This window comes from Vicia villosa, linkage group LG7 (assembly GCF_029867415.1).
Source record: "Vicia villosa cultivar HV-30 ecotype Madison, WI linkage group LG7, Vvil1.0, whole genome shotgun sequence".
Lineage (NCBI taxonomy): Eukaryota > Viridiplantae > Streptophyta > Magnoliopsida > Fabales > Fabaceae > Vicia > Vicia villosa.
In genome coordinates, this window is record NC_081186.1 from 77,542,342 (window position 1) to 77,614,430 (window position 72,089).

At 38.7% G+C, this 72,089-nt stretch overlaps 4 protein-coding genes and 1 pseudogene across 4 annotated transcripts in view; 4 read left to right on the plus strand and 1 right to left on the minus strand.

Annotated features, from left to right (window-relative positions):
• The first annotated feature begins 13,162 nt into the window (after nt 1-13,162).
• Nucleotides 13,163-16,510, plus strand: LOC131619398 (uncharacterized). Its single transcript, XM_058890498.1, has one exon. The coding sequence runs from the start codon at nt 13,163-13,165 to the stop codon at nt 16,508-16,510; it is 3,348 nt and encodes a 1,115-aa protein (XP_058746481.1).
• A 731-nt stretch (nt 16,511-17,241) lies between these two features.
• LOC131619399 (uncharacterized) lies at nt 17,242-24,343 on the plus strand. Its single transcript, XM_058890499.1, has 4 exons — nt 17,242-17,439; nt 17,503-18,277; nt 18,362-20,254; nt 24,270-24,343. The coding sequence occupies exons 1-4, from the start codon at nt 17,242-17,244 to the stop codon at nt 24,341-24,343; spliced, it is 2,940 nt and encodes a 979-aa protein (XP_058746482.1).
• A 68-nt stretch (nt 24,344-24,411) lies between these two features.
• On the minus strand, nt 24,412-41,892 carry LOC131619400 (uncharacterized). The gene is made up of 4 exons (XM_058890500.1): nt 41,599-41,892; nt 41,028-41,493; nt 40,263-40,922; nt 24,412-24,419 (listed from the first exon to the last, which is right to left on the minus strand). The coding sequence occupies exons 1-4, from the start codon at nt 41,890-41,892 to the stop codon at nt 24,412-24,414; spliced, it is 1,428 nt and encodes a 475-aa protein (XP_058746483.1).
• An 18,999-nt stretch (nt 41,893-60,891) lies between these two features.
• LOC131619401 (uncharacterized) lies at nt 60,892-67,064 on the plus strand (annotated as a pseudogene).
• A 3,280-nt stretch (nt 67,065-70,344) lies between these two features.
• LOC131617531 (uncharacterized ATP-dependent helicase C29A10.10c-like) overlaps nt 70,345-72,089 on the plus strand; it is a 4,097-nt gene continuing 2,352 nt past the window's right edge. Inside the window, exons 1-4 of the mRNA XM_058888808.1 lie at nt 70,345-70,463; nt 70,624-70,760; nt 70,886-71,437; nt 71,754-72,089. The exon at nt 71,754-72,089 is cut by the window's right edge and continues 948 nt beyond it. Coding sequence (XP_058744791.1) covers nt 70,647-70,760; nt 70,886-71,437; nt 71,754-72,089 — 1,002 coding nt within the window. The 5' untranslated portion in view covers nt 70,345-70,463; nt 70,624-70,646. The remainder of the gene's footprint in view (nt 70,464-70,623; nt 70,761-70,885; nt 71,438-71,753) is intronic.

Consider the following 72,089-nt stretch of genomic DNA (forward strand, 5'->3'; position numbering starts at 1 on the left):
TGCTATTCTTTTACTTTCTCTTAAAACAAGATTACAAGTTTACAAGAATAACAAATAACCTCTCTCACCCTAAATTAGGATTTGCAGCTTACAATGATGAGAGACTAGTATGCTATTTATAATAAAACCTAACATACTAATTAATGAGCTTTTTCAGCAAGGCCCATTACACAAGCCAACTTAATAAACAAGCTAACTTAACAAATTAGGGTTTAAACACTAAAACCTAATTTAACATGCTAACAACCCTAGCATCTTCGACATCTGCATGCTAGACCCATCTTCGACTACAACATGTTGTTTACGGTGATTTCCGGTAAACAACCGCTAGTCTTCCAAACTATAATAAATATGATTTGGTTACTTGCAGGATCGACTAGATTGATCCTAGGACACATAGTCAAGAAGATTGTCATCAATGTTTATTTGAACCATATTCATTATTTGTCTTCTTCAATAAGCGTTGTTCGATTAACAGAACAAATAGTCTTGACAATCACTTTGTTACATATAAATGTGACTTCAACGAAGAGATAAGTAACATAACATATAAAATTTAAAAGGACAATTGAAACGTAAAGAATCTTAAACTGCAGAAATGTAAAAGACTTTGAAAGTAAATAACATGAAAGTAATTCGAAAGTAAATGACATTAAAGTAAAGATGCAGGAATGTAAATGACAAGAAGTAAACGAAATGCAGTAATTCTGAAAGATATTTAAAAGCAAAGGATAATACACATGTATTAAAATGGTGGTGTCATACGTACATTTTCTCAGCGAACTCTTTCTCTTAACGCTTGATACTTGAGTAAATATGTGAGTGATTTGTACAAAATGAACACACGGAATCCTAACATTTAGACTCCTATTTATACTAGTTTCGACCTTAATGGTCCTATGCTAATCTGCTGCCACGTTTCTCATCAGAACTTCCAACGGAGCCATCTGTTATTGGACAGTTACGAAACCGTCCTCGAATTTCAAATCTTCCCGCCTGAGTCTGTCTTCGACGCGTGGCAGTGTATTAAACAAACACTACGAAAAAACACGCTAAGTAGTAATACTTGAATATATTTACAAATTTGTCTAAGTCCCCGAAGACACATACTTTTCACTAGCTTTCAGTATTCATTATCTTCATAGCGAACTTAGAAATCTTTACTCTCGAAGCATGGCCATCAGTAGCCATTCTTTTATTTTTAAGGGATGGCCATCAGTAACCATCTTTCCTTCGATCTTCTACTTCTTCGAAGGATAAATAATATAAAACGAAATCTTCAGCTAACAAATTGCCCCCAATAAATGCCTGTTTCGAGAGTCAACAGAAATAGGCGTTTCTTGTTATTATAAGATTTCGTTCTTTATTGATCTTTGAGAGTTCCAAGACTGCTGACTAACGTCATAATCATTTATGACCCTGTTTCCGAAACGTCTTGTCATTTTCAAAGATGTCTTCTCATAACTCACATTCCCACGTTTTAACCTTACTTCTTGATCATTACTCCTACATACTAGGAGTGAAGCTAGCTTTATTCGACCGCCGTTAGATTAAATCATCAGCCGCCACGTGTCCTTTGGATTTTACCCAAAAGATTTAAAAAGGGTTTCCGTTAAACCTTTAAATACTTGGTCTTATACTTCTACACAACCTTCCACCTCTATTTCTTCATCTTCTTCAAAAGAAACAACCAAACATCTTCAATCTCTTCCAAATCTCGTTCTCTTAATCGGAAATTTCTCTATGGCTTCATCTTCAAATGTTCTTCAACCTGCTCTGAAGCTCCAATCAACAATACGGTCTGGGGAACAAGAGCACGTTCAAAACCCTAACACCGAAGAAATACGCGCTATTTACGCTTCCCAGGTAATCATTCCCTTTGAACTTTCTGGAAAATCTCTCGCTTTTATGGGTCCATTACCAGGTGAAAATATCCCATCCCTGAATAAATTCTTCCCTGCTTATTATAAGACTAGACCATTAGTTAGCAAAATTAGGATAGATGAAGATGGCTGTTCTCCTTCAGGAAAATCTGCTAACATGGAAGAAACTCCCACTGAAACTCCTTTAGCTTTAGCGAAAATTAGGGTAAACTATATGACCAACTCTGTAAAAGTGTTTAGATCAATCCCTTTGGCCAAGGATCCTGATTTGTACTATGCCTGGTTAGAAAAAGTAGAGAAACAGAAAGAATCCTTCTGGAAATCGTTAGGAATATACGATTTGATTCAACTGTCAAAGACAGGTTTAGAATACAACCAACCCATGTTAGTAGCGGCGGTTCACTTTTGGGATACTTCTCACAACACTTTCCATCTTCCTTGTGGAATGGTTACCCCTACTCTTTTTGATGTGGCTGCGATTACAGGACTTCGACCAACTGGCGAAACCTTCGATCCTAATGAAATGGATGATGATACTATTGGTTTTAATGACTCACAAGTCACTTATACTGCATTCATCCAGAATCATCATATTACCACCGAAACGGCAGTATCCGATGAAGAACATATTGCTTTTCTAGCGCTATGGCTTTCACGATGTGCCTTCTGTTCAAGATCTATTCAAGTTGCAAAGAGATATCTTTGTATGGCTAATCAATTGCATACTGGAAAAAAGCTCAACCTCAGCCAACTGCTTTTAGGGTCTCTTTATGAAAACCTCAGCGAAGCTGCAACCCTTACCAAAAATTTCAAATCCGGTAGTTTACTTTATGCTGGCCCTTTCTGGCTATTACAACTGTGGCTTAATGCTACATTCGAAACTCATCTTCCCTTTCGAGGAAATGTCAATGAGGAGGATAGCAAAATCAAGAATCGAACTATAGAAGGGACCAGGTTAGCTTACCTAACTCCAAAAGAAGAAATTGGAAAGCTTCGTGAACACTTCTTGGCATATTCGATGATGTTTGCCCGGCGTAACCAGTTCGATCCTTCTATGGCCCCCTTTGTACACAGAACAATAGGTCCTGAATGGTTTACTCGAAAATTTCCATCAACATCTCAGGATCAACAAACTGAGTCTATGGAAATTTGGGAAGCCTTTCTGACTCCAAGGTTACTTTCCCATCGCCTTCGACCATCAAAAGGTCAATGTATTCTCGTGTGCTACCAACCAAATTTGGTCTCGAGACAGTTTGAGTTGGTTCAAATAAAACCCAAGTGTTTATATGAGAAGAGAAATCATATGTGTTTCCATACCTTGTACTTGACTGAAGAAGAATGTAAAACAAAAATCAACAAATATGTTGGCAACACCAAACTTCCTCCTGTCTCTTTCGAACCTGCTTTTTATTCTACACCAGACTTTCATCAATGGTGGACGGATTATTATAGCTCCCAAATCTTTGATGCTGATAGCCTTGCTCAAGAACTAACTACAGCTTTTACTGATGTGCAGGAGAATTTTCAAAAAGGTACCTCAACTCATATTAAAGAAATCCAAGCTTTTCAAAAATTCTTTGAAACTATCTACAGGCCTGATGATCTTAGTCGGACCGTTCGTGAGGCTGCGGTCATTTTGCGCGAAAAGTTTTCCGCCAAACTGGATAAGTTGAAATTGCCCTCGTATGTTCGACCAGAACTACGTTATGAAGTGGCTTTCAAACTTAATCCTCCAAAATTCCCTCCACTACCAAGTGCTGATTTTGGTGTGGCTCTAAGTCCTCCTTTCCCAGACTGGTTCGTGTGTGGGAATGCTCTCAAAATTCTTCAAGAGAGTACCAAAAAACGCGCTGAACGAGTGGTTCCGACTAAGCATACCTTGGATACTTTCAAAGGACATCTTCATATAGATCTTAAACATGTTCGTGTCCTGACCCCAATACCTGAAGGTTTGGATTAATATAATCTTTTCGACTGACTTTTCTTTTCTTTGCTGATATACTGATTTCAGTCTCAACTACAGCTGTTACACGAAGGAGGAAGATCAAGGAAGCTTCTGCCCAAAAAGATTCTGGGACATCTAAGAGCAACAAACCAAGTGAAAGTGATTCCATCGTTACTGACAAGAAGCCCATGGTACGTACTCATCTCATATTCTTGATTTTGCACAATCTGTGAGCAGTTTCCATCTTACTTTTCGTCTATTTGCCAGAGCTCGAAACCCCCAACAGGTTCGAAGCGAAAAGCTTCCTCGACAGCTGCCTCAGATGGCGAAGATACATCTCCTCCCCAAACTAGACAAGGACACAAGAAGAGACAAAAAGCTGTTACCCCTTCAAGAAAAGGGAAAAGGACAAGCCCCTCTAAAGCTGTTTCTCCTGGTGATAAGGCGTCCTCTGAAGAGTCTCCTTTGAAAGCTGCTAGCAATGCTTTCGTTGTGGAAAGTCATAATTCAAGTCCAGACAATATCCCAACCAAGGTATTTGGGTTCCAACCCACATATTATCTTATGATCTTAACCAAATAATTAAACCGTCATTTACCTTGTTATTGCAGGAAGACGCTGGCACTGCCACTTCAGGTTTCAAGGACCAGGGCTTTACCATAAATGTTGACAAACTTTACGGTAATCGTCAAACTTTAACTTTCGTCAACTAAACCTCTCAAAGGTTTATCTTTATAACTAACTTTGCTCTATTTAACATAGGTACATCTCAAAATCAAACCCATGTTCTCTCGCCAGTCTTTGAAGATGTTAGGCAAATTGCTACCATATTGCCTAATGAACCAGTCGAAGAAAGTCACTCCACTGACGAATCCCCACCTACTCATCAAGACAAGAATTTGGAAGAAGATCACCCATTCTCAGGCAGCGACAATGTGAACCCCCAAACACATGACAGTGAAGATACTGCGTCGGAGCAAGGTGCTATGGAAGAAACCTCTCAACCAGAAAAACAAGATCCTCAAGAGACTTCGACTCTTGATACGAAAACCATTCCTGAGACAACTTTGCCGCTTGCCCCCGTGAAGCCTACTCCTTTGGAGCTGGAACAACTTAAGCAAACTGATCCTCTTAGTTTCTTAAAGGCCATCATGGATGCGAATACTTCTTCGTCTTCGAAACTTAATGTCTCTCCAGTTGCAACTATAGAATCTAGTGACAAAGAGGATATTCCTAGCCTCCTCCGACAAATAAAAGAGAGATTCTTTGGGGTCAATCTTGTAGACATCCTCAACCGGGAACCTATTAAGAGTCACAACTTAAATCGACTTCTAAAGAAGGTAGATTTGCTTCAAGTCTCCACAGAAGTTTCAGAGGTAATTGTTCTGTTGGGCTCTCTACTCGAGCAACTCCAGACCAACATTCTTCGAAGACAAAATGTCGAAAAAGAACTATCTGAGACAATGGCCTCTCATGACTCTTCATGGAACTCTGTTGTGGACGCAACGAAACAAGGTGAGGCCCTCAAGCTCAAACATTCAGAAAATCAGAAGGCCTTTGATGATTATGAGAAGAACATCAACTCCTGGAAACAAGAGATAAAGGCACTCGAGGACAAGATAAAAGAAGCTGAACGTTGTCAGGCAGCCATACAAAAATCTAACCAACAAGATTTGCTCGAAGTGGTGCAGTCGGGTGTCGCACGCTCGCGAAAAAGGAACAGAGTCGCCACCAATATATTTATCCCATAAGGGAAAGGAATATCAGAAAACCTAACAAAGGGTAAGAACAGGGTCTTGCGACCAGAGAATCTAGGTGCGGGAGTCGGTTACGCGAGGGGAAGGTATTAGCACCCCTCACGCCCATCGTACTCGATGGTATCCACCTATGTCTGTTTCTATCTAAAGGGTGTATATCTATGTCTATGTCTAAATGCGAAATGAATGCAAAATGTAGGGAAAATAAAGAATTATACTCGCACGGGCCCTACCCCGCTGCCTACGTATCCTTTTCAGGAATCAGAGTTACCGTAGCTCGGCTCACGATTTTCTGTTTGTTTTTGTGTTTTTTAGTTGGGCGGAGTTAACGCTCGCGCTCTTGCATAAGGGATCGCCTAGGATGCAATGGAGCGGAGATAACGGTGCCCTTAGGTGCCAAAGAGGCAAAAGGAAAAGAGATTGGTTTGTGTCTTTTAGGATAGATGAGTGATGAACAGTTCCCAATACCAGGCCGCTCACCACTTTCTCTACTTTGTTTTAATCTGAACCATTGTTAGATGTTTTAAGTGTTTTTTGGTTGTGTATTTTTTAAGGGAATTTACTTTACGATTCGAATCACATAAAATGTGTAATGATCGAGAAGCAGATTAGGGAATGAATCCCACTCACTTCCATCCCATTATGTAATGTTTGAGAAACAGATTAGAGAATGAATCTCACTCATTTCTTGTCATACCCCAATTTTTGACCATACATTTCGGTCCACTAGATCGTTTGCATATCATTCATTCATTCCCTAAGATATGAGTTCAAATAATTGACATTTTGTACAAAATCAGGGTTTTTGCATGGTTTAAGCTGGGTATATTAATTAAGCGTGATTCAAAGGTCGGCTCTAGTGGAAATAAATTAGGGTTTTCTATTTCATCGATATGGTGATCCAATTATCAATTCAATAATCATTTTGGTCATAATCGTTGGTCTTGAGTGAGTTTGTGTTTCTTCGCATTGAGAATACAAGAATAAATGTCAAATTTGCAAATGCTTGATTCAAGAATTACAAAGGATAAAGAATTACAAAGGTATCATGATAATACAAAAATCAATTCTCATTCAAGTTATCCAAAATGGAAATTTTTATTCAAGTGTTAGTTTACAAAAAAGGCTTATTTAAAATACAAGTTCCAAGTTCTAAGACCTATGCTTGAGTTACAAAATTCCATTATGCCATTCCAAAAATTACATGACAAATGTATGCTTTCGCAACAAAGGTCTTCAAGAATTCTTGAGCATCAAGTTTTGGTCAAGCTTCAATCACTTCCATCACCTTCCATGAAACAACCTTGAGTCAAAAAAGAGTAAAAAGTCATTATACAGGCCCATTTATGTTGTTCAAGCAAGATAAAAATCTGCAAAGCCCAAAACTTATGGCTCACCCAAGACTTTGATGTCCAAAAAAAAACAACAAGAATGAGCTGCTGAGATGCCACGCTGCACCCTGTATGGGCAAAAGAAATTCAAATTCTTGAAGGACAAAACATATCACATGGGAAGAATCAGGAAATAGCATGAAAATGGCAAAAATCAAAAGCACTGCAGTTTGAGAAAATGCTGCATTTTTCCAGATTTGTTTCCAAACCTAAACAATTTCTATCCAACCCTAAAATCAATCCCAGACCTAATGTACTATATATACATATATACTGTTTCATTGAGGGGATTCAGAGGGGCAGCCAAAAAAAAAAAGACTCAGAAAACTCTTCACTCACCTCACCAAAGGCTCTCTACTCTCAATGAATCAATAGAGTTTCACACTGAAACTCTTTTTTGATTGAGCCTAAACCCCTGCACTTGACCAAACACATAGAGCTAGAAGAAGAAGCATTCGGAAACAACACACACCAGAAGAAGGTATAAAAACTTATCTGAAATGCCTTATTATTGTTGTTCTGATGTAAGCATATGAACCGAGCATCATAGTAGATTTAGAGTTGACTGTAAGATAAAGTTTCTCATCGTTGTTGTAACTTGCTTATGCATTTCTTGTTGTCATACCATGGCTGAGGTCTCTTTGTGCTCACTAATGAAAAGCCCTAAGGAGATACTAGCTAGCTAGAACTCCATGGTGCTGAGGTGATGTTGCATAATCTTGATTTATGATGCTTCTGTTTTGTACTGCTATTTGCCTTACATCATTTCATTTTGTTTTTCCTACATAAACCATTTTCAGTTTGTACAAATGTTAATATTCAGAAACTTGAATCAGGCAATATGATTTGGACTCTTTTTTCAGTTTACCAGTAGTATTTGATGGATAGAGGAAGGTTCTGCTTTGTTTAAATGTTGACAATATGTAGCTTAACCATCGACCATCAATTTCCTGCATAAACAAAAAACTGAACATAAGATGTTTTTTTTTTAAAAAAGAAAACCCATTAGAAGAACTCGGTACTATTTCTTACAGAAAGAAAATCGGAATGATCCAAACATGATCGTGAATATTAGAGTTCATATGATCTGTAAAGGAGACCGAATGAGAATCACTAACCTTGTACATAATCTCCGCGCCTTGTGATCGCGCTCCACTTGCTCGAACATATCTGTTGTGATCGATTCGGAGTCTCTCCGATTTCTCATATATTCGGTTGTCCATTTGATATCGACGCTGAGATTGTTCGTTCGTGTGGGATCTGGGCGTGTCTCTTTGAATGTTGCTTTATTTTCTTCATCTTGAATTCATTTGTGGTTGTGTCGTTTCGTGTTGGTACGAACCGCAAGTGAGAGAAACAGTGAGAGGTGAGATTAAAGGTTTATATATATTGTTGTTGTTTCTGAGAATAGTAAGAATTGAGAGAGAAAAAGCAGAGATGAGAGTGTGAAAACATTTGAGAAAGATAGAGGCACCGATGGCTTCTTTTCTTTGTCCTTTTTTTTTGTGTCTGTTAGGATCTAGGGTTTTCTAACCCAAGTGTGTGTTAAGAGAGACGCGGATCCGGGTCATCCCTTGCCCGACCCGGTCCGATCCAAACATAAAAACCTTTTTTTTGTCCAAGTTATAACTGTTTGGGCCATGTTGCATGGGCCAGCACTTCTTTACACCCCCATTTTATTTCTAACACTAGAGTTTTATTTCACTTTTGTTGTTTCTATGTTTTTTTTAATACTAGCTTTTATCTTCTAATATATATTTAAACTTCTAGAAAAAATGTGTTATATATTAAAAATTCCAAAAATATTATATTCATTTCAATCAAAAAAAAAACTTTGGTCCAATGCCAAATCGTTTCAAATAATTTTTCGATCCAACATCAAGTTTCTTTCCCGCTACGCTTTATACTCAAAACATGTCATGACAAAAAAATCTTGGTCAACACCAAGCGTCTTCTCTTAAACAAAAATCTTTTCTTAAACAAAATGCTCCTTCCTCATTTCCAAATTTCCAAAGTTTTCTTTAAAAATAAACGAATTGAATTTGATCTATAATGGGTGAATCAAGAGGGGGTTGTACGTACTTGTACAAGTTGCTCTAAAGCATTTAGGCGATGGCCGTTAAGCTTTTGTTTGAATGCTTTGATTCCATTAAAGATCCTTAAAATTCAATTTGTCTCACCTTTCTCTACAAAACGTTTTTTTATTTATCAAATCAATTTCGGTTTATAATGGATGAATCAAGAGGGGTTTGTACGTACTTGTACAAGTTGCTCTAAAGCATTTAGGCGATGGCCGTTAAGCTTTTGTTTGAATGCTTTGATTCCATTAAAAAACCCTAAAAATTCGATTTGTCTCATTTTTCAACAAAACACTAAAAGTAAACGATTTTAACTCATTAAAACTCTCTTTTCATAAACACATATTGGTCAATATCAAACTTTTTTTTTCTCCTACTCGTATTTACACCTAAAAAGAAAACTCTGAAAAATCGAATTGAGTTTGGTCTATAATGGATGAATCAAGAGGGGTTTGTACGTACTTGTACAAGTTGCTCTAAAGCATTTAGGCGATGGCCGTTAAGCTTTTGCTTGAATGCTTTGATTCCATTAAAGACCCTTTAACTTAGTTCGCAACACTTTTTTATAAAAAAGCGATTCACACGTCGTTCATTAAAATCAAACAACAAAAATTCGTAGTTTTATCCCGAACTACGATTGCTCTGACTTTCCCATTGCACTAGGGAATACGTAGGCACAAGATACAAATGTCTTGGCGAGCACAATAATAAAGAAAATTATATTTTGTTCCTTTCTCTTTAATAAAGAACGCAAGTAAGTATTCCGCTAACAATCAATCACAAGAATAACTAATTGGGTCCCATCGAGTACGATGGAGGTAAGGGGTGCTAATACCTTCCCCTTACTTAACCGACTCCCGAACCCTGATCTGGTTATCATATTTATTTTATCCCTTTTATCTTTCTTTGTGGGTTTTATCATTATTTTCCCTTCCCTTTTGGGATAAATAAAATTTGGTGGCGACTCTGTATTTCGAATGTACAAACGTTCGAATATTTTTGGCCGGCCGCTACAGCTGGCGACTCTGCTGGGGATTCCTAAGAGAGTCAACCCTAATTTAGTTTTATTGTGATATTTGCTAACTTCATTTACTTGCTTATTTATTGTCTTTATTATATCTTTGTTTGATTTCTCATTATTTTGGTTGGAATCTCTTGATTATTGGCGCATGTGAGAAAAAAAGCTCTACACCCGAGCTCGAGTGACACGTAAGATAAGATGGTGGTCTAGTATTAAACTCGCTTGACGTAGTGTCAAGTGGGAGGTACTAAAACCCCGACTGGAGTAGGTCCTTTGAGGAAATGCCTGTGACTAAGTAAGTTATTTACTTGGGCTATGATGTTTTCAATTCAGACCGCCGACTCTGGGGACCTTTAGAAAAACCCTAAACCATTGACTTTTAGGAAATGGTGGTTTCGCACCCAATTTGCGTAACGTAACTATTATCGTGGATAAGTGCGAAAACCACACTCAGAATAGGCCCCATTTAAAAAATAAGATTTGGATGGCAAGTTATTTGCTAGATGGTCTAAAGTTTAAAAGGGGCCCACAACTCTGAGAACTTTGTTTAGAACCGTATCAAAGAAGAACCTTAGAAATTGAGAGCTATTTTGTGTCGAATAACCATGATGTTTGGAACTCAAATAAATCATAAACATGCATTGCATTCAAACATCTTAGCATTTGCTTTTACTTTCAGGGAATTTAAAAGATTTAAGTTGCATTGTGAGCATTTGAAAGCTAGATGGCTTCTGAAAGAAGAAACACCATTCCTCTCAAATTCAGAGCACCTAATGTGGATAGTTTGCAAAAGTTGAGTACAAGCCTAACGCCTTTCAAGGTAATGAGTTTTAATGTAACTTATGGGAGAATACTTCCTTTGTTGGATGTAGATGTGGATATGGCGGCGTTAACTGCTTTGGCTCAGTACTATGATCCTCCTCTCAGATGCTTCACCTTTCAAGATTTCCAATTAGCCCCGACTATCGAAGAGTATGAAAGGATCTTGAACCACTACGTGAAAGATCATGATCCATTTGTAAAATTAGGAGAAAAGATAGATCCTAAAGAGATAGCTGAGGCCTTACACCTTGCAGAAGAAGAAGTGGCACCGTACCTGAAACCAAGAGGAGAAATCAAAGGCTTCACAAGGAAATTTCTGGAAAATAAAGCTAGAGATTTGGAGAAGGCAGAGAATTGGGAAGCATTTAGTGCTGTCTTGGCATTGCTCATCTATGGAATTGTCCTTTTCCCTAATGAAGAGGATTTCGTAGATCTACCTGCTGTTGGTGTGTTCTTGGCCAAAACAGCGGTCCCCACTCTTTTAGCTGATGTGTATTACCATCTCAGCATGAGACATGAGAAGAAGAAAGGAACAGTTCTTTGTTGTGCTCCCTTGCTCTACATTTGGCTCAAAGAACACATGCCTCGACAAAATGCGTGGATTGAAATACTGGATAATCTCAAATGGTCTCAAAAGTTAGCTTCCCTCACTGCAAATGCTGTGTTTTGGTACACCCATGATTGGGCGATAGACAGTCTCATTCACCATTGTGGCGATTTCCCTAATGTTCCATTAATAGGTTCTCGAGGTTGCATCAATTACAATCCTGAAGTAGCTCTGAGACAACACGGATATTCCATGAAGAAAGAGCCAGAAATAGGATTATTGAAAGAATTCATTATAACAGATATGGGAGCTAGTGACCCAAGTATGTTGAAAAGAGTAAAAAGAGCATGGAGTCGAATTCATAGGAAAGGGAAAGAATTTGGGAAGAGAACATTCATGGTTGAAGAACCCTATTACAAATGGATAATGGAGAGAGTTCAAGAGATCAAACTCCCTTATAGCATTGAAATACCTGTGCCACCGCAAGCAACAGAACCTACTCACATCACCATGGAGGAAGCCAATAAACTCAAGGCCGCCAATCTAGAGTTAGAAAAAGAGAAAGAGGATATGAGGATAGCACTCCATCGAGTCACTGAAGAAAGAGATAATTTGAAGTGGGATCTCAAGCAGAAAGAAGAGCAACTCGAGAAAGAAAAGAAGAGGGCCGATGTTGAAAAACACAAAAGACAGGTAATAGGTGGAGGATTGGAAAGTGCTAGTTGTGAATTAGCTAATCGCAATGAAGAGTTAGTAGAGGCAAAGAAAGTGGCACGTAGATGGGAGCATTGGTGGAACTTAGCTACCAAACAAAAAAAGGAAGAAAGAGAAAAGCTTGAGGCTAGGATTTTAGACCTTGAAGCCTCCCTCAGAAACACCAAAGCACAGTTAGTTCAAGAAAGTCGTCTCAAAGAAGAAGCTCTAAGGGCGATTCCTGGCAATTATGATGAGTGGAGAGAACTCCGTGCTGCTTTAAATGACAGTCAAGAGCGAGAACGACAGTGGACAGAGGTTTATGAAGACTTGAAGAAACAAAGTTTGGAATGGGAAGGAGAATTCCAACGTTTGGAACACATCATACACACCAAAGAGGCTGATATTGACCGTCTGAAAATAGGATATGAGGAATACTTCAGAAAATTCTCCAACCTAGTAGAATTCTGCAATGGGCTAATCAGAGAGATGCCAGTGAAATTACACGATGCTATGAAGTTTGTGGAGGATGATGATATCCCTTATCCGGTCCGTGACTTTGTTAGATTCTGTGAAGACATGTTAGAGAGATTCAGAAGAGAGGTGAAGGAGCTTAAAAGGAAAAGAGCATTGGAAGGAGTGTGATTTGCTTTTATTTATTTTCTATATTGTAATCATTATTGTACTGACACACAAAAAAAGAAAAGAGGTGTCATTATTGTATTCTATTTCAAAATGAATGAATGAATGAGAACTTGTAGTTTCACTTTTACTCTCAAGCTTCTTTACTTGCTTTCAAATGCTCCAAAACGACTCTCCAAATTTATACGATTCCCTGAAAATAAAATAATCAACGCATTCTATATCCTCATCCATTCATACGCATTCACATTCATACATTTATTTCTCTTTTTTTTGAAAATAAAAGTTCATTTCCGCCTTTTACCGTCTCCAGAAGAAGTATTCAAGTCTCCAAGCTGTTTCATCGACACCAGTACTTAACTCGCGCCAACGCCAGACGCAGAATGGAAGACCTTGAGCAAGAAAATCATGAACTTCGCGATGAAGTGACTACTCTCCGCGCAGGGGTAGAAAGATTAACTGCTTTGGTAGAGACTTTGATGGCTGCTCAGAGTACTCAAGCTCAGACTGGGGAACAAACCGCTGCGATGTCGGAAATTCTTACTACTACCGTCTCCATGGCTCAAAACACTGGTCATTCATTCCATCAAACGACCAGTGGTTTCCCATGGGGCATGTCTCACAACTTCATACCCGAAGGATATCAACACGCTAGTGGAACTATGCAAACTACCGCTACGATGAATGGGGCTCATTTTGTTCCTGGAGCCACTCAAGCCATTCCCACGATGGTCTTTACTCCGCCTATCCCTGGAGTTGCTAAATTTATCCCGGTAATGACTACGACCCCAACTCTGGTACATACCGTGCCACAAACTGAGGAAGCCATTTACCATGTTGACCCAAATGAAGGAAACGAAGTTCGTATTGATTTCCAAGATCAGTTCCAAGAGATACGAAAAGAGATTAAGGCACTCAAAGGGAAAAGTTCATTTGGAAAGAATGCTTATGACATGTGCCTTGTGCCGAACGTGATAGTTCCGGCCAAATTCAAAGTACCTGATTTCGAAAAATACAAAGGGAATTCATGTCCTCAGAGCCATTTGACCATGTATTGCAGAAAGATGGCTACTCACACCGATGATGATAAGTTATTGATCCACTATTTTCAAGATAGTCTAACTGGCGCTGCTTTAAGATGGTACATGGGATTGAATAGCTCCCATATTAGTTCTTTTGACGACCTTGTAGAAGCATTTATCCGACAATACAAGTATAATGTTGACATGGCTCCCGATAGGGACCAACTCCGAGCCATGGCACAGAAAGAGAGGGAATCCTTCAAAGAATATGCACAAAGATGGCGTGAAGTCGCCGCCCAGATTTCTCCACCCATGGAAGAAAAAGAAATGACAAAGGTTTTTCTGAAAACTCTTAGCTCGTTTTATTATGAGAGGATGGTTGCAAGTGCCCCGACAGACTTTACTGAAATGGTGAATATGGGAATGCGACTTGAGGAAGGTGTCCGTGAAGGAAGATTGGCTAAAGAGGGAAGTTCTAGTGGCGCCAAAAAGTTTGGGGGAGGCTTTTTTAAGAAGAAAGAACAAGAAGTTAGTGCTGTTTCGTATGGAGCGCCTGGAAGAAAGAACAACTATCGATCACAACACGTCGCGGCTGTATCCAATACAACTCCAACGGTTTCAGCATATCAACCCCAATTTCTTCAACAAAATGTGCAACTACAACCTCAACAACAAACTCGTCCGCCACATAATAATCAGCAAAATAGAGCGCAGAGAAAGACAGAATTTGATCCGATACCCATGACTTATACTGAGTTGCTTCCTGCCCTCATAAAAAAGAATCTCGTGCAGACTAGGGCTCCTCCGCCTGTCCCAGAAAACATCCCATGGTGGTACAAGGCCGATGACTTTTGTGCTTTTCACCAAGGTGCACCTGGTCACAGTACGGAAAGATGTTACCCATTGAAGTTGGAAGTCCAGAAGTTAGTCAAGAGCGGTATGCTGACCTTCAAAGATGTCAATCCAAATGTTCAAGCTAATCCTTTGCCTCAACATGGGGCAGCTTCTGTGAATATGGTACACGGATGTCCTGGGAGATACCAAGTTTTCGACATTCGCTATATTAGAGGATCATTGGTTAGGATGCATGCTGGTTTATGCAGACTTGCTTATTTTCAACATGACCACGCCGCATGTACAATTTGTTCCAGAAATTCACGTGGATGTCTCGTTGTGAGGAGAGACTTGCAAAGGCTGTTGGATCAAAGGCTCATAACCATTACTTACGATAGAAACGAGGATAATGATGTCAATGTTGTGGCCCCTCATTTCAATATACCCAAGCCTATGGAGATGATCTACGATAGCCAGAATTCCGCTGTTTCTCCTTTGGTAATTTATCCATCTGGTCCGGTTCCTTACACTTCAGACAAAGCGATACCTTACAAATACAACGCCACTATGCTTGAAGAAGGAAGGGAAGTTCCAATACCCGATGTGCCTTCTGTTGATAATATTGCTGGTATGAGCAGAGTGACCAGAAGTGGACGCGTGTTCGCACCGTCGTCTCAGAAAAGAGTCGAAATCCCAGTTAGTGAGCAAGTGCCAGTAAGAAATCCAATGGTGGATTATGAACCAAGCTTTGTGGAAGGGCAATCTAGTGGGACAAACGCTGGTACAAGTGATGATGAGATTTTGAAGTTGATCAAGAAGAGCGAGTACAAAGTTGTCGATCAACTATTGCAAACTCCTTCTAAGATTTCTGTGCTTTCCTTGTTGGCGTGCTCCCCAGTGCATAGGGAAGCCTTGATGAAGATTCTGGATCAAGCCTTCGTCGACCATGATGTGACGACTGACCAATTTGGTGAGATTGTGGGAAATATAACTGCTTACAACAACCTGAGTTTCAGTGATGAAGATCTTCCTAGAGAAGGCAGAAATCATAACCTAGCGTTGCACATTTCAATGAATTGCAAGTCAGATGCTTTATCTAATGTATTGGTAGACACTGGTTCATCTTTGAACGTTATGCCCAAATCCACTTTATCTAGACTTTCGTATCAAGGTGCTCCAATGAGATATAGCGGGGTTATTGTCAAGGCTTTTGATGGGTCAAGAAAGAGTGTTATTGGAGAAGTGGACCTTCCAATGAAGATCGGCCCGCATACCTTTCAAATCAAATTCCAGGTAATGGACATCCATGCTGCGTATAGCTGCCTATTGGGTCGCCCATGGATCCACGAGGCAGGGGCAGTTACCTCCACACTCCATCAGAAATTGAAGTTCGTAAGCAATGGAAAGTTGGTTACAGTGGATGGAGAGCAGGCATTAGTGGTCAGTCATCTTTCGTCATTTTCCTACATTGACGCTGGTGAAGCCGTTGGAACTCAATTCCAAGCACTTTCTGTGGTTGGCAAGGATGTTGAAAAGAATGGGACATCTATTTCTTCTTTGAAAGATGCACGCCAAGTGGTTCAAGATGGTTCCGCTGTGGGTTGGGGTCAAGTTTTGAGTCCGCCCGATAACAAGTTTCGTGAAGGTCTTGGTTTTTCTCCTACATCTGCAAGATATAGTAAGCAAGACACTGTTACCCGCCCGATGCAAGAGATATTTCACAGTGGAGGTTTTGATCACCCTACACCTCCTGAAGTAGATGCTGTTATTGAAAATGATTCTGAAGAGGATTCGTCAAGCTTCGTGGTGCGTGGAGTAGCTTGCCAGAATTGGAGTGTTGTTGATGTCCCGTCAGTGGTTCACATTTCTAAGTAATGCCTTTTGTTGTTGTTTATTTTGAAAACCCTTCCGCTCTGCCCAAGGCGGAAGAATATGCTATGTTAGGGCTTCATTAAAATAACTCCTTTTGCTCTGCCCAAGGCAAAAGAGAATGTGTGTCGGGCTTTGTTTCAAATTTTTGATATCATCAATAAAAATGTTATTTTGTTTCCTATATTTTATTTTTACTTTTCGCTTTTCTGGAAAATGGTAACCTAAAAAAACTGAAAAAAAAAAAAAGAAAAAAAGAGAGAAAATAATCACTTTCAATATCTGCATAAAATTCTCGCATTCATCAGTTTCTAAAATCAAGCATAAATCATATGTGCAGATTAATCCATGATAAACCCATTGAAAATTATGACCCTATGCCCTCTCCCAACTTTGATTTCCCTGTGTTCGAAGCTGAAGAAGAAGGTATTGAAGAAATTCCTGACGAGATCTCCCGTTTGCTTGAACAAGAACAGAGGACCATTCAACCTCACGAAGAACCAATAGAAGTGATTAATTTGGGTTCTGAAAAAGACAAGAAAGAAGTTAAGATTGGGGCACTGCTCGCTGAAGACGTCAAGAAAGGATTGATAGAGTTGTTGAGAGAGTACGCTGATGTTTTCGCCTGGTCTTATCAAGATATGCCAGGGTTAGACACAGATATTGTGGAACATCGCTTGCCGTTGAAACCAGAGTGTCCACCAGTTAAACAGAAATTGAGAAGAACTCACCCGAACATGGCAGTGCTGATCAAAGAGGAAGTTCAAAAGCAGATTGATGCAGGTTTTCTTGTTACATCAGAATACCCTCAATGGTTAGCCAACATAGTACCTGTTCCCAAGAAGGGTGGCAAGGTTCGAATGTGTGTCGATTATCGAGATTTGAACAAAGCCAGCCCTAAAGATGATTTCCCTTTACCCCACATTGATATACTGGTAGATAGTACGGCTAAGTACAATGTTTTCTCCTTTATGGACGGTTTCTCTGGTTACAACCAGATCAAAATGGCACCTGAGGACATGGAAAAGACCGCATTTATTACACCTTGGGGTACGTTCTGCTATAGAGTGATGCCTTTCGGTTTGAAGAACGCTGGTGCTACTTACCAAAGAGCCATGACAACCCTCTTCCACGATATGATGCATAAAGAGATTGAAGTTTATGTTGATGATATGATTGCCAAGTCTAACACCGAAGAAGATCACGTGGTATACTTATTGAAGTTGTTTGAGCGTTTGAGAAAATACAAGCTCCGCTTGAACCCAAACAAATGCACTTTTGGTGTTAGATCTGGAAAGCTGTTGGGTTTCATTGTCAGCCAGAAGGGCATTGAAGTCGATCCGGACAAAGTTAGAGCTATCCGTGACATGCCCGCACCGAGGACTGAGAAACAAGTCAGAGGTTTCCTTGGGCGTTTGAACTACATCTCCAGGTTTATATCTCACATGACTGCCGCATGTAGGCCAATCTTCAAGTTGCTTCGGAAAGATCAGAGCATTGTATGGAATGATGATTGCCAGAAAGCTTTTGACAGTATCAAAGAGTATTTACTTGAACCTCCTATCTTGATCCCACCAGTGGAGGGTAGACCCCTAATCATGTACCTAACTGTTTTGGAAGAGTCTATGGGTTGTGTCCTTGGACAACAAGATGATACTGGAAGGAAAGAACATGCCATCTATTATTTAAGCAAGAAGTTTACTGATTGTGAATCCCGCTATACGTTACTTGAGAAGACCTGTTGCGCTTTGGCTTGGGCAGCAAAACGTCTCCGTCAATATATGCTGAATCATACCACTTGGTTGATATCCAAAATGGATCCGATCAAGTATATCTTTGAAAAGCCCGCTTTGACAGGAAGGATTGCTCGCTGGCAGATGTTACTGTCTGAATATGACATAGAGTACCGTGCGCAGAAAGCTATCAAGGGAAGCATTTTAGCGGATCACTTGGCTCACCAGCCTATTGAAGATTATCAAACAGTTAAATTTGATTTCCCCGATGAAGATGTCATGTATCTGAGGATGAAAGATTGTGAAGAGCCAGGCCCTGAGGAGGGACCTGAACCTGTATCCCGGTGGGGTTTGGTATTTGATGGAGCTTCTAATTCTTTTGGCCATGGAGTTGGGGCAGTCATCATTACTCCCCATGGTTCTCACGTTCCATTTACCGCTAGAATTTGTTTTGAGTGCACGAACAATATAGCAGAGTATGAGGCTTGTATCATGGGTCTTGAGGAAGCTATTGACTTGAGAATTAAAATTCTCGACGTGTATGGAGATTCGTCATTGGTAATCAATCAGATCAAAGGTGAATGGGAAACTCGTCATCCGGGGTTGATCCCATACAGAGACTATGCTAGACGTTTGCTACCGTTCTTCGACAAAGTTACTTTCCATCATATACCTAGAGACGAAAACCAGATGGCAGATGCTCTGGCCACCTTGTCTTCCATGTACAAAGTGAACGCCCATAATGAAGTGCCTCGCATTACAATTAGACGCCTCGATAGGCCTGCCCATGTCTTCACAACGGAAATTGAAATAGATAACAAACCATGGTATCATGATATAAAGTGTTTCCTCAAAAATCATGAATACCCACCTGAGGCGTCAAGTAAAGACAAAAAGACGTTGAGAAGATTGGCATTCAATTTCTTCCTCAACGGAGATGTTTTGTACAAAAGGAATTATGACATGGTTTTGCTCAGATGCGTGGATAAGCACGAGGCAAACATGTTGATGAAAGAAGTTCACGAAGGTTCTTTTGGTACTCATGCCAATGGTCATTCCATGGCTAAGAAGATGCTTCGGGCAGGCTATTATTGGTTGACAATGGAGTCTGATTGTTTCCAGTTTGTGAAGAAGTGCCACAAATGTCAAATTTATGCCGATAAGATACACGTGCCCCCAACTTTGCTCAACATCATTTCTTCCCCATGGCCATTCTCTATGTGGGGAATTGATATGATTGGCATGATTCAACCCAAAGCTTCGAATGGTCATCGATTTATATTGGTCGCCATTGATTACTTCACCAAGTGGGTTGAAGCGGCCTCATACGCCAATGTGACCAAACAAGTAGTTGTCAAGTTCATCAAAAACCAAATCATCTGCAGATATGGTGTTCCGAATAAGATCATCACCGATAATGGCTCTAACTTGAACAATAATATGATGAGGGAACTCTGTGAAAGCTTCAAGATCGAGCATCACAACTCTTCTCCATACAGACCTAAGATGAATGGTGCTGTCGAAGCTGCTAACAAAAATATTAAGAAGATCTTGCAAAAAATGGTGGTTACATATAGGGATTGGCATGAGATGCTTCCTTTTGCCTTACATGGATACCGTACGTCTGTCCGAACTTCAACAGGGGCAACTCCTTTCTCTTTGGTCTATGGGATGGAAGCAGTACTCCCAGTAGAAGTAGAGATCCCGTCAATGAGAGTCTTGATGGAAGCCAAGTTGACTGAGGCTGAATGGTGTCAAAACAGGTTTGATCAGCTGAATCTAATTGAGGAAAAGAGATTGACAGCTCTGTGTCATGGTCAACTATATCAGAGAAGATTAAAGAAGGCATTCGACAAGAAGGTCAAACCTCGAGAGTTTAGAGAAGGTGACCTTGTACTCAAGAAGGTCTTGTCCTTTCAACCTGATCCTAGGGGCAAGTGGGCGCCAAATTATGAAGGTCCATATGTTGTTAAGAAGGCTTTCTCTGGAGGCGCCATGATCCTAGCAACCATGGATGGTGAGGAGCTCCCACGACCTATGAATGCTGATGCAGTCAAGAAATACTTCGCCTAAAAAATAAAAGAACAGCTCGCTAAGTCGAAAACCTGAAAGGGCGACTTAGGCAAAAATGAGCGTCTCGGTGGACTGAAAACCCGAAAGGGTGGTCCAGGCAAAAATTAGAGACATAAAATAGAAAATAGTCATCCTGGTAGATTGAAAACCTAAAAGGGCGGTCTACGCAAAAGTTAAGGATTACGGCAAGTAACTGCATTTAACCAGATTCGATCACTTGGAAGCGACCAAGGATTCCTCATCAAATACGATTTCGACTAAAGTGAGAGCACGGATAGAATTCAAAGTTGTTAGGGGAAATAGTGATCATTGTATTTCAATGTAGTCTTTTCCAATTTATACCATTTTCCAAGCTTTGTAACGATCTATGGAGTCATGCCTTTTGTGGACTACCATTCTATTAAATAAAATTTGAGCCTTTGCCCAATTGTTTGTTATTCCCATTTATTTCCATTTCATGCAAAATTTCGTTTATTTTTGATGATATGTATTTGAAACTTATGTTTTAATAATAAACTTGTTTTTTTCAAAATAATAATGAAGAGGTTTTTCCTTGGGTTTGTGAACACAAAAGGGGATGTCAACAAATCACTTCAAGAATGGTTTAATATCCAAGTACATGGCTGAGCGGTCGCTCAAGAGAGGTTGTCATTGTTGCATGATTTACGAATATTTGCATGTGGTGGTCTTTGGATGTGTGGTTTATGGTTCCCCAAGTGAACACGGAATTTGAATGACCCCCACTCTTTCGAGGCGGAGTTTATGATTATGTTCCCATTGCTCCCAAAGTGTGCTGCCTTCCCACCAAGAGATTTAAATGTTATAGCAAAATCTTGCTCCATCAGTGATCTTTGTCATCCCCAATAAGGCTTGCCGAGTACTTGACGTGTGCTATGAAATTTTGGTCGTGCTAGTATATCTATCTTTGTTTCGTTTTGTCAGCATGTGCATGGCATTCATACATTCATACTTACACCTTTCATGCACATTTGCATTTCCTAATGATCCTAAATCCATTTTGGTTGTGTTTATCACCAAGTAGTATATTCCGTCTTTCCAATAGAGTGTCAGCCCTAAGCAAAAAAGTGTGTATCCTCTCTAAATCCCCCACTGAGTTTATCCCTCGTGGGAGTGTTTGCTTTAGCTTTCCTTGCCATTTTGGATAGGATAAATCCTTAGATGAGCTTATTCCTCATCAGCAAGAGTCTTGGTTGATCATTTCTCTCCCGTTTGTTCCTGGATTGATTTTTGCCTCTAATCACTCGGGCCTCTCAAATTAATGAAACTTGGATCAAGAGTGTATCTTTTTCACTTTTGATAACATTATTCCTACACCTTCAATAAACGTTGGTGTACCCTTTATTTCTCTACCATCAGTAAACGTTGGTAGTTCACCTTCAGTAAACGTCGGTGTATCTTTCATTTCTCTACCTTCAGTAAACGTTGGTAGTTCACCTTCAGTAAACGTCGGTGTATCTTTCATTTCTCTACCTTCAGTAAACGTTGGTAGTTCTTTTGTTTCTCTACCTTCAGTAAACGTTGGTAGTTCACCTTCAGTAAACGTCGGTGATTCTTTTGTTTCTCTACCTTCAGTAAAAGTTGGTAGTTCACCTTCAGTAAACGTCGGTGATTCTTTTGTTTCTCTACCTTCAGTAAAAGTCGGTAGTTCACCTTCAGTAAACGTCGGTGTATCTTTTGTTTCTCTACCTTCAGTAAACGTTGGTCCTTCAGTAAACGTCGGTGTATCTTTTATTTCTCTACCTTCAGTAAAAGTCGGTAGTTCACCTTCAGTAAACGTCGGTGATTCTTTTGTTTCTCTACCTTCAGTAAAAGTTGGTAGTTCACCTTCAGTAAACGTCGGTGATTCTTTTGTTTCTCTACCTTCAGTAAAAGTCGGTAGTTCACCTTCAGTAAACGTCGGTGTATCTTTCATTCCTCTACCTTCAGTAAAAGTTGGTAGTTCACCTTCAGTAAACGTCGGTGTATCTTTCATTTCTCTACCTTCAGTAAAAGTTGGTAGTTCACCTTCAGTAAACGTCGGTGATTCTTTTGTTTCTCCACCTTGAGTAAAAGTCGGTGCATCTTTTGTTTCTCTACCAGTGGGGTATTTTCCCTTGCAGATTTGTAATCTCTTCTCCAGTAGAGTTAGATTCCATTTCCTGGCGGACTTGGATATCCCTTTGTTGTAATCCCTTCCCTAGTTGGGTTGCTTTGTCGATATTCCCTTGTGAAATTCATTTGTCTTTACTTTGTTTCTCTAGTGGTAGTTTATCTCTTGTGACACCTTGTACCAATAATTTCCCTCATTTGCATTCATACATATCATATCAACATGCATATTTGCAGTTCTTAAGGCCAAAAATTGTGTATTTTTGTATTTAAGTCCCTTCAATCACGTCGAGACGAAGATTTCAATCTTCATATCTCTAGATTGAAGACACTTAAATAGGGGCATCTGTCATACCCCAATTTTTGACCATACATTTCGGTCCACTAGATCGTTTGCATATCATTCATTCATTCCCTAAGATATGAGTTCAAATAATTGACATTTTGTACAAAATCAGGGTTTTTGCATGGTTTAAGCTGGGTATATTAATTAAGCGTGATTCAAAGGTCGGCTCTAGTGGAAATAAATTAGGGTTTTCTATTTCATCGATATGGTGATCCAATTATCAATTCAATAATCATTTTGGTCATAATCGTTGGTCTTGAGTGAGTTTGTGTTTCTTCGCATTGAGAATACAAGAATAAATGTCAAATTTGCAAATGCTTGATTCAAGAATTACAAAGGATAAAGAATTACAAAGGTATCATGATAATACAAAAATCAATTCTCATTCAAGTTATCCAAAATGGAAATTTTTATTCAAGTGTTAGTTTACAAAAAAGGCTTATTTAAAATACAAGTTCCAAGTTCTAAGACCTATGCTTGAGTTACAAAATTCCATTATGCCATTCCAAAAATTACATGACAAATGTATGCTTTCGCAACAAAGGTCTTCAAGAATTCTTGAGCATCAAGTTTTGGTCAAGCTTCAATCACTTCCATCACCTTCCATGAAACAACCTTGAGTCAAAAAAGAGTAAAAAGTCATTATACAGGCCCATTTATGTTGTTCAAGCAAGATAAAAATCTGCAAAGCCCAAAACTTATGGCTCACCCAAGACTTTGATGTCCAAAAAAAAACAACAAGAATGAGCTGCTGAGATGCCACGCTGCACCCTGTATGGGCAAAAGAAATTCAAATTCTTGAAGGACAAAACATATCACATGGGAAGAATCAGGAAATAGCATGAAAATGGCAAAAATCAAAAGCACTGCAGTTTGAGAAAATGCTGCATTTTTCCAGATTTGTTTCCAAACCTAAACAATTTCTATCCAACCCTAAAATCAATCCCAGACCTAATGTACTATATATACATATATACTGTTTCATTGAGGGGATTCAGAGGGGCAGCCAAAAAAAAAAAAGACTCAGAAAACTCTTCACTCACCTCACCAAAGGCTCTCTACTCTCAATGAATCAATAGAGTTTCACACTGAAACTCTTTTTTGATTGAGCCTAAACCCCTGCACTTGACCAAACACATAGAGCTAGAAGAAGAAGCATTCGGAAACAACACACACCAGAAGAAGGTATAAAAACTTATCTGAAATGCCTTATTATTGTTGTTCTGATGTAAGCATATGAACCGAGCATCATAGTAGATTTAGAGTTGACTGTAAGATAAAGTTTCTCATCGTTGTTGTAACTTGCTTATGCATTTCTTGTTGTCATACCATGGCTGAGGTCTCTTTGTGCTCACTAATGAAAAGCCCTAAGGAGATACTAGCTAGCTAGAACTCCATGGTGCTGAGGTGATGTTGCATAATCTTGATTTATGATGCTTCTGTTTTGTACTGCTATTTGCCTTACATCATTTCATTTTGTTTTTCCTACATAAACCATTTTCAGTTTGTACAAATGTTAATATTCAGAAACTTGAATCAGGCAATATGATTTGGACTCTTTTTTCAGTTTACCAGTAGTATTTGATGGATAGAGGAAGGTTCTGCTTTGTTTAAATGTTGACAATATGTAGCTTAACCATCGACCATCAATTTCCTGCATAAACAAAAAACTGAACATAAGATGTTTTTTTTTTAAAAAAGAAAACCCATTAGAAGAACTCGGTACTATTTCTTACAGAAAGAAAATCGGAATGATCCAAACATGATCGTGAATATTAGAGTTCATATGATCTGTAAAGGAGACCGAATGAGAATCACTAACCTTGTACATAATCTCCGCGCCTTTTGATCGCGCTCCACTTGCTCGAACATATCTGTTGTGATCGATTCGGAGTCTCTCCGATTTCTCATATATTCGGTTGTCCATTTGATATCGACGCTGAGATTGTTCGTTCGTGTGGGATCTGGGCGTGTCTCTTTGAATGTTGCTTTATTTTCTTCATCTTGAATTCATTTGTGGTTGTGTCGTTTCGTGTTGGTACGAACCGCAAGTGAGAGAAACAGTGAGAGGTGAGATTAAAGGTTTATATATATTGTTGTTGTTTCTGAGAATAGTAAGAATTGAGAGAGAAAAAGCAGAGATGAGAGTGTGAAAACATTTGAGAAAGATAGAGGCACCGATGGCTTCTTTTCTTTGTCCTTTTTTTTTGTGTCTGTTAGGATCTAGGGTTTTCTAACCCAAGTGTGTGTTAAGAGAGACGCGGATCCGGGTCATCCCTTGCCCGACCCGGTCCGATCCAAACATAAAAACCTTTTTTTTGTCCAAGTTATAACTGTTTGGGCCATGTTGCATGGGCCAGCACTTCTTTACACCCCCATTTTATTTCTAACACTAGAGTTTTATTTCACTTTTGTTGTTTCTATGTTTTTTTTAATACTAGCTTTTATCTTCTAATATATATTTAAACTTCTAGAAAAAATGTGTTATATATTAAAAATTCCAAAAATATTATATTCATTTCAATCAAAAAAAAAACTTTGGTCCAATGCCAAATCGTTTCAAATAATTTTTCGATCCAACATCAAGTTTCTTTCCCGCTACGCTTTATACTCAAAACATGTCATGACAAAAAAATCTTGGTCAACACCAAGCGTCTTCTCTTAAACAAAAATCTTTTCTTAAACAAAATGCTCCTTCCTCATTTCCAAATTTCCAAAGTTTTCTTTAAAAATAAACGAATTGAATTTGATCTATAATGGATGAATCAAGAGGGGGTTGTACGTACTTGTACAAGTTGCTCTAAAGCATTTAGGCGATGGCCGTTAAGCTTTTGTTTGAATGCTTTGATTCCATTAAAGATCCTTAAAATTCAATTTGTCTCACCTTTCTCTACAAAACGTTTTTTTATTTATCAAATCAATTTCGGTTTATAATGGATGAATCAAGAGGGGTTTGTACGTACTTGTACAAGTTGCTCTAAAGCATTTAGGCGATGGCCGTTAAGCTTTTGTTTGAATGCTTTGATTCCATTAAAAAACCCTAAAAATTCGATTTGTCTCATTTTTCAACAAAACACTAAAAGTAAACGATTTTAACTCATTAAAACTCTCTTTTCATAAACACATATTGGTCAATATCAAACTTTTTTTTTCTCCTACTCGTATTTACACCTAAAAAGAAAACTCTGAAAAATCGAATTGAGTTTGGTCTATAATGGATGAATCAAGAGGGGTTTGTACGTACTTGTACAAGTTGCTCTAAAGCATTTAGGCGATGGCCGTTAAGCTTTTGCTTGAATGCTTTGATTCCATTAAAGACCCTTTAACTTAGTTCGCAACACTTTTTTATAAAAAAGCGATTCACACGTCGTTCATTAAAATCAAACAACAAAAATTCGTAGTTTTATCCCGAACTACGATTGCTCTGACTTTCCCATTGCACTAGGGAATACGTAGGCACAAGATACAAATGTCTTGGCGAGCACAATAATAAAGAAAATTATATTTTGTTCCTTTCTCTTTAATAAAGAACGCAAGTAAGTATTCCGCTAACAATCAATCACAAGAATAACTAATTGGGTCCCATCGAGTACGATGGAGGTAAGGGGTGCTAATACCTTCCCCTTACTTAACCGACTCCCGAACCCTGATCTGGTTATCATATTTATTTTATCCCTTTTATCTTTCTTTGTGGGTTTTATCATTATTTTCCCTTCCCTTTTGGGATAAATAAAATTTGGTGGCGACTCTGTATTTCGAATGTACAAACGTTCGAATATTTTTGGCCGGCCGCTACATTTCTCTCCCATTAACTAATGTTTGAGAAACAGATTAGGGAATGAATCCCACTCGTTTCTCTCCCATTAAGTAGTGACCGAGAAACAGATTAGGGAATGAATCCCACTCGTTTCTATGCCACTAAGTGATTGAGAAATAGATTAGGGAATGAATCCCACTCATTTCTCTGTCACTTGCTTAATGTGATTCGCATCTTCCTTTTATCAATGTTTTAAAGAGTTGAAAAAGAAAAAGAATGCAAAAGGGAACTAGATCTAACATTCTAATCTATGTTGTTCTGATTCCTATCTATGTACAAAAGGAAACTAAAATGGTACAAACGAAATAGGCCTAAAATAAGGCCAAAGATACAAGCGATAAAATCATACAAGAGTCATACAAAAATAACATGGGAATAGCACAAAAAACAATTCAAGCATTAATGCGAAATTAAACTAAAACTACTATTTTTATGAGTTTTTTCATGTCAAAGATCACCTAACAATCTAACAAATATTAAAGGTTTCATCATGTTTTGTCAATTAAAAGTAAGAAAATTATTGTGGAATAAACTAATATCTAATATTGATTCTATGCATTTCTTACTTGGTTTAAAAATCGGAATTAAGAGCTAACAATAGGAGCAAAACCAAAATTTAAAAGGAAACTTTAATCTATACTGTAGGGGTGTGCAACAGCAGTTTTTTATGAACTAAAGTTGTGTTATGAAGTAAACTGGTCCCAAACAGGGGGTGTGGGAATAGCAAAGGCGTTAGGGCCCAGGTTCCCCAACAGGTGGTGCATTAGTCATCCAGGGGTGTGGTTCGGAAACGTAACAAGGCCCAGGATAGTGAAGCCCAACGTCACAAGCCAATTCCATTTTATTTCCACTTTTTCAGCATGTGTTTCATTTGTTTTTTTTATTTCATACAGGTGACTTATTATTGTTAACATATGGTAATTAAATGTGACATGCAAGTAATATAACCATGGCGTCAATAGGGCATAGTTTACTTAAGTCACTAAAAGACAAAAGCAAACGGATCAATCAGGGGACGCCACTTAACGGATCAATGATTAGAATAGGTCAAACGAAAAAAGAACTAATAGCATCGTGCCACGTCACCTATGTAGCCTCGCCATCATGCAACTAACAAACACGTCGGAGGGAGAACTCCGATCTTCTTCCCCGGTTAACCATCACCGGAGCTCAACGGAATACCCAGAAAATCCTAAACTGCACACAGTTCCACTCGATTTCTTATGACGAATTCGAATCCGTGCTTCGTTTTCATTAATATCTTCTCTAGATTTTAAACAGAGCATAGTAATGAAGCCTTGAATCTAGTAACCCTTGCTTAGAAGCGATACTAAGCCACTAACAGATTCAGATCTACTCAAGCACACAGTTCAAGCATTCAGACATCGATTAGTTTAAGCAGATCGAATTCAATCGTCTAGACTGCACAAACATAAGGATGCATTACGAAAATTGATGCGTAGGATACGGAGGAGTTTGTGAACCTTACCTGTTGAGTCTTGACTGAGAAAGAAAGGGATACTCTGCAAGCTGTGATTCTTGATAATTGAGATGGCGCTGAGATGCTTTAAGAAGAGGAGGTCTTGAGAAATAAACTCAGTGATCCATGGTGATCTTGGAGCTGAGATGAAGAGGATGATTCTTTGCCATGATAGAGCTTTTGTTCCTTGAGTATGATGGAGATCGTGACTGGTTGTTGGAGAAACTTTGCACTTGTAGGTAGAGATTGAAGATGATTTGTTGGTAGTTTGAAGAAGGTGATGAGAGTGGAGGAAGATGATGAAGGATGCGGTTATGGTGACTATGTGAAGAAGATGATGATGAAGATGGAGGAGGTTCAATGGTGGTGGTTTGAAGTTTGTTATGATTTGTAACAAACTTCTTTGAGAGAGGTTAGGGAGAGAGCCGAGAGAGAGAAGAAGAGAGTGAAATGAGAGCTTTTGAGGAAGTGAAAAAGTGAGAGTGTGTGAATGTGTGTTGTGAAGGGTTTTGATACTTATATGCTGGTGTATATGGTTTATGGTGAGGATGAGTGTAGTGTATAATTTCTCTTCCACACTTAGTGAGCAAGTATGAACAATTATAGTATGGTCTCCTTTGCTTTCTACGTATCAGTCCTGTGCATGGTTATATAAGGCAAGAGGTGTTGATGAGGATCCTGCGTGCATTCCCTTGCCAAACTCTCCATATGACTCACTTTGCATGCATGTACCTTTAACATTAAGTCATCAAATAAGGTGATCTTTAGATCGATGTAAAGAGTGTATTTGATGGAGTGAGTTTTATGTTGATGGCCTCTTGAATCGTGACCTGAAGGTACCTTAAAAATGGTCCTGAACATGCCATGTCAATACTGCATTACCATGCATGCGTGACCTGTCTAGCCTTAACCAATACGTGCCTTGGTCGATGCATGACTTTGGATCCTTATATCTCGCTCATTACATGTTCAATTATCATGATCCATGACTCAATGCAAAGAGGGTATGGCAAAGAACAATTCCACACCAATGTTGATCTCAATGGACATCCGTGGGCCTCTAAAAATGACTTTGAAAACGGCACGCCAGGTGTTTGTTGGAAGGCTCGCGCGTGACCTGGAATTTTGGCCTGGCTGGATGCGTACTCTTGACTCTGCGAGGAGGTGACTTTGGAGCTTTGTAAGTGAATCAATACTTACCCAATGGATTCAATTCTCGTCCCATTGTGTAGAGGGCATGACAAAGCGTAGCTACACACCACTTTTGCATTTTCAGAGTTCTTGAATTTCTCTAGAATTGGCTTTAGATTTGGCGCGCCACCTGTTTGATGAATTGTGTCGCGTATGACCAGAAATATGCCCAACTTCGTGACTTGATTCAGATGAAAATCCTCTACTTCAAACATTAATAACTCTTAATCTAAGCCTCCAATTGAGAAACCTCCAACTACAAAGTTTTTGTATGCCATGGTGTGAACATTTTTCATGTTGAGCTTGTCTTAAAATTCTGTCGTTTTCAACATGATAATCGAACCTGAAGTCAGCTGCCCAGCCAATTGAAAGTTCACTCACAAAATTCTTTAAGTATAGAACTTTCCTCTTTTGGCAAGTTCTCATTTCAATTAAATTTCCAAATTTGGCAGTTTTGATTATTTCTTGATTTTCCTCATTTCTTTGACTTTCTTTGACCGATTTTCCACCAAAAGTCGATATTTGAATAATCTTCCCGATTTTGACCCAAAAGTCAACTGTTTCGATTTTTCCGACTATTGATGAAATTCCCGATTAAATCTCTTCCACTCACATCCAGTCAACCAAACACGTCCACACAGTCAGTATGAGAAGTTTTCTACACATAGAAGTCACTTCTGATTAAATGTTGACCAGAAAGTCAACTGGTTGTCTTTGGTCAAAGAAACCCTGATTTAAAGAACCAGACGGTTTGCAAGCTTGCACTCTTCAATCAATGCCCTGATTTGAAGCAGAGAGACACCCCAATCCAGGAGGACTTTAATGAACATAGAGCCACATGATTCTACCTCTGTTTTCTTATTCTCTGATCAAACTTCTTTACAATGGAGTTTTCTCTTGCTAGCCTTTGAATAGTACCAATGATATGAATGCATGAGTGTGAGTTATGACCTAAGTGATGTATGTACATGAATGCAAAGCCTAAGCCAGTTAGGAATTAAAGGGTAGGACAAATTTGGGGTATGACAGCTGCCCCTATTTAATCGTCTTAAACCTGAATGTGAGATTGACGCCAGCCTTTCGAACATTCGAGGTAGAAGAAGATTAAATATCAAGGACCTGAAATTTGTCCTGAAAAGCTGGAGTGATCTTTATTCTTTGCTTTTGTTTTGATATCTGCTGGGGAAAGAGAGGAATTTTTTTTGCTGGCGGATATATTTACAGTGAGTAATGGGTTTGAATAGTGGTAGCCTGTAACGTAACTTGAGGTGCCAATACAAGGTTCCCAAAAGAAATGTTTGATGAAACAATGACTGAAAGGAAATAGATCTTGTGCGATTTACGACTCAACATCAGGACTGAAAGGAATAAGATCTCGTGGCGATCTTATGACTCAACATCGAAAGAAAATCTCGTGCGATTTTCCACACTTTGGAAAGGAATAAGATCTCGTGGCGATCTATGACTCAACATCGAAAGAAAATCTCGTGCGATTTTCCACACTTTGGAAAGGAATAAGATCTCGTGGCGATCTTATGACTCGACATCGAAAGAAAATCTCGTGCGATTTTCCACACTTTGGAAAGGAATAAGATCTCGTGGCGATCTATGACTCAACATCGAAAGAAAATCTCGTGCGATTTTCCACACTTTGGAAAGGAATAAGATCTCGTGGCGATCTTATGACTCAACATCGAAAGAAAATCTCGTGCGATTTTCCACACTTTGGAAAGGAATAAGATCTCGTGGCGATCTTATGACTCAACATCGAAAGAAAATCTCGTGCGATTTTCCACACTTTGGAAAGGAATAAGATCTCGTGGCGATCTTATGACTCAACATCGAAAGAAAATCTCGTGCGATTTTCCACACTTTGGAAAGGAATGAGATCTCGTGGCGATCTTATGACTCAACATCGAAAGAAAATCTCGTGCGATTTTCCACACTTTGGAAAGGAATAAGATCTCGTGGCGATCTTATGACTCAACATCGAAAGAAAATCTCGTGCGATTTTCCACACTTTGGAAAGGAATAAGATCTCGTGGCGATCTTATGACTCAACATCGACTCGACATTGAAGGACAGAAGAAGACATTGCGTCGGACACTCATCGGAGATTGAAGATACCCCGCATTGGCACCGCAGCTTAAAAGCGTTTGTAGTATGATAGCAGATATCAGGCAAAGTTTGTACAGGTAACAACTCTGAGGGGATGGGTCATTGTTCTGATTCAACATTAGCTCCTATTATCTGGCTCATGCTTTGTATGCATGTTTGAGTTTTTATGGCGTAATGATCCATTGTGATGGATATACTACGCTTTCGAGGATGCAATGCTATATGCAATGAGTACTATATGCAGAGAGTGCCAAATAAAGGCCCTTGGTGGAACAGAAGAGTAGGATCATTGGGGTCCGTTGCTTGTGATCTTGAGCCATCATCGTGAATTGATATTGGAACCCTACAGTACCAAAGATTATTGGTAACTGCGTTGAGGGTTGGAGCATAGCCCTGTTGGGGACGAGATGAACTTGCTCGACTTTCCTTACATCCTAAGCTGCTTGGGGAATCACGAGTTTTGAGAGACCGCTCTTCGTCTGCCATATGGAAGAGGGATATGGACTTTTTCAGGTGCTTCATGCTTACCAGTACTGATGAATTATACTCTGGAACTTTCACGTGGGATGATGATGACTTTTGTGACACATCATGAGCCAAGATGATGGCTAGAACCTGCAACCTGCACAGAAAACAACGTTTGGATGCAAATGGTGCCCCTTAGAGCACTTTTAGGTTTATGTAACACCATGTTTCGTTTTGATTTTGTGATTATTATTCCCCATGTTTTCAATGCAATGTTTAATAACGAATTAAATCACACCTCGCATGCGAAAAAAGGAAAGCAGGAAAGAACATTTCTTATCAAAAGATCTTTTTATTGATGGAATGCCTATGAATAGGCTTCTGTACAAGGAAGCAACTCCTAAATGAGGTAGTTGCGAAAGGAAAATAAAATGCAAAAAGCAAAATGGCAAAGAGAAATGCTCGAATTTCCATTAAAGCTGATATTGCTACAATTCCCATATCCTCGATCCTCTCAATGCTTTGCTTCAGAAGGGTAACGGTTGGATTGATCTGTCCGTTCTGCCAAGGGCGTATAGTGGTCTTCGTGAAAGATATTCAGACTGCAGCCTCTCGCTCTTGATCCCTAACTTTTGCCTGGATCGCCCTTTCGGGTTTTCAATCCAGCGGGATGCCCTTTTTTGCCTAAGTCGCCCTTTCGGGTTTTCAACTTAGCGGGTTATTCTTCTCTTTTTTGTTTTATCCCTAATTTTTGCCCAAACCCTTTTGGTTTGCCGGGATGCCCTTATTTTTGCCTAGGTACGTCGACCTAGCGGGTTTTATGCGTAGTATTTTTTGACTGAGTCTGAATTGACTGGAAGTGGAACGTCTTCCCCATCCATCTTTGTCAAGATTAAAGCACCACCTGAAAATGCTTTCTTCACAATGTATGGTCCCTCATAGTTGGGAGTCCATTTGCCCCGTGGATCGGTATGAATTGGCAAGACCTTCCTTACGACCAGGTCACCTGTGTGGAATTCTCGAGGCCGAATCTTCTTGTCATACGCTTTCTTGATCCTCTTTTGGTACAACTGGCCATGGCAGATAGCAGATAAGCGTTTCTCCTCAATTAGATTGAGATGATCAAGCCTCGTTTGAACCCATTCTGTTTCATCGAGTTTGGCGTCCATCAAGACTCTCAACGAAGGAATTTCCACTTCGACAGGTAGTACGGCCTCCATACCGTAGACGAGAGAGAAGGGAGTTGCCCCAGTTGAAGTACGAACCGAAGTTCTATAGCCATGCAAAGCAAACGGTAACATTTCATGCCAGTCCTTATATGTTCTGACCATCTTCTGGACGATCTTCTTTATGTTCTTGTTAGCAGCTTCGACTGCGCCATTCATCTTTGGCCGATAGGGTGATGAATTGTGGTGTTTAATCTTGAACTCTTCACACAACTCTGCCATCATTTTGTTATTAAGATTGGACCCATTATCAGTGATGATCTTGTTTGGAACCCCATATCGGCATATGATCTCTTTCTTGATGAAGCGAGTAACGACTTGCTTGGTCACGTTCTTGTAAGAAGCAGCTTCAACCCATTTGGTGAAGTAGTCGATAGCAACAAGAATAAATCTATGACCATTTGAAGCTTGTGGCTCTATCCGTCCAATCATGTCTATGCCCCACATAGCAAAGGGCCAAGGCGACGTCAGGACATTCAGAGGAGTTGGGGGAACATGAATTCTGTCAGCATACACTTGGCATTTGTGACATTTCTTCACATACACATAACAATCACTTTCAATAGTCATCCAATAATATCCTGCTCGCAAGATCTTTTTGGCCATAGAATGTCCACTGGAATGAGTTCCAAAAGATCCTTCATGAATTTCCCGCATGATCAATTCTGCTTCGTGTCTATCCACGCATCTGAGCAAAACTGAATCATAGTTTCTTTTGTACAGGACGTCTCCTGACAAGAAGAATTTGGATGCTAACCTTCGAAGTGTTCGCTTATCACCAATCGTAGCATCTTCGGGATACTCTTGCTTCTCAACATACCTCTTGATGTCGTAATACCATGGCTTTTCATCATACACATCTTCAGTAGTGAGACAATGAGCGGGGAACACATGTGCAGGTTCCTTGTAACGGAGGATCGTTATGTCTGGCATTTCTTTAGGGGAGCTAACTCTGAACATAGCCGCCAAAGTAGCCAAAGCATCTGCCAATTGATTTTCCTCTCGGGGGATGTGATTGAAAGTGATTTCCTCGAAAGCGGGCAACAACTCCAAGATATAGTCCTTATAAGGAACTAAATTGGGGTGTCGTGTTTCCCAATCACCTCTTACTTGATGTATGACCAATGCAGAATCCCCATAAACCTCAAGGATCTTGATCCTTATATCAATGGCTGCTTCGAGGCCCATTATGCAAGCTTCGTACTCTGCGACATTGTTTGTGCAATCAAAGCATATTCTAGCCGTGAAAGGGATGTGAGTTTGACGAGGAGAAGTCAAAACTGCCCCAATACCATGGCCCATAGCATTTGATGCACCGTCGAACGTGAGAGTCCATCGCTCTCCTGGTTCGGGTCCTTCATTATCATCCAGTTTCATGATATCTTCATCAGGAAAGTCAAACTTCATTGACTGATACTCTTCTAACGGCTGATGAGCAAGATGATCTGCAAGGACACTTCCTTTGATGGCCTTCTGTGTGACATACTGGATATCATATTCTGATAAAAGCATTTGCCACCGGGCTAGTCTTCCTGTAAGGGCCGGTTTTTCAAAGATGTACTTTATCGGGTCCATTTTGGAGATCAATAGAGTGGTGAGGGTCAGCATATACTGTCTCAGCCGGCGAGCAGCCCATACCAAAGCACAGCAAGTTTTCTCGAGTAGTGAGTAGCGGGATTCACAATCGGTAAACTTTTTGCTCAGGTAATAAATGGCGCACTCTTTTCGACCGGACTCGTCATGTTGGCCCAGCACACACCCCATAGATCCTTCGAGCACAGTTAAGTACATAAGAAGCGACCTCCCAGGAACCGGAGGCATAAGAATTGGTGGCTCTTGGAGATACTGCTTGATCTTTTCGAAGGCTTCCTGACAACGATCATCCCAACGGATATCTTGATTTTTGCGCAGTAGTTTGAAGATGGGTTCACAAGTGTCAGTGAGATGAGAAATGAACCTGGCTATGTAATTCAACCTTCCAAGGAACCCTCGAACTTCTTTTTCATTCTTCGGTGCTGGCATGTTCTGTATTGCTCTTACTTTATCAGGATCGACCTCAATCCCACGTTGGCTCACAATGAATCCAAGTAACTTTCCAGATCGCACTCCAAAAGTGCACTTGTTTGGATTAAGTCTCAACTTGAATTTACGCAAACGAGCAAACAATTTCTCAAGATATACCAAGTGTTCCTCCTCAGTTTGGGATTTTGCAATCATATCATCGACGTACACCTCAATCTCTTTATGGATCATGTCATGGAAGAGGGTCACCATTGCTCGTTGATATGTTGCACCAGCATTCTTAAGACCAAAAGGCATCACCTTATAACAATATGTACCCCACGGAGTGGTAAAGGTAGTCTTGGTCATATCTTCAGGAGCCATCTTTATTTGATTATAGCCAGAAAAACCATCCATGAAAGAGAACACCGAATACTGAGCAGTGTTGTCGACTAGCACATCAATATGAGGCAGAGGGAAATCATCCTTCGGACTTGCCCTATTCAAATCTCGGTAGTCAACACACATGCGTACCTTTCCGTCCTTCTTAGGAACAGGTACTATGTTTGCAATCCAAGGAGGATACTCACACACAGATAAGAAACCAGCCTTCAACTGTTTTTCAACTTCTTCCTTGATTTTCAAAGCCATATCAGGTCGTGTTCTTCGTGGTTTTTGCTTTACAGGCGGACATTCTGGTTTGAGAGGTAACCTGTGCATAACTATATCTGTGTCTAAACCAGGCATGTCTTCATATGACCAGGCGAAGATATCAACATACTCTCGAAGCAACTCAATCAACCTTCTCTTTACATCACTTTGCAAAGCGACACCTATCTTGACCTCTCTTTTTGCTTCTTCTGTACCGAGGTTGATGATTTCTATGGCTTCTTGATGTGGCTGAATATATTTTTCTTCTTGTCGCAAAAGTCTTGCCAATTCCTCGGGGACTTCACAATCTTCTCCACTATCCTCGTCAGCTTGGTCAATTGGATTCTCAAGGATATCAGGACGTGGAACTGTAACATTATCATTTTTGATGGAGTTCGAGCCGGATCTGCACGATGGATGATTTATGCCTTAGAATGCAACACATAAAAAGGAAAAAAAGGAAATCTTTGCCATTTTTGAAAAAGTTTTTTTTTTTTTAAAGTAAAAACAAAAATGAAAGAAATGGAACAGTAACTGCATGCGAAGATATGATTTTCATTCAATATTAAACAAATTGAAACAACATGGGGGCCCTTCTTTATACAAGTGGTCAAAATGCTTAGGGCGAAGCACATGACTTATCGAAACAAGAAAATTACATCTCCATAAAAGTGACTCTAGGGATGTCCAAGATAGTCCAATTGTTGAGTTCCTGTCCAGGTGCAGCATGGCAAATGAATCTGGAGAGATCTTCTTCATCATCATCATCCACGGCGAGAACCTGACTTCCAGAACTGGTGCTTGCGCTGACGAACACTTGAGAAATGGGGGGAATCACCTTCTTTCCAGGAGTTATGCTGAGTTGAGTAGAGGAAGATGGCTGATACCCAAGGCCATACTTGTCTCGCTTCTCATGAACATCAATCAGCCTGCCCCAGGCACTATGGGGAGTACCAGCCTCTAAGAAAGCCTTAGCATCATTTAAAGACGAGAGGGGCGCTCCGAGTTCCTTCTTATTCTCGACCACAGGGAGTTTGTCAACTGACACAATTTCTAAGGCTTGAAAAGGTGTCTCTTGTATCTCTCCCTCCACTTCAACATAACGGTATGATGCCAGATTATTGACTATCAAATCCTCTTCACCAGTGATCACAACAATCTTGTCATTCACAACAAATTTCAAACACTGGTGGAGAGTAGATGTCACAGCTCCAGCAGCATGAATCCAAGGACGACCCAAGAGGCAAGTGTATGAAGGGTTTATATCCATAACGTAGAAGGCAATGTAGAACATGTGAGGACCAATCAAGACAGGCAGATCAATTTCTCCTTCTACGGACCTTCTAGAACCATCAAATGCTCTAACACTCATAGTGCATGGTCTCATCATAATCCCATCCATACTCAGCTTAAACAAAGTGGCCTTGGGCATCACATTAAGAGAAGAACCTGTATCAATCAGAACTCGAGACAACACAGCATCCAGACACTTGACGGAGATATGCAATGCTTTGTTGTGTGCTCTACCCTCAGGTGGAAGTTCATCATCAGAAAAACCCAAACAATTACCAGCAGCAATGTTGGTCACAACCCCTTCAAATTGAGGCACGGTAATGTCTTGAGTCACGTGAGCGGAAGCCAGAACTTTCATCAGAGCATCACGATGAGCTTCAGAATGTACCAAGAGAGACAAGATGGAGATCTTGGCTTGGGTCTGATCAAGTTGGTCAATTACTTTGTAATCACTTTTCTTAATGATTTTCAAGAGTTGCTCGGCATCTTGGGCATTACGTGTTACAGGAGGATCAACAGCAACTTGCTTTCCTTTTGCTTGTGTACTAGCCTCTTTGTTGGTCTCTTTAGGAGGCGGAGGAGGGGCAGCAAAGATCCGACCACTACGGGTAATGCCACTAGTGCCAGTAATATTTGTGATACTCGAAGTACCCACTGGAGGACAGTCAAACTTCTTCCCTCGAATATACACGGCATTATAACTCCAAGGAACAGCCTTAGAATCATTCACAGGAGAGGGAACAAGAGACGAGGTTGAAGGAGTCGAAGGAACATTTGGAACCTGAATAACCAACGGAGTCCTCGGAGCCTGAATGACCAAAGGAGTACTCGGAGCATGAATGACCAAAGAAGCGTCCTGAGTCTTTGATATCTCAGCAGGGCAGTAAGGGATCTCTAAAGTAGCCACATCTTCGACAGGAACGACCCTTTCCACTCTAAGAACACCTTCATCCATTAGTTTCTGGATTTCTTCTCTCAACCTAGTGCATTCCTCAGGATTAGAAGAACATTGCAAACAGTAGTCATGTAGTTCACACAAAACCTTTTGTTGCATAAGATACTCTCTGACAACTGCTAGCGGCATCCTAACTTCATTAACATCATTTACCAGGATCTGATCATCACATAACTCAATAGCATTGGTCGTACCAGCATGAGGAGGCATAGGATTATTCTGCACATTAGGACCAGTAGGAGCGAACGAGATAAGCTTGTCGTCAAGGAGATCCTGAACCTTCAATTTGAATGCTCTACACTTTTCAATAGTATGGCCTGGAGCCCCTGAATGAAATTCACATCGAGCATTAACATCATAACCGGGAGGGAGAGGACTAGGTGGAGGTCCAAGTTCACGGAGTTGTACCAATTGACCAGCAAGCAACTGAGGGAGAAGCTGAGCATATGACATCGGGACCGGATCGATACGCCTATCTTGGAATCTCGTTCTTTGCGGGCCCCTTTGACCTTGAGGCCTAGGGTTCTGTTGCCGATTTTGAGGAGCAGCAGCTTGTTGTTGTGGTACGAAAGGCTGTTGGGGTGCCATCCATGGTTGTGGAAGAGCAGCAGCATACGCTTGAGGGACATACGGACCAGGAACAGCATAAGGCATCGGATAATAAGGAGGTGGAACAGCAGAGTATGCAGGAGCTCGGCCTTGGTCAACAGAAGCGGTGCTAGTCTCACCTTCCTTCTTCTTCACAAACCCAGAATACGGCTTCTTACCATTACCACTTGAGTTGCTAGGATTAGTAACACCTTGAATGGTACCAGCTTTGACACAGTTCTCAACCCTCTCACCAATGATGACCACATCCGAAAAGGAAGGAGAAGTATTACTAACCATGTGCTGAAGATACGGCCCTTTCAGAGTCTCCATAAACAGATCAATCAACTCTCGGTCCAATAAAGGAGGTTGGACTCGAGCAGCAAGTTCACGCCACCTCTGGGCGTATTCCTTAAAGGACTCTTCAGATTTCTGTGACATATTCTGCAGCTGGGCACGGCTAGGAGCCATAGCAGTGTTGTAGTGGTATTGTTTCAAGAAGGCATCAACAAGTTCTCCCCAAGTACTGACATTAGACCTCTCGAGTTTCATATACCACTCCAACGGGGCTCCAGTGAGACTATCCTGGAAGAAATGCATAAGCAGAGGTTTGTTCTCAGCGTGAGCAGCCATCTTACGGCAGTAGGAACGAATGTGAGTCTCTGGGCAGGTAACTCCCTTGTACTTATCAAAATCCGGCACCTTGAACTTCGGGGGAATAACAATCCCAGGTACCAAGCACATAGCAGCAGTGTTAAAACTCGAAGTTTTAGCAACCTCAACGGCCTTAAGGCGTTCTTCAAGAGCTTGGTACATCTTAGCGGTCTCAGTCAACTCAGCAGTAAGATCATGTTCAAGGTCAATAACCTCGTGGTGGTCATCCACTACCTTCGGTATCCCCTCAGCAGGAATCTCCTTAGTTTTCACCCCTCCGTCAGCAGAATTGGTAGGAGTATCTTTGACCAAACTAGCGACACTCTTTCTGAGTTCATCCTGTCCTTGAACAACAGCATGGAGAGTCTCCATAAGTTGGGCCATTCTTTCCCCCATAACATCCATATCCCTACGGAGGGCAGCTTGATTCTGTTCAAATTGTTCCATGATTCTCTTCTCGTTGTTTCTGGTGCGGTAAGGATGTAAGGAAGTCAGCTTTGTTGTTGAAGCAGAAATCTGTTGCTGAAAGGGACCCCAATTAGTTTCTTGTACAATAACCTGAAAAATGCAATGTGATAATGTGAATGTATGAGTGCATGTGTGCGTATGACGTGATGTGCCATTTTCAGAGTATCCAAGATTTAATATTGATCCAGAATAGCTAACAATGTGACAAAAGATAAGTGTCAAGAGAAACTAGTTTCTTTTATTCATAACAGAAATTTAAGCTTGGGCAAGCCATACATCAACAAGATAGTTCAACAAGGGAAATAAAAGACCCCATCCAACAAGTCTGGTGGTGGTCGAAACATACAGACTCAAACATCAATCCATCTGAATATAAAACAGAGGTCCTCCTTGTCTGAAGTGCTCATCGCTCCACTTCTTAGTTTCATCAAACAGTTTCTTGGTTGCTTCTCGATCTCTTCCTTTAAGAAGGCTTTGAATCACCTCGTCTTTGCGAAACAAATGCCCATCTAGCTTCTTGCAGCACTCCCTGAGTTCGTCACATCCTTTGCATTCTGGGAGATAATCCTTCTCAGACACGTCCTCCATACCCATCATTCGATCTCTGAGCTTGGCGTTTTCTTCTGTTAGTCGGGCGGTGCGGAGGTGACTTCCTTTCAACTGAGTCTCAACCGCTATCCTTTGGGTGGTCTCTTCTTCCAGTTTCTTTTTCAGACTCCTCATTTCAGCTCTGGCCTCCCTTTCTATCTTGAGTTTATAAGCCTTCAAGTCTTCTCTGTACTCTCGCTTGAGTCTCTCTTCTGCCTCTTTTACGGCCCCTTTTATGATCTCCTGGTGATCTTCAACAACAACAGTAGTATCTCTTTCACCTTTTTCCGTTCTAGCCCTCTTTTGAACTCTCAAAGATCCTTCTTTCAGCACCTTGGCTTCATGTGTCAACTCAACCCTTATTTGGTCCACAAGATGATGTTTTGGTCGCGCATCTGACTTCTTTTCGTGCAATTGGGTGCTTTCCATATTCACTGGGATGCAATTCTCAGCAGGCATAATGGCAATTGGAACCTTAGGTGGTTGCTTGTACAATGGATTAACCTTCGGGAAAGGCAACAGACGATCTTTAACTCTATCCTCAACCCAATCCGTGTAGGCCTGTTTGGCAACGGCATTCTTTTCACCTAGAGAAGTCTGATCATCTGTATGGATGCTATTCCAGGCACTCCTCACCTTCTCTAGACCCTTTGGATCGGTTCCTTTCTCAAAGCAAACGGATTCGAATATCTCTTTGTCCAAAGGCTTGTTTTCAAGTGCAAAACCCAACTGATGCAGCGCTAGCTTAGGATTGTAATTGATAACACCTTTCGTTCCTATGAGGGGAACATTGTCAAAAGTACCACAACTAGTTATAACTTCCTCTACGTCCATTCCGGTAGGACACCAGACAATGTCGTTTCCAGTAAGCCCCATGATCCTTTGAGGCCATTTTTGTGAGTCTTTTGTTGTAACAAACGACCCGCTTTTAGGCAAGTGTGAAGTGAACCACTCATATAGCAACGGTAAACAACTCCCAACTGATCCTTTTTTCCCATACCTGGAGTGGATGGTATAATAAGTATATGCTAAAAGAGTGGGCACAGGATTTTGATCCATGAAGAGACAAACAGCAGTTAGATCGACGAAATTCGGAATATTCGGGAACAACACCAAACCATAGATCATAACGGCTAGGAGAGCGTTGAATTCTTTCCATTTCTTCTCAACAGCAAGGGTGTCGGCCTTCTTTATCAGAAATTTCACATGGAATCCGTGGGTTCCACCATTAGGCTTCCAGTTATCTGTAACATCTTTCATGCTCAAATAAAGAGCACCAGCAATTCGGTCCATTTTTGGGTTCTCAGGTACACAAACAAAAGGGATCCTATGTTGAACCTTAATCTTGAGGATGTCAGCATATTCTTCAAGGGTTGGTGCCAGTTGGTAATCAAGAAAGGTGAAACATCGTAACTCAGGATCGTAGAACTGAAGAAGTGTGTATAGAGCCCATCCATCAACCCGAGAAGTTAACATGTGTAAGATATGGCCATATGTCTTCCTGAACTCATCCAAGTTATGCCCAGTAACTAAAGTGCTCAACTGAATCAAATGTGTCATATCCTCACGAAAGAAACTGCAGGTGAATGTACGCTTGGTAGCCTCTTTTGTAGCGGTCACGTTGTTAGCCATTCTGGATGAAAGGTAATAACCTCAGATACCCTGAAAAATGGCATGCATATGAGAAATAATACTATTTTTTCTTTTCTTTTTTCTTTCTTCTTTTTTTATTACATCTTTTCTTTCTCTTTTTTTTTGAAAATAAATATGCCATGATGAGAATGATGCAATGGAGTTTCTCCCAATATGAGAGAGTTGTTGTGTCGTCTCTGAGCAGAATCACACGTCATAAGGTCAAAGGTTCGGCATAGGCGCCACACAGCCATAAGAACAATAGTCATCAATAGAACAGAATAGTCACCAACGGTACCTGTCATGTATATCCCTCCCCACTCACAGGTGAATCTAGGCCAGGGTAAGGTCATGAAACGCAGTATACGGTCCGCCCGAAGGTAAGCATCATCACAGCGCGGATGCGGGTGACGATAATACCTCCGTTTGAAACCACTACTCTGCTCGTAGTCACATGATCCATCCCGAGACGTACACCTCGAGACAAACCATGCTCCCACTCTATCCTAGGGTACCTAAAGTGCACTCATAGCCTGGGTATTGGGCCTTTTACCTCATAGAACATCCCACCCAACCTGCAAAACAGAACAGAAGACCCCAAGGAACACAAAATATAATCCATATGCATGATATGCAAGCAGAAATAAACATGATATGCAAGCAGAAAATAAACAGGACATGCGAAACATAAAATAAATACACAAAATAAATAAAGGCACGTATATAGAGAAAACATAGCACACCCAGTAAATAAACAAACAAACGGATAGGCTAGGATCGACTCACTAAGGATGGACCAGCAACAGGTCTAGCAACATCCCCAGCAGAGTCGCCAGCTGTCGCACGCTCGCGAAAAAGGAACAGAGTCGCCACCAATATATTTATCCCATAAGGGAAAGGAATATCAGAAAACCTAACAAAGGGTAAGAACAGGGTCTTGCGACCAGAGAATCTAGGTGCGGGAGTCGGTTACGCGAGGGGAAGGTATTAGCACCCCTCACGCCCATCGTACTCGATGGTATCCACCTATGTCTGTTTCTATCTAAAGGGTGTATATCTGTCTATGTCTAAATGCAAAATGAATGCAAAATGTAGGGACAATAAAGAATTGTACTCGCACGGGCCCTACCCCGCTGCCTACGTATCCTTTTCAGGAATCAGAGTTACCGTAGCTCGGCTCACGATTTTCTGTTTGTTTTTGTGTTTTTTAGTTGGGCGGAGTTAACGCTCGCGCTCTTGCATAAGGGATCGCCTAGGATGCAATGGAGCGGAGATAACGGTGCCCTTAGGTGCCAAAGAGGCAAAAGGAAAAGAGATTGGTTTGTGTCTTTTAGGATAGATGAGTGATGAACAGTTCCCAATACCGGGCCGCTCACCACTTTCTCTACTTTGTTTTAATCTGAACCATTGTTAGATGTTTTAAGTGTTTTTTGGTTGTGTATTTTTTAAGGGAATTTACTTTACGATTCGAATCACATAAAATGTGTAATGATCGAGAAGCAGATTAGGGAATGAATCCCACTCACTTCCATCCCATTATGTAATGTTTGAGAAACAGATTAGAGAATGAATCTCACTCATTTCTCTCCCATTAACTAATGTTTGAGAAACAGATTAGGGAATGAATCCCACTCGTTTCTCTCCCATTAAGTAGTGACCGAGAAACAGATTAGGGAATGAATCCCACTCGTTTCTATGCCACTAAGTGATTGAGAAATAGATTAGGGAATGAATCCCACTCATTTCTCTGTCACTTGCTTAATGTGATTCGCATCTTCCTTTTATCAATGTTTTAAAGAGTTGAAAAAGAAAAAGAATGCAAAAGGGAACTAGATCTAACATTCTAATCTATGTTGTTCTGATTCCTATCTATGTACAAAAGGAAACTAAAATGGTACAAACGAAATAGGCCTAAAATAAGGCCAAAGATACAAGCGATAAAATCATACAAGAGTCATACAAAAATAACATGGGAATAGCACAAAAAACAATTCAAGCATTAATGCGAAATTAAACTAAAACTACTATTTTTATGAGTTTTTTCATGTCAAAGATCACCTAACAATCTAACAAATATTAAAGGTTTCATCATGTTTTGTCAATTAAAAGTAAGAAAATTATTGTGGAATAAACTAATATCTAATATTGATTCTATGCATTTCTTACTTGGTTTAAAAATCGGAATTAAGAGCTAACAATAGGAGCAAAACCAAAATTTAAAAGGAAACTTTAATCTATACTGTAGGGGTGTGCAACAGCAGTTTTTTATGAACTAAAGTTGTGTTATGAAGTAAACTGGTCCCAAACAGGGGGTGTGGGAATAGCAAAGGCGTTAGGGCCCAGGTTCCCCAACAGGTGGTGCATTAGTCATCCAGGGGTGTGGTTCGGAAACGTAACAAGGCCCAGGATAGTGAAGCCCAACGTCACAAGCCAATTCCATTTTATTTCCACTTTTTCAGCATGTGTTTCATTTGTTTTTTTTTATTTCATACAGGTGACTTATTATTGTTAACATATGGTAATTAAATGTGACATGCAAGTAATATAACCATGGCGTCAATAGGGCATAGTTTACTTAAGTCACTAAAAGACAAAAGCAAACGGATCAATCAGGGGACGCCACTTAACGAATCAATGATTAGAATAGGTCAAACGAAAAAAGAACTAATAGCATCGTGCCACGTCACCTATGTAGCCTCGCCATCATGCAACTAACAAACACGTCGGAGGGAGAACTCCGATCTTCTTCCCCGGTTAACCATCACCGGAGCTCAACGGAATACCCAGAAAATCCTAAACTGCACACAGTTCCACTCGATTTCTTATGACGAATTCGAATCCGTGCTTCGTTTTCATTAATATCTTCTCTAGATTTTAAACAGAGCATAGTAATGAAGCCTTGAATCTAGTAACCCTTGCTTAGAAGCGATACTAAGCCACTAACAGATTCAGATCTACTCAAGCAGACAGTTCAAGCATTCAGACATCGATTAGTTTAAGCAGATCGAATTCAATCGTCTAGACTGCACAAACATAAGGATGCATTACGAAAATTGATGCGTAGGATACGGAGGAGTTTGTGAACCTTACCTGTTGAGTCTTGACTGAGAAAGAAAGGGATACTCTGCAAGCTGTGATTCTTGATAATTGAGATGGCGCTGAGATGCTTTAAGAAGAGGAGGTCTTGAGAAATAAACTCAGTGATCCATGGTGATCTTGGAGCTGAGATGAAGAGGATGATTCTTTGCCATGATAGAGCTTTTGTTCCTTGAGTATGATGGAGATCGTGACTGGTTGTTGGAGAAACTTTGCACTTGTAGGTAGAGATTGAAGATGATTTGTTGGTAGTTTGAAGAAGGTGATGAGAGTGGAGGAAGATGATGAAGGATGCGGTTATGGTGACTATGTGAAGAAGATGATGATGAAGATGGAGGAGGTTCAATGGTGGTGGTTTGAAGTTTGTTATGATTTGTAACAAACTTCTTTGAGAGAGGTTAGGGAGAGAGCCGAGAGAGAGAAGAAGAGAGTGAAATGAGAGCTTTTGAGGAAGTGAAAAAGTGAGAGTGTGTGAATGTGTGTTGTGAAGGGTTTTGATACTTATATGCTGGTGTATATGGTTTATGGTGAGGATGAGTGTAGTGTATAATTTCTCTTCCACACTTAGTGAGCAAGTATGAACAATTATAGTATGGTCTCCTTTGCTTTCTACGTATCAGTCCTGTGCACGGTTATATAAGGCAAGAGGTGTTGATGAGGATCCTGCGTGCATTCCCTTGCCAAACTCTCCATATGACTCACTTTGCATGCATGTATCTTTAACATTAAGTCATCAAATAAGGTGATCTTTAGATCGATGTAAAGAGTGTATTTGATGGAGTGAGTTTTATGTTGATGGCCTCTTGAATCGTGACCTGAAGGTACCTTAAAAATGGTCCTGAACATGCCATGTCAATACTGCATTACCATGCATGCGTGACCTGTCTAGCCTTAACCAATACGTGCCTTGGTCGATGCATGACTTTGGATCCTTATATCTCGCTCATTACATGTTCAATTATCATGATCCATGACTCAATGCAAAGAGGGTATGGCAAAGAACAATTCCACACCAATGTTGATCTCAATGGACATCCGTGGGCCTCTAAAAATGTCTTTGAAAACGGCACGCCAGGTGTTTGTTGGAAGGCTCGCGCGTGACCTGGAATTTTGGCCTGGCTGGATGCGTACTCTTGACTCTGCGAGGAGGTGACTTTGGAGCTTTGTAAGTGAATCAATACTTACCCAATGGATTCAATTCTCGTCCCATTGTGTAGAGGGCATGACAAAGCGTAGCTACACACCACTTTTGCATTTTCAGAGTTCTTGAATTTCTCTAGAATTGGCTTTAGATTTGGCGCGCCACCTGTTTGATGAATTGTGTCGCGTATGACCAGAAATATGCCCAACTTCGTGACTTGATTCAAATGAAAATCCTCTACTTCAAACATTAATAACTCTTAATCTAAGCCTCCAATTGAGAAACCTCCAACTACAAAGTTTTTGTATGCCATGGTGTGAACATTTTTCATGTTGAGCTTGTCTTAAAATTCTGTCGTTTTCAACATGATAATCGAACCTGAAGTCAGCTGCCCAGCCAATTGAAAGTTCACTCACAAAATTCTTTAAGTATAGAACTTTCCTCTTTTGGCAAGTTCTCATTTCAATTAAATTTCCAAATTTGGCAGTTTTGATTATTTCTTGATTTTCCTCATTTCTTTGACTTTCTTTGACCGATTTTCCACCAAAAGTCGATATTTGAATAATCTTCCCGATTTTGACCCAAAAGTCAACTGTTTCGATTTTTCCGACTATTGATGAAATTCCCGATTAAATCTCTTCCACTCACATCCAGTCAACCAAACACGTCCACACAGTCAGTATGAGAAGTTTTCTACACATAGAAGTCACTTCTGATTAAATGTTGACCAGAAAGTCAACTGGTTGTCTTTGGTCAAAGAAACCCTGATTTAAAGAACCAGACGGTTTGCAAGCTTGCACTCTTCAATCAATGCCCTGATTTGAAGCAGAGAGACACCCCAATCCAGGAGGACTTTAATGAACATAGAGCCACATGATTCTACCTCTGTTTTCTTATTCTCTGATCAAACTTCTTTACAATGGAGTTTTCTCTTGCTAGCCTTTGAATAGTACCAATGATATGAATGCATGAGTGTGAGTTATGACCTAAGTGATGTATGTACAAGAATGCAAAGCCTAAGCCAGTTAGGAATTAAAGGGTAGGACAAATTTGGGGTATGACATCGGGCATTAGACATTTCGAGACTGCACAAAAATTAGTGCCAAAAATCGAAGGACTGAAGAAACAACGAGCACTAATCGAGCTTCGTATGTCTTCGTGGGAGACTCAATATTTGAAGATCAAAACGGATCTCCCTGAGGATTTTAACTAGATGTTTTCAATCCTGTTACTTGTTGCATCTTTATTTTGTAATCGAAACTACTGTAGACTCATAATATTTGTATGCTTGACTCCCATTCATATCTATAATGTTTGCCAGCATCACTTTTAGCGAATCTAAACATTTCTGCCAAAATATATCTTCAGATTCTGTACAGTGCTTTTCATTTAATGCAACGTGTAAAACCTGAACCTCTTTCGCAGCATCCTTGCCTCTAGACTTGACGTTTCCACTTCTTCTAGCCATAATCATTATTAAAAAGTGACGTCACTTTCTCCAAAACGTCGGTTTTAAGACGTGCGTGCATCAGTTTAATGATTACTTCTCAACTTCCAAGGGCGGGAAACGGCGGAAGCCATAACTTCTTTCTTTGGAAAACCAACCGCAGTCCAATCACTCATTAACAATTAAAACCCACCCTTCAATATTCCCAGTCTATATAAAGGGTCTAATATCACCTTCATTTCTCATTCATGCGTTTTCTCTCCAAACCAAACACAGAAAAAGAAAACACACAACTTCTTTCTCAGAACAACTTTCTTACCTTACAATGGCTGAACCTCTCTTCTTTAACGACATCAAAGCCCTCATCAGAGGAGAGTTCAGACTCTCTGAGGATGAACTTGTTCGTCATTTCATCAACCTCGAAACCCTCTTTGTCAACCAAGAACTGGACTTCTATTTTGAAGAAGTCTTGGAGGGTGCAATTTACCCCAACATGGTGGCAGAATTCTGGATGAATGCGTCTTTACGCATAGATCCTGAAGGTAGGACCACCATTGATTCTGAAATTCGACACGCTCGTCTCAGCATTACTCCCACCACTATTGCCAACCTGATAAAATGCAATAACTCTGGTGAAACTTTTGATGACAACAGTTTCAGCATGACTACTCATCTCATGTTGAGAACTCTTATGGACAATGATCGCTTCAGTGCCAAAGTCATCAGGATCTGGCACCAGATGCTCGTGGGGAACTTCCAACCTCGGCGGATCGATGAAAACAACATCATGGTTGAAGACTTGGAGTTCATCCTCTGTGGTCTTCGAGGGAGGAAAATTAACATTCCTTTAATGATCTTCAAAGGACTTGTTAAAGCTGTCTCTGCCGGTGTTGACCGTCGAGGGAGTGTGACTTGTCTTCCCTACGGGAGACTCCTTAGTTACATTTTTCTTAAGAAAGGCGTAGTGAGAAGGATGCGTGATTCTGGAGCCAGGGATATGTTCGAGGCTGAACCTTCTCCTGTGTTGTCTTTGGACAATTTAGACCAGAGGATTAACTAGCAAGTTTTTACCTTAGGTTTAATCTTTTTATATATATATGCCTTCCTTTCTTTTTGTAACCTCAGATCCTATTCTTTGGATCTTTTTGTAATGAATGTACTTCTATGCTTGAAATGAAAAGAATATTTTGGTGTCTTCTTTGATTTTTCTTTCCCACATAATTCTTTCTGATTGTGAAGCCATTTTGATCAATGCGAAGTATATTCTTTGACACACGCCTGACCATTTTGGCTTTTCGTAGTACCCTGAGTATCTACGTCTTTGCAATCCTTACTTCGTGCATACTTGGTTTATATCTCTTCAAATATTTCCCGTTTACTCTCAAGATCCTATGATCTTCTGCTAATTCTTCAATTTCGTAAGCATTGTTCGAGAATACTTTTAAGATTCGAAAGGGTCCTTCCCAATGTGGGGACCATTTACCAAGTGCCTGATTCTTTCGATCTATAGGTAAAATAACTTTCCAGACTAAGTCATTATTAACAAAAGTTTTACCTTTCACCTTTTTATTATAAGCTCTGGACACTCTTTCCTTTTGCCTTTTTATCATTTCCAGTGCTCGAAGTCTGTCTTCGTCCAAATCTACTAATTCATTCATCATTAACTCCCAGTATACGTTGGGAGGAATGTCTGTTTGTCTTTGTATTCTTACTGATTGCAAACATATCTCAATTGGGAGTACTGCATTATGTCCAAACGTCAACTGGAAAGGAGTTGTATTCGTGGCTTCTTTTGGAGATGTCCGACAAGCCCAGAGCGCTTGATCTAAAGTCTTATGCCAATTCTTAGGTTTCTTTCCCACATGTTTCTTAATAAGGCCAATTATTATTTTGTTTGCTGCTTCAACCTGTCCATTTGCTTGGGCGTAATAAGGTGTAGAAGTAAATAACTTGAAGCCTATTTCTCTGGCAAAGTCTTGCATTTTTCGTCCAGTAAAGACTGATCCCTGATCAGTTGTTATACTTTCTGGGATTCCAAACCTATATATAATGTGTTTCTGAATGAACTCAATCACAGCCTCTTGGTCCACATTCGCCAGTGGTATTGCTTCGACCCATTTTGTGAAATAGTCTATTCCTACTAAAATGTACCTTTGACCTTTAGATGATTTGGGGTGAATTTCTCCAATCAAATCTAATGCCCATCCCCTGAAAGGCCATGGTTTTACTATCGTACTTAATTCGTTCGCTGGAGCGTGTTGGATACCTGCATGTTCTTGGCACTCTTGGCACCCTTTCGCGAACTCTATGCAATCCTTTAACATCGAAGGCCAATACATCGCATAACGAAACAAGAGCCATTTCATTTTGTGCCCTGCTTGATGTGCACCACATGCCCCATTATGTACGTTCGACAGAGCCAAATATGCTTCTGCTTCACCCAAGCATTTCAACAATACCCCTTCAGGAGTCTTCTTGAATAATTCATTTTCCATCAAAAAGTATGACAATGCTCTATACTTGGTTCTCCTGTCTGTATCCGTCGAAGGGTCTTTTAGGTAGCTAATAATTGGACTCCTCCAATCTGTGTCTGCCAATGAGTCTATATTTAGTACTTCGAATTGTTCTTTGTTGGCATAACCCAATTGTGAGTTCTCTAGATCACTTGGCGAAAGTTTAGTAAACATTGCTCTTCCTCTTACTTCAATCAATTCCTCCAACTTTTCTTTTGATACTTTATATCCTGAAGCTAATTGTGCCAAGTCGTTTGCTTCCTGGTTATTCACCCTTGATACGTGTTTTAATTCCACATATTCGAATTTCTTGAGCAGCCTATTTGCGATGACAAAATACATGATCAAATTTTCTTTTATACACTTGTACTCCTTTCTCAATTGTTTGATGACCAATTCGGAGTCTCCTTTAATTTCGACTCTGGTTGCCCCCAATTCTAACAAAGCCTCAAGTCTAGCAATTAATGCTTCGTATTCAGCTTCATTGTTGGAGCATAATGGACCTTCGATTTTAAACTTGAGCTTTGTTGGAATTCCATCAGGAGAAATTATCAATATTCCAACCCCAGTACCCTCTCTATGTGTTGAACCATCGAAGTATAGCTTCCAAGGTTTTAAGTCCACATAATGCTGATGATTCTCAACCACCGCATGGTCGACAATAAAGTCTGACACAATCTGACCTTTCATTGCCTTGAGAGGCTGAAATATTAATGAATATTCAGTAAGGGCCAAAGCCCATTTGCCAATTCGACTATGTAGTATTGGCTTAGATAACATATGTTTAATAACATCACAATGAGATGAAACGTAAACATCAACTGGCTTTATATAATACTTAAGTTTGATACAGGAGGAATACAAACAAAGGCAGAGTTTTTCTATATCAGTATATCTAGTCTCTGCATCATTGAGTACTCTACTTAAGTAATAAATGGCTCTCTCGATGCCATTCTCATCCTCCTGGGCAAGCATGCTGCCTATTGTTTTATCTGATGCTGAAATGTATAGGCGCATGTGCTTCTTCCCATTTGGGGGAGATAGAATTGGTGGACAAGTCAAGTATTGCTTTATCTGATCGAAAGCTTCTTGATGTTCAGCACGCCATTCGAATTTTCCTTGCTTAAGCCGAAGCAGAGGTGAGAAAGCTTGCGTGCGTCCACTCAAGTTAGAGATAAATCTCCTTAAGAAATTTATTTTGCCCAATAATGATTGTAGTTCTTTCTTCGTGGATGGGGACTTGGTTTCCCTAATGGCTTTTGTCTTGTTCTGGTTAATTTCTATGCCTTTTTTGTGGACTACGAATCCCAAGAAATCACCTGCCTGCACAAAGAAAGCACATTTAAGGGGGTTCATCTTCAAGCCATATTTCCTCATTCTTTCGAATGATTGGCTCAGATGATCGAGATGACTCATACCCGAGGTAGATTTTACCACAATGTCATCTATATACACTTGCATGAATGTTTCTATAAAGTCATGAAATATAGAATTCATTGCTCTTTGATAAGTTGCCCCAGCGTTTATCAAACCAAAAGGCATCACAACCCATTCGTAAGTGCCTATTGCCCCTGGGCAACGAAATGCTGTTTTGGATACATCATCTTCTGCTATAAAAATTTGATTGTATCCCGAATATCCATCCAACATGCTCAAATACTCAAAACCTGCGGCTGAGTCTACTAGCATTTCTACTATAGGCATGGGATACTCGTCCTTAGGGGTAGCTGCATTAAGGTCACGAAAGTCTATGCATACTCTTAATGAGCCATTCTTTTTAATTACAGGTACTATATTAGCAATCCACTCGACATACCTTGTAGTTTGGATAAATTTGCACCGTAAGAGTCTTTCGACCTCTGCTTTAATCTTCGAGTGAATCTCTGGCGCGAATCTTCTGGGAGTTTGCTTTATGGGCTTCTTTCCTTCTTTAATTGGTAATTTTAATTCGACTAAATCCCTTCCTAGACCAGGCATCTCATCATAGTCCCAAGCAAAACAATCTCTGTTTTCTTTCAACATTTTGATGACCGTTGCTTTTAATTCTGGTTCTAGTTTCACGCTGATATACATTATCCTTTTTTGATCACTGTCTCCAAGATTTACTTCTTCAAGTGGATCTTGGGCCAACATCTTTATATTCGACGCCATTGGGTCTTTTTCGAACCCCAGAGGTTCCTCGTCGTATATTGCATCCAACCTTTGGTTTGGTTCTTCTCTTACGATCTCTTCGTCTGGAGTCGTGTGTTCAGGGAGTTCGAAACTCGCACGTATCTCCAATTCTGTTATTCCTTCTTTGGTTGAAACTGCATCTATCTTTGTATCTGATAGTTCGGTTTCGAGAGCTGCCTTTCTTTTGTTCTCGGCCACATAGGCCGAAATCTTTTCGAAGAACGAAAACTCAGACATGATTAATGTCGTCGTCCCAGCCTGTTGGCCGTATTGTCGGATAATTCTCCAATGGTGCTGTATCTGGTGGACCATCCATGATCTCTCTATCCCATTGGAATCCATTTGGGTGTAAAGTTAAATAATACAATGCATTTTTATTTGGGGTATACATTTCTTCTGCAGCATGACAAGGGCCTATGTTTGCCAGGTTCCTGTCGAAGTTGGTTTTGTTCACCTGGTTGACCTCAGCCATGTAGTAACTCTGATCACCTTCGATATTCTCCACTATACCATCTTCTCTCCAAATTGTTACCCTCTGATGCATTGTTGAGGGCACAGCTGCTACCCCATGAATCCATTCCCTACCAAGCAAAAGATTGTAATTTGCTTTTGCTGGTATAACCATAAACATGGTTGGCCTGGTAACTGAGCCTACTGTCAAATTGACTTGAACAACTCCCAGTGTTTGTCCTATTTTGCCTTCGTAGTTAGATAAAACCATATTATGTGGCCTTATATCCGTATCGAACATACCAATTCTTTTTAGCATGTATTGAGGCATTAGGTTCACTGCTGCTCCCCCATCAACCAGGACTTTATTTATGCCTACGTTCTCAATCTTAGCCCTGATATAGAGTGGCTTCAAATGATTTCGCATACCCTCATCAGGCCTTTCGAAGAAAGCATTCTGTTCTTCTACTGCACCATTATTCAGCACATAGTAACACACAGGTTTGTGTTTTGTCATTTCCTCGATATCAGCCTCTTCACAGTCTTCTACTTCAGTTTCCTGATTAAACTCGTGAGGGAGTACGGAAACAACATTGCAATTCAAGTTTATAGATGACACTCCATCAGAATCAAAATCATTTGTCATTCTATCCTCTTCCTTCCAAGAATTTGAACGCATCTTGTCTTCTTCATCCAAGAGTTTTTCAGCTTCGAATAATCTGCGTTCCACCGGAGTTTTGTTTGACTTTGCCCCCTGGTATGGGACTTGGTTGCTACTAGATTCTCCAGCTTCTCTTGGCCTGTATTCCTTCGGAGCCTTTTTCATTCTCTGATGCCTTCTCCACTGGGAACGAGACATAGGATTTTTTCCTTTATAATTCTCCAAACGATACGCCTCTCGATTTGATATTTGAAATTGTTTCCTATATGCCATTGCAGTTCTACCACCTTGGTCCCAACTTCGCCATTTGTTGGCTCTTGCATCAGCTTGCACCCACCTATCCCTTGGCGCATCTGCAGGGATTCTGAAAGTTACCCTTCGAGTTCTGGGGTGTGGGCTATCAGGCCTCTTTGTTGGAGTTTGTATGTCGAAACCGTACAGGTTGGGACGCAACCCTTGAGTTTCTTGACTCATGTAGCAATATACACGTTCGAATGATCGTGCTAGCATTTCGTCATAGACTGCCCCACATCTTGGGCAGAGAGCAACTTCAGTGTTTTCTTTGTGGCATCTGACCAAAAATCCCACCAAGCTTTCCTCCATCTTTGGGTACAGTTGTAGTAGGGGATTTGGCTCCCTTCCTGGGTGATCCCACCTTTCACGTCGAACCCTTTCGAAGTTGGCTTCGACCCTTCGATTCAGCATGATCGAACACCTTGGACACATCCATTGCTTACCACCATTTCTCTCGTGGCAATTCCAGAGATATTCTTTGAGGCTTTCGGTTCTTGGAGGAACTTCGATGCCCCCATTTTGCTTCGTCAGCCATGTCTCTAGTTCGCCAAATTCAGACACTGGTCGTCTGGCGCTAACCATGTTAACCGCTGCTGGAGAAACTTCAGAGATCTGAATTTTCTGGAGTTTCATCCTGAGGTCTTCAGTGGCCTCACTGTTTTCTTCAGTTATTTCTATCTTGGAAGATTCTTCAACAACAGTGTTGAAGGCTGTTTCACCTTTTAGGCTTTCAGTAGCCTGCTTTCCATTGAACATTGCTTTAGTCTCCACAACTTCGACTTCAGAAGCCTCCACCATGTTGATATCTTCTACCTCACAGAGGCTAGCGTCAGCAATGTTTAGGGGATTGGTATCGACCCTCATATGACTCTTGGTCTTGTCAGCAAACTTCAACCTTCCATCATTGAGAGCATTTTGAATTAGATCCCTGAAAAGAAAACATTGAGAAGTTTTATGGCCTAAAAACCCATGATATTTACAAAAACCTCTTTTCTTCCGTTGTTCCAACGGAGGAATTTTTGAATTTGGAGGTAGTATCATTTGGCCATCTTTTACCAATAAATCAAATATTTCATCACACTTGGTAATGTCGAATGTATAAGTTTTCTTAGGGAACCTATCATTCTTATCGTTTTCTACTGGGTTTTTTCCATTGGCAGGATTTAGCAATTTGCAGGCGTAAGGTGGCGCTTCTTTCAATTCAGCTAAGTCTATTTCGACTTCTTCAGGGCTATACGAGTCATTGAAAGACTCATCATCAGCATCCTCGGCTTCGACGTACGCTACTCTTTCTTTCTTATAACTTTTATTCGCCCTAACTTTTTCTGCCTTCAGTCGTTCGACTTGTCGAACCCTGTCTGCTAATTGGGCCATGTCCCTAAGGTATTGGGTATCTAGTTTCTTTCTTATTGAATAATCTAGACCACCTGCAGCCATTTCAACAAGTTCATGTTCTGGGACTGTTGTAAAACACATTGATTTCAACAGACGGAACCTATTTAAATAATCATCAATTGTTTTTGTGAATTTTCTTTTAACACTGGCCAATTCTTTCAAACTTATCTTAGTTTGACCCATGTAGAATTGCTCATGAAAAAGTCTTTCCAAGTATGCCCATGCATCTATCGAATTTGGTGGCAAAGTAGTAAACCAAATGAAGGCATTTTTTGTCAGCGAACTAGGGAAATACTTGATCCTTAAATCCTCGTTTCCCGCTAAGTCTCCTGCTTCTGTCAAATATCTCGCAATATGTTCCACCGTTGACTCATTCGTTTCGCCTGAAAATTTTGTAAATTTGGGTACCTTAGTGCCCCTAGGCAATTCTGTCTGCATGATATAATCTGATATAGGGGATGTATAGTTTGGACGCCTAAGTCCGGTACTAAGGCCATTATTGGCCATAACCCTTTCTATCATGGCAGTTAAGTTATTTTCTGTAACCAGATTTTCTCTTCTGACTCTTTGAACAACCTCATCTGGGTGTTCGTTCCTACCCACAATCCTTAATCTGGGTCGATCCTCCTCCGTTTCTTGTCGAACGGGGACGGTTCTTTGATTTGAAGCTTCTAAGTTAATTATTGGAGTTCCTTCGAATATCTCTGTTCTTCGTGAGGGGCCTACATCCCTAGTGGCTGTCCTAGATGACGGAACTATGTCTTGAACACGTTCTAAAATGGGCCTCTCTTCTTGATTCAAAGGCTGTTTGTCTTTCCTTTTAGGTGGCGTTATTCCCATGAATTCTGCCATTCGATTCATTTGAGATGATATTTTTTGGAAAGTCTCCATGTTTTCTCTATTTGTAGTAGCAACATTTGCCATTAGTGGGCTTAAAACTGAAGTCAATTCTCTGGCCAAAACCCCTACCATATCATGGTTGCTTGCATCCATTTCTTGTCGAAATGCTGCTTGGTTATTTGTGGTAAAGTGAGGCATCTGGGTAGAGAAACCAGTGTTATGTGCACTTCGACCCACTGAACTAACATTTGGTGAAAATGTCGCATTGTTAGTTGGGGCATATATAGGTCCTGCCCCTCGTACGCCTGTTCCATATTGGTATGGCATTCCATATGAACTGTTTGGTCTCCATTCGAAAGCAGAATTCGTGCCTTGACCAAACAAATTGTTTGCAGCATTTGTCGAGGCAAACAATACGTCCTCTACGCTTGTGGATGAGGGTGCGGTTGTCGACACTGAAACTGGAATCGTCCCTGAAGGCCCTGTATTATTTTCAGGCATAGTCTGGGAATTATCTGCAGGTCTTGATCCATTTGGACCCGTTGCATCTCGTGTTTCTTGAGTAGAAGTCGAATTTGCCGCTCCTGATCCTGAACCTTGTGGGGGATCTTGATTACCCCCTGCACTGGCCGTAACGACCATTTTCCTGTTGTACCTTCGTTTGGGAATCGGTTGTGCACTGTTCTTTAATTTACCGTTCCTAAGGTTCATACAAGATCTTGATATTGTCTAGACAAAAAATAAAGCAATTGATTAAAACAATATTTGTTTACGGTGATTTCCGGTAAACAACCGCTAGTCTTCCAAACTATAATAAATATGATTTGGTTACTTGCAGGATCGACTAGATTGATCCTAGGACACATAGTCAAGAAGATTGTCATCAATGTTTATTTGAACCATATTCATTATTTGTCTTCTTCAATAAGCGTTGTTCGATTAACAAAACAAATAGTCTTGACAATCACTTTGTTACATATAAATGTGACTTCAACGAAGAGATAAGTAACATAACATATAAAATTTAAAAGGACAATTGAAACGTAAAGAATCTTAAACTGCATAAATGTAAAAGACTTTGAAAGTAAATAACATGAAAGTAACTCGAAAGTAAATGACATTAAAGTAAAGATGCAGGAATGTAAATGACAAGAAGTAAACGAAATGCAGTAATTCTGAAAGATATTTAAAAGCAAAGGATAATACACATGTATTAAAATGGTGGTGTCATACGTACATTTTCTCAGCGAACTCTTTCTCTTAACGCTTGATACTTGAGTAAATATGTGAGTGATTTGTACAAAATGAACACACGGAATCCTAACATTTAGACTCCTATTTATACTAGTTTCGACCTTAACGGTCCTATGCTAATCTGCTGCCACGTTTCTCATCAGAACTTCCAACGGAGCCATCTGTTATTGGACAGTTACGAAACCGTCCTCGAATTTCAAATCTTCCCGCCTGAGTCCGTCTTCGACGCGTGGCAGTGTATTAAACAAACACTACGAAAAAACACGCTAAGTAGTAATACTTGAATATATTTACAAATTTGTCTAAGTCCCCGAAGACACATACTTTTCACTAGCTTTCAGTATTCATTATCTTCATAGCGAACTTAGAAATCTTTACTCTCGAAGCATGGCCATCAGTAGCCATTCTTTTATTTTTAAGGGATGGCCATCAGTAACCATCTTTCCTTCGATCTTCTACTTCTTCGAAGGATAAATAATATAAAACGAAATCTTCAGCTAACACATGCACACTTCGACACCAGCATGTGAACAACCTTCGACTTCATGCTTAACTCTGTCGAACTGTCGAACCAAGAACCTACCCTTCGACCATACTAGAGTTCGATTCAATATCTCACAAAAGAAGTATCATTGAAAGTCATGCTTCATTTCTGAAACTCTTTTTCTTTCTCTTAAGATTCTCTGTGTTTTTTATACTGCATGCTTACAAAACAAAAAATTAAATAACTAAACAAACAATTATCACTATAACCCAAATAATGACAATATATGCTAGGAAAATCACAACATGCAGCAGCAATTAAAATAAGTCAATTATGTGCATAAACTAACTTCGAAGAAATTCAAATATTTAGCACTTCTTATAGAGAGTATGCATAGTCAAGCATCACCTCTTTTATTTCGTAACCTCATCCTCCAACTACGCAGTCATAGCCTTTTGCTTCTCGCGATACTTCCGAACAGATTCTTTATTCCCTGCTATTAAATTGTAACCGTTATGTGTTGCTACTAATTTTTCTACCAATACTGCTACTAAATATTAACTACTATTGATTATGAAGCACTACATGAAAATATATATATATATATATATATATATATATATATATATATATATATATATATATATATATATATATATATATATATTGCTTTTAAATTACTATTATTTATACCATTTATTTTATTACTAAAAGTATGGCTACAGACAAACAAAACAAACGAACAAAAGGAAAACAGTGAGAAGGTGGGGCGCCCATCCTAGTGTATGGGGCGTCCGCCCCTTAATGTCCAAGTGCCCTCTTTTCTCTTTTCTCTGTCCTTCACCACAACTTCCAATTTCTTGTGTCTCTTTTCTCTTCTTCACCGCCAAACCCTCGTACTCCTCTTTTCTTCTTCTCCCTGTCACAACACCCAAAACCTAATCTTTTTCTTATTCCTTATTTTTCCTCATAATATATTATAATGCCACTTAAAATAATATCAATTGTATTATTCACATTGAGCTTACTCTTGGCACACCTCCACACTACTAACACTAACCAAACCAACTCAATTAATTAAAATATTCCACACTACTCGTACCCAATTTTTTGAGTTGAGATAAGAATTCTCATTTTTTTATTATTAGAAAATATATATATATATATATATATATATATATATATATATATATATATATATAATTAAAGATATAGATGTATTTTAAAATAAAATAAAAAAATATTAATTTATTTATTGTCTAAAGGTTTAACTTGTTTGTAGCTTGTTATTAATCAAATAAACTATATTTTAAGTAATAATAAAGCCATTTGAAATTTAAATAAAATAATAAAACATTCAAATAATAATACTAATAAGTAATAAGGAAAAAAATAGTCTCTAATAGTATTATTTTGGAGATGAGTGACTGAAATGAAATAATTAGAATTTCAAGGATTGTTGAGCACTCTTCATTTTCGTTTTTTAAACAATAATGTAAATAGCAAAAAGATGTCTGACATATTTCTTTTAACACGAAATCAATAAAAATGAAAATGGAAACATTTGCGGCAGTAGCAGAAAAAGTAGTGGAAACATTTGAAAAGAGTAAACTTGTTGAGAAAGAAAAGACACGTGGCTTGATTTTAAAGCCTTCGATTGATCAAATGGCAGAGAATGATCAAAATACATTGTGACTTTCCCGGGCAAAAATAAAACAAGTCCGATTCAGAGGAAGAGAGAAAAAAAAAAAGAAAAAAAGAATTGAACTTCAATAGGCCAATAGCATGATGAGTTTATTGCATTGGACATAAAATCTCTCCAAAACAAGACGAATAGGGTTTGCGAAAAGAGAAGAACAACAAAGCAATCTACAGTAACGTTCTTATTTGCATTTCCTCTAAACCCTCATCTTCGTATCTTCTATTTTCTCTTCTTTACCGTTAAACTTTCCATTTTCTCAACAAACACAAACTCTAGTGTTTCGTCCCTAGGATTCACAGGTTTTTTTTTTCGTCATTGATTTCGGACTTAATGAAAAAAACTGTAGTTTTTATTTTCTCAAATAATTTGTTTCTTTTTATTAGTATTACCAATCAAGCATTAATTACTGTTTTTTATTTAAATAATATTTTCAAATGAATTTATATTTTAAACCTCAGAATATTAGACTTGTCTTTTTCAGAATAATTCTTTTATGTGTTTGTAAGTTAAGAATCATAAATGAATATTTGTTTTTGTTGTTTATCACTTCATGTAACCATTAGGGCTGTTTTCGGTCCGGTCCGGGTATTTGCTCTTTCGAGTATGGACCGAAATAGTAATCGAAGAAATTGGGACCGGCCCGAAATAGTGATGGATTTTTTTTGGACCGATACTTTTGGATACTTATCGGGTACTTGGTCCGACTTGGTCCGAACTGAACCAAAACTAGAGTTAGGGGTAAATTATCAATTCTCAATTCTATTGGATACTTGGTTGGTTCTATTGTTGAATATTGGACAAAAAATTTATCCATTCCCAAACCGAGTAGCATTTCGGTCGGTCCATTGGTCCGATTCTATTGAACCGGTTCGCGGGTTAACTGGCCCAAATACAACCCTAGTAACGATTGTACTGTTCAATTTAATTTATTTTATAATTATAATAATTAGGTTAAATTTGATCCCAACTTTGTTTGATTTACGAAATTAATTCTTTATTTTAAATTTTGATCCATATTTTAAATTCAAATAATTTTAGTCCCTATCACATTTTTTCCGTTGAAAATCGATGAGATTTAACTTATATTTTAATTATAAAATTCACCAATATATTTAAATTTAAAACCATGAGTGGAGACTAATTTTGTGAGTCAAGGTAAATTAGATGCTTAACATTAACATAACTAATTATTTCTCCTATAATAATAATGGCATGAATGAAAAAGATAATTGTAATTTTATCAAGTTATTTATGTTAATTATTGATGTATTTTTATAATTTGTAGAGATTTGACTGCAATAGCATCATGAGTTGATTGGGTTGGACATTAAATCTCTTTAAACTTTAAAGGTCTAAATATTGGTTTTAAAAAGAAACACCTTTCTTGGAAGAGAAGAAAAAGAAGAAGAACTAAACTCCTAGAACGCAAAGCAAGCCTAAGGACTAAGGTATGTAACTTGCTACCAATTTTTGTGTTTTTGGGTATTTCTTGTGTTTTTATGTGTACAAATCAAAGTAACCTTGCCATAATACTGGTTATGTGCTATGCAGGTAGAAACAAAGATGGAAAATAGATGTCATACCATGGAGGAATGTCTTCGTCATGCAAGCTTAATAGATATTGTATTCTCTTGGACTCTTGACGATCTTCTCAAACAAAATCTTTTCAAATACCAGGTTCTTTTTTTCACTTTTCACTACTCTTAAAAGCTATGAATTCTCCATGCCCTAGTAAACGTAACTTGGAATGCTGTTAAATTTCGAACAGGTACCGAAGATTCCAACAACATTCTCTTCAATAAATCATTACATGAATTCATTCTTTCCTGCATTGATTGAGGAAACACATAGTGACCTGTCTTCAAGTTTGTTGAGTGTTCCTCAAGCTTCTTTTTGTGAAATTAGGACAATGGAGACATCAAAGGAATTTGATCCTCCGTACGATTTGTTCTATAAAATTTCATTGAAGAATGTTTCTGATGAAGTGTATGGCGTAAGAAAATATGAACCTGAAGCTGGTGATCTCATTGCATTCACAAATATTCGGCCGAAAAGCGTGGATGACTTGAGCAGGATCAAAAGATACTGTCATATGGCTTATGTTTGTGGATCAAAAGATGAATTTACTGATGAGATTTCTATACTGTTGTCCAAGGAGATGGAGAATAACTTTGATTTGAAGAGGAGCAAAGCTCAGAAACTCTATGCTGTTTATCTCGTAAACATGACCACAAATGTTCGTATTTGGAAAGCCTTGAACTCGGAGATGAAAGGATCCAACGTGAATATAATTAAAGAAGTATTGCAGCCTTTTTCAAGGGTAAGAATCAACTAATTATTTGTTTGTCATATGCTTTTGTGAGCTTCCTTCAGGTCTTAAAATCAAAGCTCTAGATTGCATTTTCAACATGATTCTACGATCTAATTCAGTTGATGTGGCCTCAATTGCAGTTGAGTTATAAAGACATAGAAAATTTCAATACTATAGTTTAAATTGTATTGGTTGTCCTATGGTTTTTGTTGTATTTTCGACTCCAATTGTGGCTGTATCAACTGTCGACTGTATTTTTCACAATTGCATTGATTACTACAACCTCTATTTTAAATGCATGATGATTTCTTTAATTCATTTTATGTTACAGATGGAACAAAACTGTCATACTTGTCTATCTGAAAAGAATTTAGGTCGATCCTACTCCCGAGTAAAAAACCTAATCAAAGCTCAGAATCTAAACAAATCTCAGGAAGATGCTCTTGCAAGCTGTCTTCATATGAACAAGTGTCATCATAATGATCCTATAAAACTCATATGGGGTCCGCCTGGGACTGGTAAAACATAGACAGTTGCCTCAATGCTATTTTGTCTCCTCAAGTTAAGAATCAGAACGGTAACATGTGCTCCAACAAATACTGCAGTATTGGCTGTGGCGTCGCGCCTTCACAATATAGCTAAGGATTCACTTGAGCATGATTCATATGGTCTTGGTGACATAGTTCTTTTTGGAAATAGTAAAAGAATGAAAATAGATTCTTATAAAGGTCTTAGTGAAGTGTTTTTGGATAATAGAGTGGATGATTTGTTACACTGTTTTTTGCCAATGACCGGTTGGAAAAATAGTTTGGATTCAATGATCAAGTTACTCAAGGATCCTGAAGAGCAATATTCTTTATATAAGAATAAGGCGAATGCAAATGTTATGTCATTAGAAGACTTTGTCTCTGGGAATCATAGCCATGTGAAAGGTTCATATATTTCATACCAGAAACGTGCTAAGCATCACTGTCTTATGACATTGGAGGATTTTGTGAAGAAGAGACATGGCTATATTATAGACCAGTATGATATGTATATAGATAATGAAAAGTTAAGTGTTGGTATGAGTATGGAACAGTTTTTAAGACAAAGTTTCTGTTTCTGTGGAAAGAAGTTAAAGTCATTCATGAAAACTATGTGTACTCATTTACCAACATGTTTGCTTCCAATTAATGTGGTGACGAAGATTTTTAAAGCTATTGAGTTGCTAAAATCTCTTGAAGTTTCCATGAATCAAAGCAAACTAAAACAAGCATTTCATGAATATTGTGAAGATGGGAAAGTCATTTTTGCTAGGTTTGGATGGTCAGGCTTAGTAGGACAGCTACTTGAGACACTTTGTTTTCTTTCAAAGACTATTAAGCTTCCTAAGATTACAACAAAATATGGAATATCACAGTTTTGCTTGAAGAATGCATGCATTCTCTTTTGTACAGCTTCAAGTTCTTCTAAATTGTTCACAGAAGGAATGGAACCGGTGGAGTTTTTAGTGATTGACGAAGCTGCTCAACTTAAAGAATGTGAATCAACTATTCCATTGCAACTGTTTGGCCTCAAACGTTGTATTCTCATTGGTGATGAGAGACAACTTCCTGCAATGGTCAAAAGCAAGGTACTTAGAAAAAAATGAGACAAAGAGATTAACATTTTGCATCTAACATTTTTATTATAGATTATGATTATGATGTTTTTGTGACAGATTGCTGACAGGGCTGAATTTGGAAGAAGCTTATTTGAGAGGCTGGTAATGTTGGGATACCAAAAGCATATGCTCAATGTTCAATACAGAATGCATCCATCCATCAGCATGTTCCCTAGCAAAGAGTTCTATGATAAGCAACTTTGTGATGCTGAGATTGTAAGAGAAACAAGCTATAACAAATGTTTCCTAGAAGGAAAATTGTTTGGTTCATACTCTTTCATCAACATATCTAAGGGTAACGAGCAGTTTAATCATGATCATAGTTTGAAGAATGTGATTGAAGCAGCTGCTATCTCTGAGATTATTGGAAGACTTAAAAAAGGTTAATTTCTCTTTCTCTTCTAGGAATAAGTTTGTAAATCAAATTTGGCTTAATTGAGTATATAATACAATAGCTTATACATTATGTAATCTTTTGTTTTTGTGGCAGAGTTTGTAAGGACAAAGAATAGAGTTAGCATAGGTATCATATCTCCATACAAGGCACAAGTTCATGAAATCCAAGAGAGAGTGAAGCAATACATGATTTCAGATCCTAAGTTTTGTGTTAATGTTCGTTCTGTTGATGGTTTTCAAGGTGGTGAAGAAGACATTATAATCATATCCACTGTTAGATCAAATTTGAATGGAAAAGTTGGTTTTCTTTCCAATAGACAGAGAGCTAATGTTGCAATCACTAGGGCTAGGCATTGCCTTTGGATAATAGGAAGTGCAACAACATTGGTTAAAAGCAACTCTGTATGGAGAAAAGTAGTTGTTGATTCAAAGGAAAGAAAGTGTTTCCATAATGCTGATGATGACGAGAAATTGAATCAAGCTATTGAAGATGCTTTGTTTGAATTGGAACTACTAGATGATGAATCTGCATCTGCATTTAATAAACTAAGCATAAGGGACATTTCAAAATCAAATGCTTTCTCTAGGTAAGTGAAGGCATCGCACCTTTTCATATATTCATATTATGAACATTCAAAAGTAGAAGTTCAGGATCATCCTTATTATAACTTATATTTGGATGATTTTATATTTCACAGAAAACCATTGACATTATGGCGGCGATGAAGAGCACTACGGAAAAATGAAGCAACTGAAATTTAGACTTTTTGTCGTTTAAGATTGTACTATGGATTCATAACATGTTTATGTTTATTTCCATTATTTTAGGCTTGAAATTGAAACTGACAATAGTTCAAAAGTACTAATTTTTGAAACTATGATATTATATTTATGGTGATATGAGAATATAGCCAATCAATACTATATTGAGACTTGTAGCAGGCCAGTCATGACTTTTTAGAGGCCCAAGACAAATATAAAAAATAGACCTTTAAAAAAATAACAATTAATAAAAAAATTTAGTTATAAATAATATTAAAATTGTTTATTTTTTAATATATTAGTATTATAAAATGAATTTAATAATTTATCTTTTAAAAAAACACTATCAATAATTTAAATTAAGTTTATCTACTGTTTATTTCTTTTTTTGATATTAAGAGAGTAGAAATTATTAGTAATAATTACATAGAATTTAAATTTATCATTATAAAATAAAATTTAACAATATATTTTTTTAGAAAACAAGAGCAAACCACTAATAATTATATGATAATAAAATTTAATATAAAAAAATAAAATAAAAAGGTTAATAAAATTAATATTATATATATAATAAAAAGTATAAAGGAGTAGCTAATAATCAAATTATTTAGTTCAATTAGTATGGTAATATATGCAAACTTTTAAGATACAGTGACTTAGTTCAATCCTTGTATCGGCATTTTATCAAAATAAATTAAAAAAACAAAAAAGCTCCCAGTAGGGCTCAAACTGGAAACGCGAATATAAAGATGAACATTTTTAAACGTTCCCGAATACAGTATATATAGTATTGTATCGTAACAATTCCTAAAGCCCACAAATAAATATTTGAGTCCCCTCTCTTTTTTGAGGCCCTGGATTGTGGGCCTGCTTGCCCAAACCCAGGGCCGGCCCTGACTTGTAGTATATAAATTTGTTATCGAAATTATTATTTATCAAAATAATTTCACTTTTTATCAATTAATAATCTTTATTTAAAAAATTATAATGCTCTTTCAAAAAAGTTCATCTATGTGTAATATTTTAAATGAAAAAGTGTTATTTTATCTCAAATTCAGAAAGAGACATATGACCCTTCAATTAGGATTTATATAAAAATCTTTCTTTCACTTGCTCTCATTCATTAGAGAAAGAGAAGATAATAGATAATAGGTTCGCTCCAACCTCTCTCTAAAAGGGGTTAGGGTTGGTGATCGTGTTCGATGAACGGTGGTGTTCATCATCGGAGGGAGCTGTAGGTGGAGGTGAGGAGAAAGCAGTTCAGACACTGGGTTTCACTTTGGGATTCTTTTCCGTCAAGGAGTTATTAGAGTGTGGATAGTTTAGGGAAGTTAACCTTGATTTACTTTTCGGAGATTCCCGATAACCTCAGAGGGAAAGATTTCTACGATCTGTTTGGTTGTATTGGCAAGGTGGTGGAAGTGTCCATTGCTCCAAGAATGAACAAGATTGGGAAGAGGTTTAGATTGGCTAGATTTAAGGAGGTGGACGATGCGAGATTGTTGGCAATAAATCTAGACAATGTTCAAATAGTAGGGATATTTCTAATCATAAATCGATTTGGCTTATATCTAGCTTTGCAGATTGGGGTCCTAAAGCATTCAAAACTAACAATTATTGGTTTGATCATAAAGAATTTTTGGAGTTTGTTCAAGAGGAATGGAATTCTATTGTTATTAAAGGGAGTATAGCATATGTTCTAAAAGAGAAATTTAAGCTTCTCAGAGAAAGGTTACGTTGGTGGAATCGAAATGTTTTCGGGTGGGTGGACTTGAAGATTGAGGAGGATGTTAAGCCTCTTAATATCATTGAGGAACAAATGTTACATCATAAACTTCCAGTACCAGAAGAAGTGGTATTAGAAAGAAGGAGGAACCAAGATTCTTTTTGAAGAAATTTACATTTCAAATACAGTATCTTAAAGCAGAAATCTAGAAATAAATAGGTGAAGGAGGGAGATAATAATAGTAAGTTCTTTCATGCTTCGACAATGGCTAGATTTAGAAGAAATTGTATCATCTTAGTAAAGACTGATTTAGGTGTGGTTGAATCGGTTTGTGGGGTGATAAAGGAAAATAAGAACTACTTTGCTACTAAATTTTAGAAGTCTAATTCTCCAAAACCATTCTTGCACAACATTAATTTTGAAGGATAATCAAGTGAACTGTGGGCGTATAGAGGAGGAATTTTCTGAAGAGGAGATAAAGAGTGTATTTTTTGAAAGTGATGGTGATAAAAGCCCGAGACCAGACGGGTTTAATTTGAATTTCTTAAAAAAAATGTTGGGACATTGTTGGTGGCAAAATAGTAGGCTTCATCAAGGATTTTAATAGAGGTGGAAAGCTGCCCAAATTTGTTACTTCCTTCTTTTTGGCTTTAATCCCAACGCACGATAACCCCTAAAGTTTAGAAGATTATAGGTCCATCTGCTTGATTTCTAGTTTACTTAAAATTATTTCAAAACTGCTTGCTGCCAGATTGAGGAGGGTTTTGGGAAAGTTGGTGTCAACCTGTCAGGTAACCAGACAGCTTTCATACCAGGTCGTCAAATTCTATATGGGGTTTTGGTGACAAATGAAATAATTGATTTTGCAAACAGGAGTTAGAGGGTTTGTTTGTTATGTAAAGTGGATTTTGCTCAAGCTTACGATTGCGTGGATTGGAATTTTTTGAGGTACATGTTAAAAAGGATGGGATTTGGTGCCAAATGGATGCGGTGGATGGAAGCTGAAGTGTTTAATAGCTCTATGTCTATATTGGTAAACGGTAGCCCAACGGAAGATTTTCAAGTATTTACAGGTTTACGATAGGGTGATCCTTTACCCCCTTTCTTGTTTACTATCGTGGCTGAAGGTTTTGCGGATATGGTAAGGGAGGCTATTTGTGGGGGAATTTACAATGGAATCAAAATTTCAAATGAAGTGGAATATAGTTTACTACAGTTTGCCGATGATACAATTTTGATTTGTGATGGATCTTGGTCAAACTTGTGGACGTTAAAGGCATTACTTTGAGGTTTCAAAATGGTTTCTGGGCTCAAAATAAATTTGAACAAAAGAAAACTATATGGCATAGGAACCTTATGTTTTTTTCATGGAAGCGGCTTCTCACTTTCTGGGGTGCAAGGTGGACCAACTCCCGTTTAAATTCCCGGGGATAACAATTGGAGGCAATCATAGGAAGGTGAGTTTTTAGAAATAGGTGATTAACTCTCTAAAATATATACTCTCTTCAAGGAAAGGAAAACGTCTATCTATTGGTGGCAGAGTTAACTTACTGAATTTTGTATTGTCAGACATTCCCATTTATCAAATGTCCTTTTTTAAAATGTCGGTCAAGATTGTGAAGGAATTTATAGCCATTCAAAGGAAGTTTTTGTGGCTCGATGTGGAGGAAACGAAAGGAATGGCTTGGGTGCGTTCAGAGACAATCTGCAAATCTTGAGATAAGGGCAGTTTGGGGGTAAAAGATATTGGGAATTTTCAATCTTGCTTTGCTTTCAAAGTGGATTTGGCGATTCTTGAATGAGGAAGAAAACATTTGGAATGGCATATTGCAGGAAAAATATGGTGTGCTTAGTAAGAGGTTATGGTGTTTTGAGGGTGGAGCTCCAAAGTCTTAAGAGTCTATTTGGTGGAGGGATGTATTATCATTATGCGACGAGCCTCATGGAATTTTGAAGAAATTTAAATTAAAGTTGGGGATGGTAATCTGCCACTGTTTTGGAAATATGTGTGGCTAGGGAGGGATTGTTTCGCTGATCTATTTCCACCACTCTTTCATGAATGTCTTTCCAAATATGTAACTGTTAATAGAATGGGATTTAGGTGTGGAGATGTGTGGAGGTGGAAATGTATCTTATGTGAAGAAGTTTTGGGCTTGGAGGCTTCAATAGAATTGGAAGAACTGACAGTATTGTTGCAAGGTATTTTCCCAATTTTGAATCAAGCTAATATGGTGATTTGGCCGTATGATAAAAGCAAACAGTTTACTGTGATGTCCTGCTATGAGGTCTTTATGCAGGCCTATATCGAGAAAGATTTAGACGGTCAGATGAAACTGGTGCTTAGTGTCATTTGGGGGTCTTGAGTTCCATCCAAACTGAAGATTTTTGGGTGGAGGCTAGTGCAAAATAGGTTGCCTACAATGAACAATCTATTCAGAAGAGGGATTATGAGTCCGTTTGTTTTAGTTTTTTTAAAAATGATTTCTATAGTGTTACATAATTTTGTGAAAAAGAAAATTTACAAAGAAATTTTTCATAAAAGTTTCAAAAGAAAATTTTGTTTGAATAGTTCTTCTTAAAATGTGATTTTAGGTATATCATCTATTTATGGAAAAAAATTGGATATCCAAATTTCAAAAAATCACTTAATTTTAAAGCTATTTCAAATAGATTTTCATAAAAATCATTTTTGAAATACAACTTTTTGAAAAAAATTATAATTTTGACTAAGTTTTGATTTTCAATAAGGTATGTTTATGTTATAGGATGTCAAAATTAGTGTTTCATTTTAGAAAAAACGAATATAAAAAAACTTGTAATATTTTGAAAAACAATTTTGAAAAATCTATTTTAAAAAATATCAAAGAAAAAATCCATTTTTTTTAAAGCTGAAACAAACCTATATCACAAATTCAAGATGCAGATTGTGTCTTTTGTCATATGCAAGTGGAGGAGCTTAATCATATAATGATGTCCTTCTCGAAGTTGAAGCTGCTATGGTTGAAAATCCAAAAGTGGCTGGAGATTGACTTGTCTATAGTTGTGGATTGTTGTAACCATTTGTTGAAGTGTGTTGAAGTCCTACATGGAAAGATGTCAAGTAACAAGGTTGGAGCAATTTGGTTGACAGTTTATTGGTGCATTTAGAAGAAAAAATGACATAGTTTTCAATTGAGTTGATTGAGATATTGATGAGCTCTTTTCCGATCTTGTGGTATTTTTGGTGTGGTTAGCTAAAGGCTCTAAGGATATAATTCATTGTAATTTTTATGAGTAGTTTAAAAATTCAGTGCTTTGTTTTTTAAAGCTATGTTTGACAGCTATGTTTGACTCTGGTTTCTGTTTTGTGTTTTTTTTAAGGATTGGAGTACCCCTTATACTCCTAATCGCTTATAAAAAAATATATATATAAAAAAATTTTTCCTCCTCATTTATCTTAACTAATAAAATTGATAATTAATTAATAATAAAGTCATTTGAAAAAGAAAAAAAATAACAAATCATTCAATAATGATAATAACAATAATTTATTTTGTCTTTACTCTAATAAATCGTTGACTCGAATAAAACGATGAAAATGTAGTGTAAAGGATTGTTGAGCGCTGTTTGTTTTAGTTTTTAAAACTATAGTAATAATATGAGTAATGTAAACCATACCTGACATATATCATTTAACACAAAAGAAATGAAAATGAAAATGGAAACAGAAAAAGTAGTGAAAGTATTTGAAAAGAGAAAACTTAGTGAGCAAGAAAAGCCACGTGGCTTTAAAAGATTGATTGATCAAATGGGTGAGAAGGACTGGTGAGGAGACAATAGCATGAGTTGATTGAATTGGACATAAAATCTCTCCAAAGTAAAAAGTAAAAGATTTCAGAAAAGAGAAGAGAAGAAGAACCAACCTCTAAGAATTCAAACCACCAAGCTTAATGACCACGTATGTACTATACTTGCTAGTACTTACTTTTTTTTTATTGTGACAATTATTATTATGGAGTAATTTTTGTAGAGCTATTAGTACATTTTGTGCTAGATAGTAATAAGCTAAAACGTCTCCCCGTTTGATATTCCACTACATACACAAAACTTAATGCGCCATAATTCCATTCATGTATTGAAACCAAAAGAATCCAATGAGTACTGATGATTTATTTAACACTAGTCTATAATAGGCTCAACCTTTGTCTTTCTAGTTCTATAGCTACTCTCACTTGGTGTAAAGAGGGTCTTATACTACACTAGTTTTTCTATCTCTCTAAATACTGCTCAACTCTTTAAGGTCTAATTTCGTTTTCTTTTTTTTGCTTCTTTTTCATTTTAATCATGCATGCATGCAGAAAATGTGCTTAGCTTTTCAACGTGTTTTCTTTGTTCATGTGTTTTTGTGTGTTCATAACATAGGAGCCTATGCATGATGATCTTGGTTGTGTGCTATGCAGATTGATTCAGTGTTGATCAGAAGATGGAAAAGAGATGTCATACCATGGATGAATGTCTTCGTCGTGCAAGCTTAATGGATATTGTATTCTCTTGGACTCTTGACGATCTTCTCCATGAAAATCTTTTCAAATTCCAGGTTCTTTTATTCACTTTCCACTACTCAAATTTTTTCAAAAATAGAATCATCAATTTTCTCTACCTAGAAAATTTTTTCCATGTCTTTTGTAAAGGAAACTTGAAATGCTGTTAAATTTTGCACAGGTACCGAAGATTCCAAAAACATTCTCTTCAACAAATGATTACATGACTTCATTCTTTCCTGCATTGATTGAGGAAACACATAGCGATCTGTTTTCAAGCTTGTTGAGTTTGCACCAAGCTTCTTTTTGTGAAATCAGGACAATGGAAACATCGAATAAATTCAATCCTCCGTACGATTTGTTTTATAAAATTACATTGAAGAACATTACCGATGAAGTCTACGGTGCAGGAAAATATGAGCCTGAGGTTGGTGATCTCATTGCATTCACAAATATTCGACCGAAAAGCGTGGATGACTTGAGCAGGATCAAAAGATACTGTCATATGGCTTATATCTGTGGATCAAAAGATGAGTTTACAGATGAGATTTCTATACAGTTGTCCAAGGAGATGCATAATAGCTTTGATTTGAGGAGCAACAAAACTCAGAAACTCTATGCTGTTTATCTCGTAAACATGACCACAAATGTTCGTATTTGGAAAGCCTTGAACTCGGAGATGGAAGGATCCCACCTGAATATAATTAAAGAAGTGTTGCAGCCTTATTCAAGGGTAAGAATCAACAAATTATTTATACGTCATATGCTTTTGTGAGCTTCCTTCAGGTCTTATAATCAAAGTTCTGGATTTCACATGCAACATGTTTCTTGATATCGATTCAAATCATGAAAAATTCAGTTGATGTGGCCTCGTGGTTTTTTGATTAAAATTGTGACTGCATCAACTATCAATTGTATTTTTCACAACTGCATCGCTACTGCAACCTCTATTTAAAACTTTGCTAACCAGACTAATATTTGTTCTTTGATATTATTACTTTAGATACTGTTATAATAAGTTTCATGATTTCATTAATTCATTATTACAGTTGGAACAAAACTGTCCTGCATGCCTATCCGGAGTGAATTTCAGTCGATCCTATTCTCGAGTAAAACACCTAATCAAAGCTCAGAATCTAAACAAATCTCAGGAAGATGCTGTTGCAAGCTGTCTTCATATGAACAAGTGTCATCATAATGATCCTATAAAACTCATATGGGGTCCGCCTGGAACTGGTAAAACAAAGACAGTTGCCTCAATGCTATTTTGTCTCCTCAAGTTAAGAATCAGAACGGTAACATGTGCTCCAACAAATACTGCAGTATTGGCTGTGGCGTCGCGCCTTCACAACATAGCTAAGGATTCACTTGTGCATGGTTCATAT

Excerpts from the sequence above, each read along its gene's own strand:
- LOC131619398 (XM_058890498.1), top strand. The coding sequence starts at position 13,163 with ATGGAAGACCTTGAGCAAGAAAATCATGAACTTCGCGATGAAGTGACT.
- LOC131619399 (XM_058890499.1), top strand. The coding sequence starts at position 17,242 with ATGGCAGTGCTGATCAAAGAGGAAGTTCAAAAGCAGATTGATGCAGGT. Across the intron at positions 18,278-18,361 it reads TTGGGCAGCAAAACGTCTCC|GAAGGATTGCTCGCTGGCAG; the intron begins GTCAATATATGC and ends CCGCTTTGACAG. Across the intron at positions 20,255-24,269 it reads GATCCTAGCAACCATGGATG|TTTGTACAAATGTTAATATT; the intron begins GTGAGGAGCTCC and ends AACCATTTTCAG.
- LOC131619400 (XM_058890500.1), bottom strand. The coding sequence starts at position 41,892 with ATGGCTAACAACGTGACCGCTACAAAAGAGGCTACCAAGCGTACATTC. Across the intron at positions 41,494-41,598 it reads CTGACATCCTCAAGATTAAG|CCTAATGGTGGAACCCACGG; the intron begins GTTCAACATAGG and ends GATAACTGGAAG. Across the intron at positions 40,923-41,027 it reads TCCCCTCATAGGAACGAAAG|GAACCGATCCAAAGGGTCTA; the intron begins GTGTTATCAATT and ends GCTTTGAGAAAG.